This window comes from Thermobia domestica, chromosome 8, assembly GCF_964235325.1.
Source record: "Thermobia domestica chromosome 8, izTheDome1.hap1.1, whole genome shotgun sequence".
Lineage (NCBI taxonomy): Eukaryota > Metazoa > Arthropoda > Insecta > Zygentoma > Lepismatidae > Thermobia > Thermobia domestica.
The window spans coordinates 204412261-204484349 of record NC_137461.1 but is presented as its reverse complement, the minus strand read 5'-3'; the positions used below and the strand labels follow the sequence as shown (position 1 = coordinate 204484349).

General features: G+C 36.5%; 1 protein-coding gene across 1 annotated transcript; it reads left to right on the top strand.

The window, feature by feature from the left end:
* Positions 1-35568: 35568 nt before the first annotated feature.
* On the top strand, positions 35569-64839 carry LOC145692429 (uncharacterized). The gene is made up of 2 exons (XM_081767738.1): positions 35569-35962; positions 64820-64839. Exons 1-2 carry the CDS (start codon positions 35569-35571, stop codon positions 64837-64839), a joined length of 414 nt encoding a protein of 137 aa, XP_081623864.1.
* The last annotated feature ends 7250 nt before the right edge of the window (positions 64840-72089 follow it).

The window sequence follows — 72089 nt, the reverse complement described above, 5'->3', positions numbered from 1 at the left end:
ATACCAGTGCGAGAGTAGCTGAACGAAACATTCTTGAACAGCTGCATCGGTCGACGTGGCAAGCTCGATCTCCCGTTTTGGCATTACCTGACCTTTTCTTATGAGGTTTTAAAGGACAAAGTGTATCAACAACACATAATGGGGCGTTTACACTTAGTCGATTTGCGTTCGATTCAGTTGAATTGACGTCACTTTCAACTTAATCGACCGTGTAAACAGGACTTCAACTTAATCGCTTGTTGATCGAAAGCGACTAATCGACTAGCAACTCAATTGAAAGACGTTCTATTTTCTGCGGTCGATTCTATTTTCTTCTGCTATAACATCGCAAATTGTACCAATTACTTTTTGCTTGGACATCTTTAAAATTGCCAGTCGATTTCGAATCGACCAGAGGAGAGCGAGTCGACAAGGAGCATTCAATTTCGGTTGAAACAATTGAACACATCCATCGATCTCATTCGGTCTAGTTGCTTCGATTTAGTCGCAAATGCAGCGAGTCGATTTAGCCGTGCGACTAAATCGACCAAGTGTAAACGCCCCATAAGCAATTTGGCCGATCTGCGGGACGGTATCACAGAAGTTTTCCACAGGATACTAGTATGGATCTGTCAAGCTGCTTGTGACCATGTTGCTATTTGTCTCTAAGCATGTATCTATTTCAATGATGCATTGGTGGACCATGCCATGGAGAATACAGGTTAAAATTCTTGTAAGGAAAGGTATGAGAGTAATGTGTGTATGTGCAAATTTATGTTCATGTTATGTTGCTAGTTTCTTTATCTCAGTTTTTGAAATATCATATACATAATTATGGGCTACTTTGTACATTTATGTCTTTAACTTTAAACTTAACTTTTGGCACGAAGTCCCGAAGAGTTTCAGCTGGCTAAGCGTCGTCGGTTTAGGGAATGTGTTATGAGCATATGCGAATTCCATAGTTGTTGTTGCCTCTTTCCTTGACCTGAGTTCGCTTCTTCCACTCTAGTAGAGAAGCTGATCCTGTTTCTATTCGAACAACTTGAAGACAGTAATACCTGTCAAACTGGGTTTTACAGACCAACGAAACTGTACGGACACGTGTAACAGTCTCTCACTTGTGCAGCAAAATGAAGGTATTGCAATGGGCAAAATGCTGATGAGAAAAATCGCTTTTGAGGAGAGTATGTCATGACTCCTTCCCATGGAAACTTTAGCTTTTCCCTCATAATAGTACAGTACAATAATAGAACAATGGCTTTCTAATGAGACAAGCCACTGTCAGTGATTTAATTAAACGTTATGTACAGTACACTTTCTAGCAACTCATATAATCAACGAAATTGCATCCAAAGAGGACATCAGTGGAACTCACAAAATCTGTGCTAAAGAAGGCCAAGAATATGACTGCCTGTAAGAATTCATTTCCTTAGCATGTTACGGTCAAACGATGATTACATGTGGCTCAATCATACTGAGTCGTATGATCCATCATAAATTGAAACTGCAAACTATCTGCAAGGCCAGTGTGAATGCAATTTACATTACTGAGCGAAAAAAAATAAGGGCAGAATGCTGTACGAGTGCCACCTATCTGGTACTGCTGGAAGTTTGTGGTGACATGCAGGAAGCATAGATTTACCTAAAGGACGGTAAAAGTGGTTGGCCATCATCTACCGAGGCGCTCGTTAGAAAGACCAATGTAACTTAGTGCGTCAATGCGAATAAAGTTTCTCGAACGGTTTTCTTTGATTGTTACTTTCATTGCTATAGGGTGAAGGTCAAAACAAAAGTCAAAATCAATGCCCTCATTTACACTGAGAAGTACTAGCATTGTGTGGCGACGACGTCTATCGTGAGAAACTGTACCAAGACTATGGCCCCCCTCAGTGGAGGGTAACTGCTAAGTAAAAGCAACATTGCGAACACTATTTGCTTACCCATCCATCTCATTTAAATACTGGTTAAGTCTAGGGATGACCACACAGAAATCAGTGAAGGAGAGAAGTTCATCTGTGCTATTGTGTACACATTTTACGGAAACTTTTACTGGTGAATACAAGATATGTATAGAGTAATAACTTTTAATTCGTTTCTTCTAAATTCTTTCTTTTGGTTGCCTGACAGTTTCCACCAAATAGGATGAATTCATAAAGACAAACAGATTTAACAAAATCTTAACTTCTGGAAAAGTCACTTTGAATGAATTTGGTAAGAGTTGGGAACTGCGGTAAATTTGAACTTGTTCAGCAAGTTTCTTGAGCCACAAGTCAAATGGTTATATAAAGGTAACCAAGAAAGTTCTGAAGCTTTTTCACCCACCTCCTTTGAATATTGATATGTCACCTAAGACGTACCTGGAAGATCAAAAATAGTTCCCATCAGCTTCGACGACCTTCTGCCAACGTTCTGGAAGGCCATGGATTCCATCGCGGTAGAACTTGGTGGGCCGTGAAACGAAGAAAATATCAAGTGCATTTTGCACCTCTACTAGAGATTTGAACTGTCATGCTCTAAGGTGATTGTGCAAGGAATGAACCAATTGATAATCGTACGATGCAATGTCCGGGGAGTATGGAGTATGCAATAGTTTCCCATCCAAGGCGTAGAATGGTATCCCGGGTCATCCTAGCCACGTGGGGCTAAGCGTTGTCCTGTAACAGGAGGACCCCTTTGAAATTCAGAAGTGCTGACTCCAGAGTTTTGAGTTTATGTTGAACACGACTTAACTGCTAACAGTACATGGTTGCATTGACCAGCTGGAAGCAGTTCCCGATGCACGATGTCACGAGCAGTCCACCAAACACATAGAAGGACCTTCTTCCGGTGTAGTGCTGGTTTCGGCTGTTTTGGAACTGGTTCATTGGATGCTAACCAATGATGATGGAGACGTGGAATTTCGTACAGGAATCACTTCTCATCATATGTCAACACCCTGTACAGAAATGGCTCCTTCCTCAGACGAGACAGCAAATAAACACAGGTGTATTCTCGTGTTGTCTTCTGGCCTGGAGTCAAATCATATGGGATCCATCGACCCAACTTGTAGTGCTTCCCAATTTGATGGAGGTGCTGCCGAATGGTTTCTCCTGGCCTGGTATATACTCCGCCCCGCTGCAGTAGCGTTTGACCCCAGTTTTAACTCGTACAGCATATAGGCCTTTATGACGTTCTGTTGAGGTCCCATGTCAACTCTGCCCTTACGCGAGTTCACGTTGTAACTGAACTGCCACAGCCAGGTAGTATGTTGGACAACTGACCTTAGCTCTATCTCCATTCGCATTCAACTCACTGTGTGAGGGCCAATTGAACACAGACCTCCACAAAAAAGACAGAACTTTCTTGGTTGCCTGTATATATAATGTTCAATTCTTGAAAGCGCTTGTTTGTTGCTCTGAAAGAAAGCAAAATATACTACAGCATATTAATGTTTAGATCTAACATTAAACATACTAACCTCCATTGGATTTTAAACAGACATGAGCAACATTTCCAACGTAGAAGGTGGATACAAAATCGACAATTAGTAACTCCAAGACTGCAGTCATAGACAGAGGTTCCGAAGTAGAAACTAGGTGCAAAGTCGACAACCAATACGTAACATCAACAATTGGATGTTTCAGCTCGCTGAAGATTTAGTATATGTTTCTTAATTCACAGTAATATTGAATGTAATAATCTCAGGTGCACTATAAAGAGCAACGAAGTCTTGAAGAAATTAAACAGCTTTGAACAATCGATCGTAAACCCTGAAACCTTACAGCTTCTTACTTCAAATAGTTGGAGTTGTTCGATCCCTCTAGGCATTGAGTAAGAAACGTACTGTAAACTCTTCTTTGGAAGAACACTGATTGTTAGGTAAAAGTTGAATCTTGTTGTTTCTTCTCAATTTAAAACTCAATAACTTTTGAGTCTTCGTGTACAGATCACATTTGAATAGTCATAAAATATTTTGCACAAAATGTTGTGACTAGGCGTGAGTGCGTTCTGAACTTTTCCAAGTATTGTGATCATATCTCGAAATTTGTTCCACGCTGTCCATGGGATTTATAATTTGTCACCATCAACAACGTATGACCCTAGAAAAACCAAGAAAAATATTTGGTTGACGAAGAATGTATCAATCGTGAATATTTTTCAATTTCATATTTTGTGTATTCTTCTGGTCGTTTACACAAATTATTTTTTTTTCACTTTAAACAGACATTTATTGACAAACTTGTTTTCGCCAAAATTTGTCTTAGGTATGATAGAATCAATTTACAAAGTTTTAATGTCTTTGATGGTTAAAACCTGATAAATGTCTTTAAAAATAGGAGTACAACTGTTTTTTGCTAATAATACTTTTATAATAAATGTTTCTTCTGCAAAATTAAGTTCCATTGTAATCTTCTGATGAAAAAAACAAACAAGTTATAAACTTCGTCTTAAAGTGAACCAAGATTTAAAAGAAATATTAGAAGTGCATAAGATATATTCTAGAAGCAAAAAAATATTGCATCTATTTCACAGATATGTCTATTGTATTATTCATGATCATGTCGAAGTTATTTGCTTTATCAAACTATATTTTTCAATGTATCTTAATAAATACTTCCAATAACTTGAAGTTAGGCTGTATATTAATCCCTTAATCATCCAACCGAAGCATTTCTTGAAGACATGATTAAGGCCTATACGTACACAGTTTCCCTCTGCATCACAAGTCACTTCCGATGGTTTTGCACTCATGGCACAAAGAATATTTTTCTTTCATTAGATAATATCAAGAATGTATCAAAGGTAAGTTTAGATCCATTACTTAATAAAAACACATGCAACTTCTTCTTCTATCCGTCTTGATTCCTTAAGGATTTTAAATTTGTTTCTGGATCCAAACCACAGACCTTTGATTAGTAGATCTGACGAATGAGAATCTGCCTGGAAAGACAGAACGCTTTAAAGAACCTACACGTCTTATAATAGATATTTCAGTTTTATTGTCTATCAATTAATGGTACCATCGGTACTATGGTATCATTAATGGTATTATTTAATGGTAATGGAACTGACTTACTAGCTGGGGATTGTTTTTTCCATGATTATAATTAAGAGTCTTCATCCCGGCGAAATTAAAATACCGCTAATTTTACAGTAATTATGTGATATCTTCAAATAGATAAAAGATAATTGAAATATGGAACAAGAGCGCCCTAGACAATATTAATTTGCGTGAGGTGCCGTTATCACAAGTCACCTGTTTAGAAACGCGAAAATAAATGCCGATTTTCAAAATGATTCGAAATCGAAAACAGATAAGCGAGTCGTGATAACGGTTTCTCATGTAAAATAATATTGTCTAGGGCGCTCTTGTTCCATATTTCGATTATCTTTTATCTATTTGAAGATATCACAAAATAATTTGTGTAAAATTAGCGGTATATTAATTTCGCCGGGATGAAGACTCTTAAGACTACATGGCTCATCAATAAATAAAATATATCAACGCGGTTTTATCGATAACTGTGCAACTTTGCTAGTCAAGAATATCTCTTGACAAGACAACATACTTGCTGCTAATATTTAAGCAAGTCTTCATAAATTAAAGTTCTTAAAATTTATTAACATTTGGATGAATTATTTTGTATATTCATAATTTCAACCTAAGAATCTAATGAAAAACGAACAACAGCAATAATTTACATTTAACAGTTAATATTGTGCGAAATCTCTGATAGCAAGAGAGAACACACGAATCACCCATAATGAACGCACTAATCACCCAAAATCTCAAATCAAATAATATTAAAGTCTTACCAATTCTTAAATACTGTGTTTTGCATTCAAATATGGTAGTTGGTTGGAAGTATGTTCAGTATGTAATAACCCAAGTACATTAACTAATTGTAAACAAATATTAGTGTCATAATTTTAGAGACTAAAACCTTTGTTTGTCGGAAAAATATTCTTTTAGTTACGACATCCAATGTTGTAGATGGGCTAGTACACAGTACGGAAAAATAGAAAATTAAGCGTATTCCTTCTGTCGGCTTATTCGCCCTCAGTGGGAAGGAGGACAATTGTCCCCTCTGGATTTTAGAAAAGGGTTCGGTTCTTCGTAATACATGTCAAAATATATTTACTGCAGTTCAGTATTTGATATATTTACTCCAGTTAATAAAGCTATGTAATGCGTCAATAATAATTGTTTTACATAAAGTAACATATGCATCAAAGTGTTTATATTGGAGACTTCGCTTGTGTCAGTCTCCTGCCTCCTCCTTGGAAAGAATCCTGCAGATACTCTTGTCTTCTATATACATCTCCGTTCCCTGGCAATTTTGTACTACATACTAAAGATAAATATGTTGATTCCCAAGTCGGAACGAAATCTAAGCAAAGAATTTGATTATGGAAGGTTGTCATTAGTGAATAAATCTTGAACGTCAAGTTGCAACAGATCTCTTTGCTTATGATTTGCCATTTTGTTTTAGTTTTCAAAAAGGAGTTTGACGATGTAATTGGAACGTAAGGCAGCGAGAGAAGGAAATAATAAAATAATACAATGAAAACGTTATTAATATTCCCAGAATAGACACTTCGTCAGATGAAACAATGTTTCGGCGAAGTTGCTCATTCCAGGGACAATATGTATCAAGGAGATGCTGCATCTCCAGTTCTACTGAAATACCTAGATAATTCTTTCTTCTTCCAGTGAAGTCATTTTCCCAAAAGTGTTTTGTGTACTATGAAATAATTGTGTACAGCGACAAAATAAGTTAACGGGAAGGTCATTTAGATTTTTGGTACCTAAGAGTAATTTCTGTATTCGACATTTGGAACTTTTTTCTTGCCGCACAAAAATGAAGGTAACAAGCAAATATCTAGATATCTAGAGCCAGTCCGATTTCTTCGAGGTGGCAGAAGTGAACACTGAAGGGCCAATGACAAAGCTATCAAGGAACCACTGTTGCCAACCTCGGAAACAAAATTATCGATTTGTAGAAACAAGTATAATACTGCTAATAATAGCAATAAAATATAATAAACTTACCTAGAAATCTCCAGTTTCGAACTTCAAATCGGTGTTTGCAAGCCTTGCTTGCACACAGATGCATTGTATGACATATACAATTTTGTACAAAGTGCTTGCGTAGCCTACTTGTAACAGAATTATCTTTTCCTATCATTATATTGCACCCATCGGATGCGAAGCCTATTACATTTTCGAATGGGATATTACTATTTGTAAAAGCATTATATAGGAACTCATAGAGACGATTTGCAGTGGCACCTTCATCTGCAGCTTCCACATTTTTATCACAATAATTTTGCAATAGCTGCCGAAATTTTGTTTGTATTTATTTCCCCTACTATTTTGATCAAAACATCACATATAAATACACATTTTTTTATAGTCGAAATATCTGTAAATTCATCGATTATTAAAGTGAATACTGTTTCTGTAACATATCATTCAATTCCTTCAAATGCATTTACTAATGACACCTTTTATCACACCTGTTGTCTTAGTTCTACCTAATCGAATCTTTTTAGAAATTTTAGAATCAGGGAACGCACTTTTAATTACATCCGTTAAGTGAACTGCCACGTTCATAGAAAAAAGTATATTCGGTTAAAAGAAAAGAAAGAAAAAAAAAACAGTATTATTTCAGCTCGCGTACCTTGCGTCTTCCAGGTGTAAGAAGTAGACGTGGATGATGAAAAATCGAGTTTTCTTTAGGCAAACCTTACTCGTTTCACTAAACTTACATACTTTTGATCCTTTAGTATGAGTTTTACTACAGTCAACTCAGCAGTAAATTCGGTTCTGCAAACGTTACCGCGGGTTTTATACACGTTATCACTAACAGGTTATAACCACTCCATGAACACAACATCTGTTAGCCACTGTTTCCTGAATTTTTGTTTTAAGTGTTTAAGTTGAAACTCCTCTCGTACCTTTATAAATTACACTGTACGTAATTTCACTTTCCACAACTAGATCCACGATTACGTGTTGTTTGCCACGGTATTTTTCTCTCTGATTTATCTTATATCATAATCGTGAAGATTTATACAAAATCAACTCATAAGTTGAGGGTTGCCAGATGACTATATTATAACAATTAAATCAAACAATGAAATTTATAAACAGGATATATACAATACAAACGGTCTCAAATCCCCTAACCCAAGTTCTGAGTATTCATTAAGCATTTCTCTCCAAACGGACTTTAGGAGTGTTTTAGTTTATTCTCAAAATTTAAATTATATCTGAATTTTCCATTTCAGATTTTGACCGTAAGCTATTTTAATGGATTTATATTTTCGGTCGTTTGACATTAGACAGCACTCGATTACTTATTAATTTATGTTTTAATGAGTTTGTATAGGCTGATTCTATTGAGATATATTTATATTTAAGCATAGTTGAAAACAATTTAGAAGGATACTGTTACGCATTTATAGTCATGCCAGGAAATATTAATATCTCTATTTCATGAGTTTGAAGTGTGATCTTCCGCTTACATTTGTTTTATTGAAGTTTTCTATTATATTTACTTGTTGTTGTTTCATAATATCAGGAAATATTTTAAGATATAATATCAATAAATCTGAGTTAAATAATTGGTCTTCATAAAATAAGAACTTTTTTTAATCTTTAGAAGTATAGTTTTGTTTTAATAACATTTTTAATATTTTATATACGTTTATGCATTGAAAACAACATTATTAAACAAAGCAAAAGAAACAGTATTTAGTAAAAAAAATCAATATCGGGGCACCCAAACACCTGAAAAATGCGAAACAATTAATAAACACAACATGTTACAAAATTATATGTCTTCATCTTCCTCGGTGGTTTTCCAAGTAGATATTCCATTGTAGAATGGTAACGTTTCGTTAGGCACATACTTCATCAACTTCTCTGGATAACTCACTGCTGCTGTCACTCACTGTTTATAACTTTTAAACCGTCAATGTAATAACATATCTCATTCACAAGAGAAACGATAACGGTTTGCGCAAGTGACGGAGTAAGTGTCAACACGTACAAAGGTTTAGTTTTCAACCAGAAGCTCTGCGCTCCTAGCGCCATCTGAAAGCCGGATTATATGTGACAATGACATGACATGACATCTTTGAGTTTTACGTTCTACGCTTATGCCAGTTAGGCTAAAGGAGAGTGATGATGAGAAACGTATGAAATGGTGGGATGAAGAAAGTGGGAGGAAACGGGAGAATCCCGAGGAAACCCACACACTCGGTGTTTGTTCACCACAAAGTTCGCTTGGCGGGTGCTGTTTTTCCACTCACCGATTTAATTGTACTCTATAATATGCTATTTCTATAGAAAGCCTGCTTCAGGATATCAGAAATGAGTAAGAAATAGCAGAAGGGCTACATGACATCAACTTTGAGCTTCGTAAGTTTACACATTTGTTTTACAGTTGACATTTTGTAACTTTTCCTATTCTTAACACCGCCTGAATATCAGGAGCAAAAGTGGCTCAGTGGTAAAGCATTCATCTCTGGTTAGATTCCAGCTCGCAGCTGTAGGCTTTGTGGTTGGCAAACACCGTGTGCGTGAGTTTTCTCGGGGTTCTTCTGTTTCCTACCACTTTCTTCAATACAGTATTTTTATTCTTTCTCATCATCATCATTCTTTGTGTTAATTTGTTTGGAGCTTAATGTTCTCTTTCAGCAGCGTGTTTAGGGAATCAGAAACAAAATTGCCTGGCAACCCTTCCTTTCACTCCAAGCGTGTGTTTATCTTCACGATAATCAAATCTGATAAGATCGGAATGCAAAGACTGTGGCAAAATCGTGGCAAACAACACAAAAATCTAGTCGTGGGAAACAACACGCCACCAGATCCACTCACCAATTCTAACTTTATTTAGTATTTATAAAATCTGTAACAGAACTGTAATTCCTTTTATGTAGGATATACTGTGATGGCAAATATTATGGTATAAAACTCCAAGACTACGATGGTTGCTATGAGACATTTGTTAATCTAGCAAAAAGCATACCATTTTTACCAGAAGTAAGTAAAATGCCCAAAATAGAATTTAAGTTGGTAAATAAAATTGCAAGAATTAAATATGTTGTTTCAAGTAATTTTAAAATGTTATCTAGAAGTTCTATTTCAAAGGGAGTAAAAAATAATTTAGAGTGAACAGTGCCTGCTACAGTCGTCCCTAGCTACAAGTCTAATTTAAGACGTCCATCCGCTGTTTCTATATTTATATAATTTTAATTTATTATGCATTTCTCTTGTAGAATTGTATTTTGTATGTGAATAGGGCGACGGTTGTACCAAGGGACATTGGTTTTGATGTACGAAGGGACAATACTTTGAGCCTAATGATCACTATTTGCTGTAATGATCTTACAAATATATCTAGTTTTGAAACCAAGATGCCTAATTGCATATTCATCACAAGTTCTTTCAGCCAATGATTTGATAAAACCGTGGAATGTGCTGGAATTCCCTTATATTATCCTGGATGTAGTGAATGATGCCAAATGGTTTCGTTTTAAATGCGAATTTCAGTGCAGGGAGAAGGAAAACGTCACATGGAGCTAGATTCGGTGAGTAGCTGCAATGGGGTTCGACGGGTATGGTGTATCTGGGCAAGAAGTAGAACATAATTGCTTAAGTGTGACACAGAACACATGATGTTAATACCACTATTCAGATGCCCATTTGTCCAGCCGGAATCGCGTAACCATTGTAACACAGTTGCGTAGACCTCCTTATTGACAGTTTGCCACATAGAAGACATTTGTAATGTATGATCCCGAACATTAAAAAAAATAACACACAATACAGTAGCACTTTCACCGAGATCGGGCTTGTTTGGCCTGATCCATATCACTTCCAATGGGATGACATTAGGGGTCATGGTGGCTCAGTGGTAGAGTGTTCACCTCTAGTGCTTGGGGTCACGGGGTCGATCCCAGCCCCCGCCAAGTGGACTTTGTGGTGGACAAACACCGTGTGCGTGAGTTTCCTCGGGGTTCTCCTGTTTCCTCCCACTTTCTTAATTCCACCATTTCATTTATCACTCATCATCACCGTCTCCTTTAACCTAACCGGCATAACCGTGGGAAGTAAAACTCAAAGATTTCATTTCATTTTTTGGGATGACATTAGGGATGACATTCATCCTTATGTTGATATTGGCCAGACTTGTTGAATTATTGGCGATTGTTTTCTTGGGTACCGATTGCTAATGTTGACATGAATGTCCTTGTTCTATGTGACAATTTGGCACGAATTTTGCCAATACACGTCTAGGTCTTGTAAGATTTGGTAAAACTTGGAGTGGATGGAAATATTTAACTCCCTTGCAGTTTCACGGATAGTCAGTCTATGATCAAATCTTCTATACCGAAAGCGCGTACACTAACCGTATAACCACGGACCTCTGCACTGATTCGAGCCCCATCGAACTCTTTACATGATTTATAGACTCAATGCTGAAAAGAGACATTAAACTAAAATGTAAATTCTTCTCTGGATAATCAATTGGAATTTTGTATTCATGTTTTCGATATGCTAATGCGGACAAGATGTTTTCAACATATTTTCTCTAATGACATTGTCACTGTCATATGAACCTGCAAATAAAGGCCCTTTAATCAAGAGGTCAATAAGAAACACACTTGTTTTATTCTACTTGATAAGGAGCTTACCAAAGCTGCCTAAGTAGAGCGCGTAACCCACTTGTGTCAAGACAGAGTCTTTCGCCAGTTGAAGGAATTACATTCCTTAAATGTTTCAGCGAAGCATAACCTGAAAATAAAATAAATTAATAATAACTGGCATGCAATTCAAAGCAATTTAATTACTATTATAAAAGTTCAGAATAACACATGTTCGAATTTTGACATTTTTTAAATAGTCATTACACATTTCAAAACACGAATCTTTTGGTTAGCTAAGTATTCCAAAAGCCCAGTGAATTTGGTGCTGGCGGTACTAGCTTTAAAAAATGCTTAGCTGATTTTCACCATGTATTTCACAAGGAATTTTCGTCATGTAGAACTATCAAGACACGAACGGGAATATTTTTATCGACAGGAAGTGAGGTAAAGCACTACCACATGGTAAAACCCGAGTGTGAGATGAACCTCTATAGTCCATAATGGTCTGTTTCACACGTAAACAATGGAAATCAATATCCACATTACCACTTTGGACTTCTTCCTTTTGGAGTACATCAAAGACACACTGTTTTTACCGAAGTGCTAGATCTACAAGAACTGAAGGATCGTATTGAGAATACTATTATTTCTGTAACCCCTCAGATACCCAGAAGACGTGGGATGAGCCTGAATACACGATGAACACTCTTCATATAACACAGGGAGCTCAGTGGAGCTATACTGAGCTATGGTATAACTGTTTCCAATAACATTTTTTGACTTTGTATCACAAATGTATGTTTTTCTTTCTAGCTACTTTTCACTATATTAAAATAAGTTTCCAATCTCAAACTGTGTGCAGGAGTCTCGGGTTCGCTTTCAGGTATAAGCTCACGGAGTTCGAATCCCCATTAAACTAAATTCCTCAGTTATATAGTTTCGGTGCTCTAACTGGACGTTAATTTACCGATTAGCACATATGACACAAATTCATGCGCACGCTGGTGAAAGGAAACCAATTTGAATCAATTTCTGATAAATTGCAAGAATGATGATTTTTATATGTAAATACAATTGTACTACATTCTGTCGGATGTTGATAAAAGAATAGTTAAGGATAATTTGCTAGCAACAGTATTTCCACAATAAATTAATGTCCCTTCACTAGTCAAAGAATTTTTTAAAAAAATTAAAAAATCAGTATATTGTCCACTGGCAGGTAGGTCCAGTTTTTTAATATCTACAAAAGTTAAATCTTATCATGATTCTGTAATATACGTAGAGTTTGGTGCAAGAAACAGACATTTCTTTTTTAAAAGAAACGTTTTAAGAGCAACATAAACTTCTTTGAATCCTTCCTTACCAAAATGCTCTAACACGGAGGTTCTCAGCCTAGGGGTCGGAATTCTAGGGTCGCGAGAAGAATACATGGAGTTCAGAGTGACGACGACAGGTTTAATTTCTTGAGAGGCACAAGTGCACGGACAGACTTTTTCTGCGGAGGGATAGCTACCCCATTAGCAAATGCCGTCATGTGCTTTCGGTCCTCCATCTACAATGACTGTAGAACCGGTCGAATGTGTAAGAACATTCGGATCAGTTTTGGTACTTGGGCTGCTGTGAGTGGCTCGATTTCGTAAAAATGAAATGAAATTGGTTTTGATGGGTAGGCTCAAGGAGATGATGATGATGAGAAATGAATGAAATGGTGGAGTGAAGAAAGTGGGAGGAAAGGGGAGAAACCGGAAAAACCCACGCACACGAGGTTTGTGCACCACAAAGGCTCGATTTTGTATTCGAATCGAAACCAGATGCTGTGCGATTAGCCATTTTCGACCAGAGAGCAGTACTATGACAGCGAACCCCTATCTATAGTTTGCCGAATTTTTCCGAAAATTTAAATCGGCCTGTTCGCTTTGTGTTTGTCAAGTGTTTACATACGTCTTCGTATCGTTAGCAGTATAAGTGTAATTTGGTTGAATATCAACCAGATTTCGTCGCTTGAGCTCTCCCAACTATCCCCCGGTGTCTTGCTAAAGGAGTATTTTTTTTTGTGTGTGTGTGTGTGTATGTACCAAATTTCACAAAATTAAATCCCCACGTTAAGCGGGTTTGCATATCCAGGCTCCTAACTATGAAAACATTTACGCTCAGTCCAACCTCAATCATTTCACGAATTCAACCTGTTTTACGTATGTTATTAGGACATAATATCGATTGTGATTTATTCTAAAAAATACTTTTATACATTGCAAGAGCTGTAACGTCCAAATATTTACTGAGAACTCATAGTCGTATCGGAATAAACAAAAGCGAGTATGGAACAGTAAACTGCTTTCACAAAAGGTAAAAGAAGCGGTGCAAAGGCATATAAAACGGTCGAGTGGTTTGGGTCGATACACTACCAATCACATGTTTGTGAGTTCAAACCCGGTAGTAAGTTGTTTCTCTTTTTAAGTGTCTTCCTATTTTCATCCGGAGGCTGAAAATATTTCTTTGAGTAACTCATTGAAAACTTCTTTTGTTTCAAATTCGATTAGAACGGAACATTATATGAATTGCCAATCTTAAATCCATAGCTAAAAAAAAAAAAAAAATGAAGTATATTCACTACTCCATTATCCTCTGATTTGTAACGAAAAACTATTTATAAACAGTGGTGACTTCAGAAAGTTATCCTCGGGGTGAATTTCAATATGCGGGTGGAGGGCAAACATTGGTAGTCCACATTGAGCACGATCGAATATATGGTCCTGAAGGCGGAAATTTCTTAGCTCGAGAGGGGTCTCAAATTCTCCCTCAGATCACGTCCTGAAAGCATCATTGCTTAAAAGCTTACCGTAACAAATATAATATTACACTTGTTTCTCGTTCTACATTTAGAATTGGTAAAATCATAACTTATAGAGGATTATAATAAAAGCATAAAAATTACAATACCAATCATGTATAAATTATCCTGTAAGTTACCAACTTTGGGTCAGATTAAAACTCAATATTTGTTTTCGGACTGAACTTAGAAGTAAGTCCTCTCTATATAATCCTGATTGGAAAGCCATGTTTAACACTAATTAATTAATCAATATTTATACGAATATTTTTTTATTTTACTATTTTTACTATTCAATATTATATACACTTCATTTCCAAAATCAAAATCTTGAAAATGTATATTGTACGAGTGCAGACTCGTAAATAAATGATTATTTATCATATATATTGGTCTCTATTCGAAATTCTATTTAATCGAATCCGACAGCAACACAGACAGAAATATCGAGAACAGGTGAAAAAAAGAGAGAAAAAACGTTGTACCCGGCGAGGACTCGAAGTAAGTTCGAATGGTGCTTTACAAGCTGAACGCCGTAGACCACTCGGCTATGGTAACAACTAGGAATTGTAGCAAAGGCTTCGAGTAGTAGTTCTTATTACAGAATAACATTTTCTATTGCCTAAAATTTAAACCTAATTTATTTTGATATAATATATCTATTAATTTGTTACATGAACACGTTTTCGTTAATTTGATGAATGATGTATGTTGTTGATATAGATTCTATTACACTTTCTTTCGTAAATATTATAGAAAGTATCAGGGTTATTTATGATCTTTAATGGAAATTGACTGGCGCATGCGCAGTACACAGACAGTTCAATTGGAAGGCGAGGAAGGAAACGCTAACACACTGTTAGAATGTTTCATCGCTGTGAAGTATAAAGAACAGCTAAAATGTATTTTACGCTTGTCATTGCGTAAAGAATCACCAGGTTAATGTTTGTCCAAGTTCTCACTAACCAACTGGACTCATGAAAAATAATTAATATTGTCATTACTGCACAATATGAAGAATAAAGAACGTATATTACACCCTATTATTCTCGAATTCGAACTTAGCTAAGGAAGGGACAATAAACAAAATGTGATTTATTCATTCGAATTGAGATCATTCAATGAAACTAGAAATTACACAATCAAAAGGAAAAATATCGTTAAAAAGACAATAATATTTTTATCCGAGATGTGAAATAAAGTTATTAATTAACTGAAATGAAAGTAATATTGGGCATGATATAGAGTAAGAAAAAAAGTAAATGTATTCTTAGAAGCGTTCAAAGTAAATTCACAAGTACTTTTTGAAGATATACTACTCTTCCTTTACGTTTTAACGAACTAATAAGTAAACAAGCAAAGGAAAAGAATGAAGAACGAAATTATTGCTCTTGAAAAAATATAATAAATAAATGAAACTTAAATAAATGTTTACACAAAAAATAACACACTAGTACTTCGTGTAGTCACCTCCAGAGTCAGTAACTTCTTGAAGTCTGGAGGGGATACTACATACAAGTCTCGAGCAATACGACGGTGTGTCACGAAAATGTTGCCACAGTTCCATAACATGATTTTGAAGAAACGTTTGGTCTCTGTCTTCACGTCTCTCTTCCCATTCTTGCACCATGTACGCCCACAGATGTTCAATTGGGTTCAAATCTGGGGATAGAGGAGGCCACTCAATACATTTAACTCTGGATGTTCACTTAGCCACTCTCGTGTTTGCCGGGAAGTGTGAACAGCACTGTTGTCATGCATAAATATATATTCTTTCTGTTCGGGGAAGTTTTTTTTCTAAGGACGGTAACAACATATTTTCGAGGATATTAATGTAAACACTGCTGTTCATTCTCTCAGGCACCCCAACCAAATCTCCAGGACCAGCAGCCGTCATGTATCCCCAAAAGTGTGCTGATATTCGTCCTGAACAAGAAGTTCTGATAATATTTTGTTCAGCATACCTGGCTCCACGCGGTCTATACAATATAACTCTGCCTTGTTGGTTAGACTTGAAAACCTTCTCGTCGGTCCAGATGACTAAGTCCCAATATGACTGAGGTTGGGTTATGTTATTCTGTGCCCATTCCATTCGTCTGGCCTTGAGAGTTTCAGTCAGGAGAGTCTTCCTAGCGGGTCTTGAACAGTGTAGACCAGCCCCCAATAATCTTCTTCTTATTGTTTCGTGAGAACAATTATATTCTCTGGCTTTGTCCAAGAGGGATTGACGTGTGGCGTAGAGGTCTGTTGAATACTTCTGTAACTAAAGCTTGATCTTGAGCTGCAGTTGTCACTTTTGGCCTTCCACTTCTTGACCGAGACCTGAACCATTCACCACGTTCTTTGAACCCATTTCTTGACCGTTTTCTTGTCACATCCCAGATCTCTAGCAATCTGAGGCACAGTTTGTCCCAGTTTTGCTCGGCCTATGATTTCTCCTCTCAGAGCAACAGACAGTTCTCCACAACCTTTAGAGCGAGGCATTTTGAGAACCTGTTAGAAATTTGCGTTCTGGCGTGTATGACAAATGTCGGTAAAGTGCATCTTTCTGTTTCTACTGCGCATGCACCAGTCAATTTTCATGAAAGATCATAAATAATCCTGACAATTGCTGTAATATTTACGAACGAATACGTAATAGATCCTATATTAACATCATTCGTCAAAGTAAAAAAATACCGTAAACATAAAACAATTTCAACAGACTATTACATCAGGCCAAAATAGGCTTAAACTTCAGAGAATACAAAATAAATTTCATACTGTAACAAAAGATTGAACAGGAAACACGCTTACTATATTTTCAACTTGTCACATTAGCCGAGTGGACTACGAGCGGTCTGAGGCGTTAGGCTGATGATTGTTAGGTGAAGCCCATTGGGGGTTCGAGTCCCTCTGTAGTAGCAAGGGTGGAATTTTAACTGTCCTCGATGTTTCTGTGTTCGTGTCCCTGTCAAGTGGACTAAGGCATTCGGTTACAGATTCTGAGGCACCATTCAAGAGTAGTTGAATCCCACCACAGTACAATTTGGTTTTACCTCTTCTTGACGTTTCTGTTTGTGATCTTGCCGGATTCTATTAAATATAATTTCGTAATACGCTAAAATATACGCAATATTTGAAGTTCTTAACCTCCCATTTTTACATTTTTCAAGCTCAGTTGAGAAGAAAGAGGGAAAATGAAAGTACAAAGATTTACAATAATTACTTAGCATTTACTGTCATTGTAATTGTGGGTATTTTATTTATGAAAATGTATAATGAACTAAAAATGTATTTAGTAGGTTACAATTACATTTTTCGATTCTAACTTGAAAGTTACAGTTTAGGCGGTGGCATACCGAAGACCCAGGAGGTTGAGGGGGTTGTAACCCCTCCCATTGCAACTTTTATATTCTATGGAAATAAAAAGTGTTTCAGTTTATAATCTTGGAAAAGCAACAATCACTGTGTGTGGAGGACGGTTTATATATACTACGATTTATTACTTCCAAATGTGTAAGAGATGTGACTGGATATTGTGTATAATCACTCAAGAAATATAAGACAACGAAGGGACTTCGTAAACCCTTCACGCCACCCCAGGAGGAGGAAGTGCGTCCCGCCGTCCCTCGGTTGGGAACTACTGCTTGCGAGGGAAACATTCTAACAGTGTGTTAGCGTTTCCTTCCTCGCCTTCCAATTGAACTGTCTGTGTACTGCGCATGCGCCAGTCAATTTCCATTAAAGATCATAAATAACCCTGATACTTTCTATAATATTTACGAAAGAACGTGTAATAGAATCTATATCTACAACATACATCATTCATCAAAGTAACGAAAACGTTCATGAAACAAATTAATAGATATATTATATCAAAGTAAATTAGCTTTAAATTTTAGGCAATAGAAAATGTTATTCTGTGATAAGAACTACTACTCGAAGCCTTTGCTACAATTCCTAGTTGTTACCATAGCCGAGTGGTCTAAGGCGTTCAGCTTATAAAGCACCATTCGAACTTACTTCAAGTCCCCGCCGGGTACAACTTTTTTTCTCTCTTTTTTTCACCTGTTCTCGATATTTCTGTCTCTATTCCTGTCGGATTCGATTAAATAGAATTTCGAATAGAGACCAATATATATGATAAATAATCATTTATTTACGAGTCTGCACTCGTACAATATACATTTTCGAGATTTTGATTTTGGAAATGAAGTGTATATAATATTGAATAGTAAAAATAGTAAAATAAAAAAAATATTCGTATAAATATTGATTAATTAATTAGTGTTAAATATGGCTTTTCAATTAGGATTATATAGAGAGGACTTGCTTCTAAGTGCAATCCAAAAACAAATATTGAGTTTTAATCTGACCCAAAGTTGGTAACTTACAGGATAATTTATAATATGATTGGTATTGTAATTTTTATGCTTTTATTATAATCCTCTATAAGTTATGATTTTACCAATTCTAAATGTAGAATGAGAAACAAGTGTAATATTATATTTGTTACGATAAGCTTTTAAGCAATGATGCTTTCAGGACGTGATCTGAGGGAGAATTTGAGACCCCTCTCGAGCTAAGAAATTTCCGCCTTCAGGATCATATATTCGATCGTGCTCAATGTGGACTACCAATGTTTGCCCTCCACCCGCATATTGAAATTCACCCCGAGGATAACTTTCTGAAGTCACCACTGTTTATAAATAGTTTTTCGTTACAAATCAGAGGTTAATGGAGTAGTGAATATACTTCATTTTTTTTAGCTATGGATTTAAGATTCGCAATTCATATAATGTTCCGTTCTAATCGAATTTGAAACAAAAGAAGTTTTCAATGAGTTACTCAAAGAAATATTTTCAGCCTCCGGATGAAAATAGGAAGACACTTAAAAAAGAAACAACTTACTACCGGGTTTGAACTCACAAACATGTGATTGGTTGTGTATCGACCCAAACCACTCGACCGTTTTGTATGCCTTTGCACCGCTTCTTTTACCTTTTGTGAAAGCAGTTTACTGTTCCATACTCGCTTTTGTTTATTCCGATACGACTATGAGTTCTCAGTAAATATTTGGACGTTACAGCTCTTGCAATGTATAAAAGTGTTTTTAGAATAAATCACAATCGATATTATGTCCTAATAACATACGTAAAACAGGTTGAATTCGTGAAATGATTGAGGTTGGACTGAGCGTAAATGTTTTCATAGTTAGGAGCCTGGATATGCAAACCCGCTTAACGTGGGGATTTAATTTTGTGAAATTTGGTACCGAAAATACTGTAAGCTTTATATCACTTGAGCTAGCTTACAATAGAACGTGTCGGGGGACGTCCGTCCTCTTGCATCCCTCTCGTGTAGTTATTACTAAGTGAAACAGATAAATGTACTTAGCTGTGCTGTATATGTTGATATTATCAACAATGGAGAAATGCTTTTGTCGACAACTGGAAAGATACGGTATTGGTTTCGTTTTAGATCGTTTGTTATTCTTTACGAAGTTCGATATAACTGCAAGCGATAAATAACCATAGTCAAAACGTTTATTACAACCCGAAAATCACCTATGACCATGGGATCGTGATATAAAATAGATTTAAAAAGCCTATTGTAGCACATTTTAATTCAATATACAAATTGTAGCATTAGAACTTAAGAAAATTTCTAATATTAATGAAACAATTCGGTTTCATTTTACATTCTGAAACTACACTAAAGTCCCGTTTAACCGAATTTGATGGGGCTGATAGTGCTACGGTTAAACGAGAATTTACTTAAGGGGGCAGACTACTAAATATTTTTCAAAAGCTAACAATTTTCCTTTGCCCCTTTTTCGCAAGTGAAAAGAGATAATGAAATGTAGCTTACCACAATAATAGATAATGTTATTCTACACCCGAAAATACGAATCGGAAGAATTTTCAGTGGTGCTATCCGTAGAAATTACAGTGTGACCAGTGTGACATAAGTTATTATAAAATAAATAAGTTATTACAAAATAAATACAAATATTATTTAAAAAGTAGTTAACAAGGAACAAAGACAGCATAATAAGTCATCCATTACCGCTGAGTTCATTTTTCTAGTCGCTGCCTTAATCTAGATTTTTGGGTAATTCAAATTCTGGTCACATTGTAATTTCTACGGATGGCAACACTGAAAATTCTTCCGATTCATATTTTCGGGTGTAGAATAACATTATCTATTATTGTGGTAAGCTATAGTTCATTATCTCTTTTCACTTACCAAAAACGGGCAAAAGAAAAATTGTTAGCTTTTGAAAAATATTTAGTACTCTGTCCCCTTGAACCAGCAAAAAATTATATATATATATATATATATATATATATATACCGTCAAATGGGGTGAATAGAAACACATTTTTGGCTATATGAGAATATAAGTCTGGTAATGTTAAAGATTTCGCGTATCAGATTATTCCAAAAGAAAGGTCTTAATATGCTAATGAATTTCAGTAAACGTCATATTAATTTATCAACTCCACTTTTCTTCATCTTGATTTTTCTTAATGTTTCTATTCACCCCTACCCATGGGGTGAATAGAAACAATTACTTTATTTTCATTGTTGTTTCTTTTATACTATTGGAAAGGTAAAAAAGAAACAGCGTATTTGTTGAAACGAACTATTTATTTGATACCTGCAAGATATTAGTTCAATAAGACCAGTATTACATAAGTTACAAACTTATAAAACAATACAATGCACAATATAGGTATAAACGACCATATAGTTTTGATGATATTTGAATAAGATTTAAACCACTGAAATCATCAGGGAAACTTATCATGAGTTGAGTTGATTTTGAGGTTTACGTCCCGTTCAGCAGCGAGGCTATATGAGACGTGGACCTACTGTTTAACGTAGAATCAGAACTACATGAGCTCCCGCCGGGAATCGAACCCGGGTCTCCCACGCCAAAGGCGCGTACGCTAACCACTTAGCCACGAAGGGGCCCGAAAGTTATCATATACTTAAAGCGTGCTGACGAACTCCTAATAAAACCCAAGAGTTTCGTTCTGAAAATTTCATTGTTTATGTGCTCTCTTATAAAACACTCCCACATATGCATCATGTTCCCATTTTCGCACTTGGTTGCTGAATAGTCTCATCGAGTTTTAGCTTCTCATTTTACCACAGCGAAATCACCAGCTTTAGAAAACCATCATCTAGTTCGTGATCGTCTGGAATGTTGTCTTCTGGAGTGTTGTCTTTCTCCTCTTCCGACAATACAAAGGTAGGTTGAGTTTCGTTGTGATTTGATGAAAATGTATCATTTTCAGAAAACAAACCAAAACTCTTACCAGAAACATCTATTCGTACTCTCTTCTTCCCTTATTTAAATTTTTCATCTTCTCTCATGCTCCTGAGAAGATCCATAAGGGAACGGTTTACAGTCTGAGATGACTTTTGCTGTTCTGTTTCTTCTCGTTCATTGTCTTTTCTTGGCAACATCCTCAGTATTTGGTCTCGACAAAGGGGAAAAATTCCACACTTTTCAAATCCAGCCCTGATATTTTCCTCCTTCAGTTTCACACTTTTTTTTTTCAGAAGACTTGGAAATTTGTTCTTAGAGATGGTTGATACATTCCTATCAGGTCCTTTTTTCTGCTCCTCAAGAATTTTCCACTCCTTGAGGAATTTCAAGAATTTCCCAAGAAGTGTTTCTATTCACCCCACTAATTAAAAATCATAACAATAACCCAGTAAAGTTAAATTTTGATTAAAAATAATTTACAAAAGGAAAACTTTTACTATGAACGTCAGTAAATGAAACAACAAACTACAAAATAGGCATATGTTCAAATGCAACAAATATGAAAATGTCATACTTACCAAGAAAGTTTAAGGAGCGCTAAAATACCGTGTAAGATTTCAGTAACATATTAATGCTACTGCCGTCTACCTCAGTGTTCCCAACTCAGTAAAACATTTTGTCTCTGCCCTGGACACTTTAGCCGTATAAGACTATGTTAAGAAATTTCAGTTTTCTTGATTAATTTATCGTCCAGATAAATCCAAAACTAATCTGGGAGTTTTGTTTCTATTCACCCCCATGTTTCTATTCACCCCATTTGACGGTATATATATATATATATATATATATATATATATATATATACAGTACTTTATACTGTAGGCTTCTCCTTTACAGCACAGCACAGTGCATGTGCTAAGAATAGATGGTGACTTTGGTAAATAACTGTTGGACCAAAACAAATACTGTACTCATTGTTGGTGTTTCTAGATAAAAGTCGGGCACAGATAAAGGTTTTTCTTAAGAGATTCGCTTCAACGGAACTGTAATATATTATTAGCTTCCAAACTATGCTGGATCCAATATTGAAATCGGAAGAACTACCATTTCTGCTTCCAGCATAGGATAAGAGCGTTGTTTGTATCAATAGAGGGATAAGGCTAGAGACGAAGCCTATTCTTGTGAAATTCATATCAAAATCACTTTTCGCTGGTTGCTATTGTTTCTGTTCCAACGCTTCTAACAGAGAGAACACAGTGTCCTTATATATGACTAATGTAACCACCGCTAGTATTTTCGTACTAGATCTAGTACCTTTTATAATATTTTAATATTCTAGTACGTTAACCAACAAATCTAGTACTTTTGCCTCCTCTTCTTTCCTCATAAATACATTTTGAGAGCCAAAAAAAAATCATTAAAATTTTGCAATGTATACGAAAATTTCACTATTTCTCGTAACGGATGGTATCTAGTATCTCTCCGAACTCGTTTCATGGCTCCAGAACCGAGTAACTTATTTTAGTCTAAATTGTGATAAAGGTAGAAAAAAAACGGGCCCTGCAGGGCTTCTAACCTCGTTCGCTCGCTGTAACTCGCTCAGCTATATTTTGTGAACTAACAAGGGACATCACCCAATTGTCCGGCTCCGATTTCAATGAAATTTTTATTGCTGATACAGGACATGCATTCATTACTTGTGATGACAGAAATTTTTGCCATGGTGCATGCTTTCTATTTTTTAATAATTTTTAAAGGTTGTGATGTGGTTAATTGAGATTACTGCAGAAGTCCCTTACTACCCTTTGTAAACGAAGTGTTAATGAAAGAACAACCATGTAGATACATATAGGGCATAAGGGGAAGTCGTATGGTACGTATGACCTTGACGGCAGCCATCTTGAAATCCGCCATTTTGAATTAAGGTCAAGTTTTTTAAATGGGAATAGGTTAATATGATACACAATTTCGGGCTAGAATTTAATCAGGAAGATAATGGTGAAGTTAATTTTCAGATGCGCCCATTTGAGGAAAAATTACAGACATATTAATTGATTATACTTACTATGTGCGTAAGTCCCTTACCTCCGCTTCTAACCCGCGTATTAATGATAATAAGTGGATAAAGGTTTCGGTAATACATATTATGGCTAGAGGGAAGTGATACTATAAAGGTATCATTGACGACAGCCATCTTGAAATCCGCCATTTTGAATTAAAGTGAAGTTTTGAAAAATGAAAACCATAGCATGTGGCACCTAATTTTAATAGTAAATTTTCCCCAAAAGCCAATGGTATGAATATTTTGTTCTATAGTTAACTAGTATGAATTTATGACTCTTCTAATGTGCACGAAACGTCCATTATTCGATCCTTCAAATTGGAAACACTCCTAATTTTCACCGCATGTTTTAAGGTTCCAACTGGCACTTTGCAATTGTTGCCATGGCTCATGTTTTCTCAATTTATTACACTTTTTTAAGAGTTGCGATTTGTCAGTTCATAAATAGTGTTGGGATAAGCATCCAGCAATCTTTCTGATTTTAAAGACTTACCATGTAATTATTAATTTCCTAGGCAGTGTAATCATTTATTTTAACTCAGAGTACATGAGGAACCTATGGACCTATGTGACGTAAAGAAATACAAATAAAATTATAACAAATTGGTGTTACACGAACTCAAAATTATCATGAAATGTAGCCTACATGTTGCGCAAACGATAAACAGTATTTTTTAAAAAAAATAAATACAACTTTACAACTTTAAAGGAACAGTAACAATGATAGAAAATATCAAAGGGACATAATATGACTGCTTCTAACACACTGTTTGTACCATGAACAAAATATGAAAACAGGTAACTTGTTTATAAAGAGGTGTAACTTAATCGAGTTCCCGATCAATACTGATTATAAATCTTACAAACATAAACCATCGACAACAATCGCTAGAAAACGAATGACTTTTTTGTATGACTAGCTAAAATATTGCCATAGAAAATAAATAAATATCACAATAAACAAATACATATAAAACGAAACAAAAGACCATTGATTTACACAACAATCATATTTCGTTTTCTTTTTTGAAGTGAATTTTCATTTGATTTCTCGTCTTATCTACTATCCATTACAAGCTACGTCTTCGGTATTACCTGAATGCAAAGTTGGAGTTCTTCCGTTGTGTGATGATTCATGTTAGTAAACGAGTTTTTGAAGGGCAGGTATAGGAAATAAATAATTACATTGTCTACGAAATTAATAATTACATGGCAAATCTTCAAAATTCAGAAAGATTGCTGGATGCTTATCTCAACACTATTCATGAACTGACAAATCGCAACTCTTAAAAAAATGTAATAAACTGAGAAAACATGAGCCATGGCAACAATTGCAAAGTGCCAGTTGGCATCTTAAACATGCGGTGAAAATTAGGAGTGTTTCCAATTTGAAGGATCGAATAATGGACGTTTCGTGCACATTAGAAGAGTCATAAATTCATACTAGTTAACTATAGAACAAAAATAATCATACCATTGGCTTTTGGGGAAAATTTACTATTAAAATTAGGTGCCACATGCTATGGTTTTCATTTTTCAAAACTTCACTTTAATTCAAAATGGCGGATTTCAAGATGGCTGCCGTCAATGGTACCCTTATCGTATCACTTCCCTCTAGCCATAATATGTATTACCGAAACCTTTATCCACTTATTATCATTAATACGCGGGTTAGAAGCGGAGGTAAGGGACTTACGCACATAGTAAGTATAAACAATTAATATGCCTGTATTTTTTCCCCAAATGAGCGCATCTGAAAACTAACTTCACCATTATCTTCCTGATTAAATTCTAGCCCGAAATTGTGTATCATATTAACCTATTCCCATTTAAAAAACTTGACCTTAATTCAAAATGGCGGATTTCAAGATGGCTGCCGTCAAGGTCATACGTACCATACGACTTCCCCTTATGCCCTATACGTATCTACATGGTTGTTCTTTCATTAACACTTCGTTTACGAAAGGTAGTCAGGGACTTCTGCAGTAATCTCAATTAACCACATCAGAACCTTTAAAAATTATTAAAAAATAGAAAGCATGCACCATGGCAAAAATTTCTGTCACCACAAGTAACGAATACATGTTATGTATCAGCAATAAAAATTTCATTGAAATCGGAGCCGGACAATTGGGTGATGTCCCTTGTAAGTAGCACTAGAGATCTATGTGCAAGATTGGGGGATATACTAAATATCAGCCCTGATAACTTTCTTCTGTCTGTTTTTTTTTAATTATTATTATTTTAATAGTGTTATTTACAAGAGCAGTAGTGGGACATACTTGCAGTCCGGTTGCCTACTCCAACGAGAAGGAATTCTGGCAGTGGTTAGTTGTCCCTCGCTTGACAATTCATAGAGCTCGGGAAACTGGATGATAGATCTAGTGCTTCGCTTTGAATTGCGGTAAATGCTTTTGGGACAAGTATTAGGATATACATAATGTGTGTATTTGTTTGTATGTATGTCGATAGGTAAAAATATCATACAACGATACATATGCACCAAAAAAATCCTGGCGATACAAGTAGTTGATGTAGAAATTATCCCAACAAATTCCTTCAAATGGGAAGTATTTCATATGTCAATGCAGTTCTAAAATATCCTGGTAGTGACCAGTCTTTGAAAAAGACGAAATTCGTTATGTTAACTTCTTAGTGTGACCCCTTTAAGCCGATATTCTACAACTGCTTCAAGTTTGAAAATGTTATTATTCTTCTTGTTTACCTTCATTTTTAACATTCCCGCGCAAACAGCAGCTTGTAAGTGTATCTTCACTCCTCTCATTTTCATACTTTCATTTTCACCGTTGTGATTTCTCCGATTGGGAAGAAAAGCGTGATTAACTGAGCAAACTCATCACCATCAAAACGCCGAACACGTATTTCAGATTTTCACCGTTTCTGATTTTCACTCAGCGCCTTGTATACCACATCGTAATTAAAAATCACATATAATAACTTTCTTTAAATAATAAGTAAAAAGTTGTTATGACTCTTATTGAGACGTTTGGGTTGCGAGCGAAACGAGAACAAAAATTTTAACAAATCCATTTCTTTGCAAACCGAAATATTATTGATTCAATAGGACGCCAATACTTTTTCTGAGCGATGCGTCGTTTACTCATTTCCAACACTTTTCCTTTCTTATTCGGGGTCCTCTTGCTATTAGCGCCTGGGACAACCGCCCTCGAGCAACTGCTCTGATAGGGATTATGGAAATATCTCAAAATAAAATGCCTTATTTGTTTTTCTCCCTCGCAGAATTTCTCTGTCATCAGATATGTGCCAACAACTTGAAGTCAAAAACAATTAGTCGTACAAAGACTTGTTCGTGAACTCTGAATGCCATGTTGTATAATTTGTGAAATGATAAGATATTTGTAGATTATTGGTTATTATACAATAACAATTTCAAACAAAATTAATCAATACATTTGTCGTTTGTTTCAGATTAACTTCGCCCCCGTTCTCACTTAATGCAACGATTTCGGAGAAAGAGGAAATTTATTTTCCTGACGTGAAAGAATTACCACAATTTAAAAGTTTGAAAATATTGTGATCTTTTTAAACTTAATTATCTATCAACATTTTATAATTCAGATAGCAAGAAATCTAATAATATATTAATACCGTAAAATGCCATAAATAGGGTGAAAAAGGAGCAGATAAAATTTTAGTACCGGTACATTTCCCCAGATCTAATACTTGTTTTCTGCATAGGTTAGTACGAAATATTTTTCTTGGGTGGTCACACTGTACCTATACTCGCCGCAACCTTATCCTGATAGCCGAGATACGCAACTTCAATTCGGGCGACTCCGCGCATGTTACATAGTTCTTCACGTTACACACGTAAAACATTACTTAGGAGATCAATTCAAAGAGCTAATTGAGTTCAAGTATATAAAAATGTTAATACAAAAACAATATTTAAAATAAAAGGCACTAAATTTATTAGTAACGGGTTATGAAAATGACGTCACGACTCAGAATCGGAGAGAGAGAAGGAAAGAAAAGAGTGAAAAGCCGGTAGCTAAGATGCGAGTCTCTTGCAAGTGTTGCAAGATTATAAACTTGAAAAATCTTACATAAAAACAGAAGACTAGTAAAATTAGTTAATTGATCAATGTTAGAAATCGTCCACAATGGATAGGAAATGTCTTAATATTTTTATATGATATATAAATTAAATAGAGTTGCTACCCCGTAAGAAACTTCTATGCCTGCTGATAAATGAAACAAAAGAAAGAACGGGAGTCACATGTAACTTCTGCAATTTTTTTGCAGAGGGTAACACTGCTCTACCAAATATCGTCTTCGCGCGTGTGTTAGTGTGGGTACGTGTGTGTAGTGAAACTGAAACCATGGAGAGTGTTAAGCGCGAAATTGAAATCATGAATGAATCCGAATTATCATCTTCTCAGTATTATCGCAAAAACCTCTTTAAAGTCAAGCAAAGTAAATTTGTCAACAATGTGTACTCTCGACTAAGAGAAAAATATGCAGAAAAACTGTTGAAGAAATTGTTGATATGATTGTTGCCTGTTTGTAGCTGGTTTACTCATTGCTAACGTAGAGTTGCTGTGCTTTGAGAAAAAAAATCGTATTTTTTAATTTATTATGTGGGAGGGTGGCTGCTTGTGTGTTTCTGTTTATGATTGACCTTTTCCAGGTAAATATATGAGAGTAACTTCATTTCTTATCCTTTCTTACCTTAATCAATTGGAATGAATAATCAAAATAGTTTTCATGCTCTCGAGTTTTAATTGTGAGGATTGCAAATACATCACGTGCGAATTTCCAATACATTTATTGCTATTGTCGTGGTGTCTTCATGAATTATTAAAAACAAATAAACCAAGAAACATTTTTCGTAGCGGCAGGAAAAGAACGAGAAATCACATCTCCGCGCATATCAGCTGAGACCCAGAGCAGCGCCAGTTGAAACCCTGGCGAATGAGAATCCAACCAAAACACACACACACACACACATACAAAGGCTTCCCTGCGAAAAGGTTCGCGCGCCAACATGTACTAATGCGCTTGTGATTCGGCTCTCAAGTTAACATTGCGTTTAGTATAGGTATATGACTCTTCGTAGTTTACATAGCATAGTTCGGAACTTGAAAGACATTCATCTGCAAAAGAGAATTAACCGGATGTTTCTACCGGATGCAGGCTTTTAACTTGACGTAAGCTCTGAGTCATTCTGTATTACTACTAGACAAAAATTAAATGAAACGCCGATATTTACTTTAACATTCGGTGAACCTTGTAGGAAATTAATAAATGATGCATGGGCTTCCGCAGAAAATTTTTCAGGGAGGACAACGGTTTGTGTTATGTTTCACAGTACTCTCATATTTGCAAGTGTTATATTTATTGGATGCCTTGCACGGAACTAAACCCCAACCATTCCTGTAATCTTTACTGCAAACATAGTGTTTCTCTGTATTAGTTTGGTGTATTGTACGTGCGTGGTCTCCAAAGAACAATAGTCAGGAAATCGGGAACGAAATATATTTTACATAAAGAGATAAGAATACAAACAAATTCATTTGAAAATGTCTCCATCTTACAATATCTTTATATATTCTTCCATATACCTTTACAGCAACAAATGAAACAAAGTTTGAAGAAAATAACCTTAGGTATTGCCGGTTGACACACCTTTGTATCCTCATCCGCAAAAAAAAGTTCGCATATACTGTAACTTCCACATTTTCATTAATAACTCGCTTTTCTGACTATATTATCGCTTCTTTGTGCTTTCCTTAACAAAGCAGTGTAATAATGCATAATTATTTATTATTTTAGAAAAAAAATAAAGCAAAATAAGAAAATTATAAGCAAAAAACCTTTAATCTTATGAAACCTTAGTGTGTCAAATAATTACACGAAGAATATCCCGTGGGAAAAAAGAGGGAAAATGACACAGGTATTAGGAAACACTCACTAACATGTGAAGCTATTGAACAGAAACATGAACTGAAGAGTCAACTACGTATTTCTGCGTTTAATATGCAATTCACACTTCATGCACAGTTCCAATATGCAAAATCAGTCAATATCTTCAGTTGAAATTACTGATATAGGGAGAAAATGACTATTTAAAACTTCAGGTGTGAACGTGCGCTTGGAGCGATATATGAGCATTATTACAGCATATTCTTTCATGAATTGTCTCGGTGGTCAAGCGTGTTTAGTAGTGTTCTTGAAAGTCTAGCGTCGGAGGGCGGCAGTTCGAATCTGCCTCCTGGCAGTTTTGATTTTTTCAACATATGGAAACATTTCTTTAAATATAAAGTTCTGCTTTGAAGTGCTTGAAAAAAATCAGATGAAATATCACGTTTCAAAGCCTGTTACATTTGTTCACTCTGTCATCATTTATATACGAAGACGCTAAAATGAGGAACGTTAACATTGTTATAATGGGAACAACTTTCTGATTTGAATACCAACCTTAAATCACACGTCCAAAATGAAAATTATTCATGTTCTGATACCTATTGTAATATACAGGTGTGTATATATAGAGAAAGAAAGAGAGAGAGAGAAAGTATGTGAGAGAGATAGAAAACAATATATGCTGTAATTTTAATTACAACGTAAAAAGTTATTGCAATTCATAATCTGGATTTTTACAAAGCGATTTGAACGCTTGAAGCGACTTAATATTCATAAAGCATCTTTTTCTTGAAGTGTCGCAAATAGTCCGCTGCTTTGTAATATGAGCTCACACCGGGAATCGAACCGGGTCTCTTACGTCAAAGGTGCGTATGCTAACCGCTTAGCTACGAAGGAACTCGGTATGAAACTAGAATAGCACACATTACCCCATATTATTTCACCGAAAGATTTCTGTTTTATGATCAGTTAAAATAGTATTTCTGGACACCGTAGCGAAAACTGTATTTGCTTTTTCAAGTAGTGTACGAAAAATACAAAGAATAAACACAGTAGAAACGAAACCAAGAAATGAATTCAAAGTAAAGTGCTTTGCCTCTCTCGAATAAATCACTCAATGTATTACAAGTGCATATCTCGTGCATTTCCAGTAGAATTATTAAAACGCGCTGGCTTTATAACTTGGCTGTGTGGTCTAGTGGCTAGCATGTGTGTCTGTGGTGTACAGGGTACCGGGTTTGATTCTCGGTGGGAGAACTTTTGGAATTTTAAATATTCTCGACGTGTCTGTGTTTGTGTCCCTATCATTCAAGGTTACTGTAAAACGTGTATAACCGAGTAGGAAATATACAGAAAGTACTGATAAGGGGAAAGTTGACTTTGGTAAGTGAACTTCGGGGCCGCCTTTCGCGACGTAAATTAAGAAGAAAATAAGTGGGTTTAGCGAGGCGCTTGAAATTACAGTAATGATTGACGGTTCGGTTCCCACTCCGGTTTTCTTTCAATAGAAGGATATTTTATTTTTTCTAAATACAACGTTACATTTTTAACATTTGAATTGGTTATAAAAACAAAATCAGATAAACTGTCAGCTTTCAAACCTCTGTCACTTTTATTCATCATCTGTTTGTATACGAAGATGACGCTATGGAAATGCTAGCACTACCAAAGTTCAAATAGATTTCTAAGTTAATATCAAATTGAAAACACACGCCCAAAATGAGAATATATGTTTCTGCTTTATATGGATAGTTCAATTATACCAAACAAAATCCGCTATCCCCATTCCCTTTGGCGGTAGGGGTAACTTTAAAATTTTAAAGTGGGACCCCCATTTCTTATTGGACATTTCGATTCTCCAGAAAAAAGTGACTGATTTCACCCAGAATTGAAAACAATTCCTTCACGGATGGCACTTTAATCGATACGGGAAAAGGAGGGGTAGCAAAACGTTATGAAAATGTTTTTGTCAGATTCGTGCTCTGTGGTCATACAGTTAGCATACTGGACTGGACAGTCAGAGATACTGATTTCAATTCCTAGTAACCCTAGGGGAACACCAAATGAGTACATAACAAGTAGTGACTATTTTTATGAATATATGCATCATATAAAAATCGCTTAAAGTTTGATACTAAGATATTATTATTATTATTATTGTTATTATTATGTTACATATTACTTGAGCTTATAATTAGGAAGACCTAGGCGCAGATGGGAGGACAATATTAAGATGGATCTCGCAGAAATAGGAATACAAAGTAGAAACTGGATCCAGTTAGCTAAGGATAGAAGTCAGTGGAGAGCTTTTGTGAATGCGGCATTGAACCTCCGGGTTCCATAGGCCATAGAATTAGTTAGTTAGTTAGGAGGGTAAGTGTGCCTAAAGTCAGCCGTCTCCAGTAATCAGCCATTTTTCAGTAAAAAGCATATTAAATAAACATACAGTAGCTTGTTATCAAACAAATAATCAACTACAACTTAAATCAGAGCTCCAGTATTCAACCTCATTTGTTCTGGCCTGGTGTGACTCCTCGTGGCAGAAAAGAAAAATTATCATTTGAGGTCTGCTGATGCAAGTGAGCAAAGTGCGCATTTTGTTAATAAAAAAATAAGGAAGAAACTTTGCTTCAAAGTTAAAATTATATTATTGTAAAATAGTACGAGTTATTGCTTTCTTCTATGCATGAATGTATCGTAGCTTATCAAAAATTCGTGGTTTATGATACAAAACAAGATATTGCGTAGAAATAAGGGGGGCTGACTACAAGTTGCATTTTTGATAACGTTTTCCGGTAGTCAGCCATTAGGGGCTGACTACTGGAAATGACTCTTCACTTCAATTTCCAATGGTCAGCCCCCCATTACTTTCAACGGATGACTACTGGATACATATACTCCAGTAGTCATCCACTTATCATTCATTCAATTTAAATGACACATGACATACAACTAAGACACTTAACTAATACGTAGAAGACTTTTCTAACAATTTAATGAAAAAGTAACTGTTATGATGTCACTAATTGCATCAAACAAGTATAATACAGTTATAAAGTACGGGACAAAATTAAACGATCGAAAATGCCATTAAAACTTATGACGATGTTGGTCGTTTATTTTTGTCCCGTACTTTAATATCAGTATGGTATTGTAACCATTTCAATTCTTGTATTTTTCTAGAACTGAGGGAAAAAAGGTTAAGGATTTATGGCTGGTCTGAATTATTTGTCTAAAATTTAAAAAGGACAGGTAATGAGTATTTATTTTACCCTAAGCATACGCCCTACATAAGCTTTGGGGGCCCGGGCCCCCAGGCCCTAGCAGGATCGACGCCCTTGACCCTGATCATAGCTTAGTCTTTTAATCTAAGGTAGCTATGAGGAAGTAAGGGTTATCCATATCTAATTGATTTATTTTTTTAAATTACTCCGCACAATGTCGCGTTTCTGCACGTTTTTAATTCCAAGGCTGCAATTGCTCTTCAACTATTATTATTATTATTATTATTATTATTATTATTATTATTATTATTATTATTATTATTATTATCTGTTCTTATCTGCTCTGTTCCTAGAGTTGCCTGATTGCCGAAACAATACAGAATAATCATAAATATTTACATTCTAACTCACTATGAGCGTGAGGAAAATATGTCTAACAGTTTAAGAACGCGTGATTTAGCGTTTCTTTCAACCAGTCCAAAGACATCTACTGGAATAGACTCAGTGTCAGATGTTTTTGCAATCAGGTGCGTTGAGGATACTCTATCCAAAGAGTCTTCTTATTCTACACTAATGAACACATATAAGGCTATTGTTCTGTCCGAAGAGGATCGATCTGCTATCAGTAGATACTTGCTAGTGAAATGCTCGATATCTTAGTCCTGGAACATACCAAATTTTAGCAATTGGCCGTCTAGAGCCTACAAATATATCTTCGATATCAGAAATAGACGTTACGTCTGACTCAAACCAGGAAAACAACATATCCGTTATGGCATCTTGTACTGAAGCGACGCAAGGTGAAAGGTCTGCTTCTGTTTCTACAGTCAGTAGAGCCAGAAATAACTCCATATGATCTCAGAAGAAATTCAAAGAAAACCTTCGTAAAATACTTCCATATCATCTGGCTTTGATTAGCATCTTTTCTGGCTAGCTCCAATCAAAAACAAAACTACCAAACATGTGCCCAGAGAAAAAGTTCAAATTGCAGTATCCTCCCAAGCATGGAGAAATTATCAGATGGTAAAGAATGAAAAGAAAAGAAAACTAGAAGAGGAATGTCTAAAATGAAAAAGGGAGAGAATACAAAAGAAAGGAAAAATTTTAAGTCAAACAAAAAGAAAAGGACTGTCAAGCCAAGTAGCACTAGTAGTTAAAAAGACGAGACGCAAGAAGTTGTTGAAATGCCGTCTAAGGCCTGAAGAAGAATTCATAAGTGATATTGAGAACGATACACTTAAATATATTGGGTGTCACTTTTGTGATCACTGCTACCACTTAAAATGCACGTGCCTCAGTGTATTATCGTACGAGGAACCTGCTAAACAAGTGCTTATGTGTCCTGAATGTGCTTAATGAACTTCATATTAAAGGGTTAATGTCATAGCTAAATATAAATATCAATGTAAATATAAATGTAAATATAAATAGGCCTATATATTAGTTTTAAATAGGCTAGTCTAGGCCGAGGCACATTTTTCTTAGTTTATGGTAAATATCATACAAGAAGTCTTTTTTCCTGTATCGCAATATATTTTCCACCAGGCCTGCTTCTAGCCACAGAGGTTTGGGGGGGCATAGATATGTTAGGGGGGCAAGTCATTAAAAATCTCTTACACATATCTAAATTGTGTTTTTTGTGTTGAGGTCTGGAGGGGCCACGAAAAGTTTAGGAGGGCCAGGCCCCCTGGCTCCCTCTAGTTGCGGGCCTGTTTTCCACGTAGTTTGTCTTTGTAGGAACTCTGAGTGCAATATATTTGTCCCTTAATTTGCTACTGAGGAATTGATCTCTAAAATTCCATTAAAAAAGTCAATTCTATAGTGTGGCTGAGTACTGGTTAAAGTAATGGCTGACCTTTGGTTTTCATAGGCCGACTACTGTTTTTTTCAGGGTTTCTGGTATTTTCTTTTTCCTGTGTAATTATGTATAAAAGATTTCCTATGCGAGCTACACAAACGTAAAATTTAAACAGTGTTCTTTCTAATGACATATGCAGTAAAAGTTATTAGTAAAAAATGATTTTTTTATACTTTAACAAAGTTGAAAATCTCCTTAAATGGTCGACTACTGGCACATTTACCCTATTACTTGAGATGCAAACTATAGTTGCAATTTTTTGAAGGAATGTTGCCTAACTGGAAAGTAGAACTTTACATATTGTTTTGTCCGTGAAACATATGCTTGTTTAGCTTTATTTGAAAGTGTTAATTTTGCCAAAAATATTGAACGTTGGAAAACCGCAATAGCATTTTCTTATAGGGGCCAAAAAAAAGAGAGCTGATATTTCTAAAGGAGGCAATCGTAACAAAAACGGATAGGAGATAAACATAAATCGAAAATGTTATGTTGAAAACATTTTCATTGATTTTGTCTTCTGCCTCAGGCACTGACAAGGTCAGAGAAATATTGTCTATTACGTTTAAAATTGCCTAAAGGAAAGTTGAACAGAATACCACAGATCTTATCACTCAGTAATCAGTTGTGAAGATCTCCCTTGTAGTCAAACAACATATATCGAAATAACGTGTTCTCTGCCTCTTAGCAAATAAAAACTACGATCTTACTAGCTCTTGGAGTAACCAACTGCGCATGTCGTTTAATAGCTTCAACTAAAAGGGGTGCTCATTCAATGTGCAACTCGTGAAAAGGGTAGAAGTCAGAAATGGCTGAGAATAGAAAAGAGCGTGTTCTTGCTTTAGTGCAAGAAGGCTATTGCGCTGCACAAGCCGCTGAAAGGTGTGGAGTTTTACCAAGAACAGCACAGAAGTGGATAAAGCGTTTTCGAGAGACTGGAGAAACTATGCAGCGCCGAGGTAGTGGTAGGCGTCGTGTGACAACACCTGAGCAGGATGCCCAGCTTGTTGCTGCTGCGCGACTTAATCCCAACATGACCGCCAGACAACTTCGGCACGCATTAGATTTTCCAGGCTCTCGAGATACTGCTGTACGGCGTCTTAGGGAAGCTAATCTTCACGCCCGTCGTGCTGCGGTGAAAGAATTCCTCTCGGAAGAGCATATAAGACGACGGCTTCAGTTTGCGGAAGAAAATGTGAACCGTGATTGGAGACATGTTGTCTTCACAGACGAATGCACATTTTCTTCCTCAAATAATGGCCCAGTAGTCGTGTATCGTCCGAGAGGCTCCAGGCATGATCCCAGATACGTTTTCCACAAACGTCACTGTGGACGCGTATCTGTATCTGCTTGGGGTTTCATGACATCACAGTGTCTTGGAGTACTCCATAGGGTAGAGGGGCGTCTTACGGGGGGGCAATATTTACATATCCTTCGGGATGTTATGTTGCCATCTGTGCGTTTTATCTACCCCGATGGAGTAATCCAGTTTCAGCACGACAGGTCTCCGGTTCATATGTGTCAATTAGTTCAGAATTGGCTCTCGCAGCAGGCTGATTTAGAGGTCCTAGATTGGCCACCGCGTGGAGCCGATATGAATATAATTGAGACAGTATGGGCAGAGGTCAAAAGGGTGATGAAGGAGAACTGGCCTAACCCGCCTCCATCCACAAAAAATCAACTATGGGAAATCGTTGAAAACAGCTGGGAGGAAGTCTCCCGTAGTGAACGCTTTCTCCGCAGACTTACCGAAAGCATGCCCAGAAGGCTCCAGGCAGTCATCGATGTAGAAGGTCATTGGACCTCCTATTAGACACTTATATATAAACAGCCCTTTTCAGGGCTACGTATTCCCTTCCATTCTTCTTTTTTTTTTTTTTTTTTTTGAATGCTAATGAAAATGTATCTACGTCACTTTCACCGTTAAACAATGAAAATAAAAAAAAAACAAACATAATAGCAGTGGACAAGACTCGATCGTGCGAACTTGTGTATTGTAATCTCTCACTTATCCCCTGAGCTACGAAGTAACACGTAGATTTTTTGAAAAAGATATTAGTAGTTCATAACAACACACTCCCTTTTTATGTAATTCATGTGCCCCTTGCTGCTATCGATGGCGTGAAAACAAAATGCTACACATTACCCCATATCATTTCACCAGTAGATTGCTGTTTTCTGATCAGTTAAAACAGGATTCCTGGATATCTAAGCGAAAAATGTATTTCTTTTTCATGTATTCTACGAAAAACCTAAAGAGTAAACAAAATCGAGACAAGCAACTTTCTCGAACAAACCACTCAATGTATCAGTGTCATTGCAAACAACGTCTCGCTGATGTAATGAATAACAACATGTAGTAAAGATCATGGGGTCTTCAGATCAAATACAGCTTGTCATATGGTTTTGTTTTCTTCAGCACAATAGAATTTTTTAAAAAATTATCCAGTCATGTGAGAAAAACAAATTTTGCAGAAATATAACATTTCGTTTTGAGAGGCGTATTAGCACGAAGAAATGGTTTTATTTCTTGCAATCCAAACCGTGAAGAATGAGCTAATGAATAGCGTTTATGGGTCTTTCAATAAGCACCATCCAGTGTGTTGTCGTCGGCAACGTTACGTTTTTCCTTTTCTTTTTTTCTCGTTTTCGCGCATCACATTCTGTTTTTCAATGACTTCTAATGCTAAATTTTAATCCGCTGTTACTTCGTTCGTCGTTTTCACTTCCACCTACAATATTAGATTTAGGCATAGCTGACTATCCTCTAATTTGTATCGAAGTTTTGTCAAGTTTCTAGTGAACGTCAGCTAACCATTTTCTTCCAAGTACTAAATGTATTCAAATATTTATTTCAAACGGCTGATTTGATTTCCCGTGATGATCGGACAGACAAACACGACGTCACTTTGCAACATCAATTATAAAAGCTTGAAGAGAAAGAATCTTTATGGACAATAAGTTTCTTACATACAATATTCAATTATAAAATGCCTACTACTTATCTTTCTTATTTAATTTATGGGCGCGATGGTTCACTGGTAGAGCGCTTACCTTTGGTGCATGCGGTCTCTGGTTTTATTCCGTTCAAGTAAGCTTGTGGTGGACAACATTATGTCCGTGACTTTTCTCAAAGCATTTCCTTTTCCTTCCACTTTCTCATTCCACCAATTCTTATATCATTTTTCTTACTTTAATTATCTTCTCCCTTAGCCTAAAATAGCAGGATTCTAGAACACTGGTCCGTATACCAATTGAGTGGTGATGAAGAAAGCAATCAACCTGGTTAACCTGCCTTCACTCGCTATCGCTTGCTCGACATTACTATATGAATTGTGTATTGAGATTTGATAAAGAAAAGAACCAAACTGGTTACTAATCCAAATTCTCCTCTATGTGAGGACCAACAATCTAGAACCTTCCCGCCTAAAGGGCGTAATAGTGGGATGTTAAATATTTCATTTCATTTTCTAATTTAATTTAGCTCTTCCACATACTATTTTATCTGAAATAATAATAAGATATTATCAAGTGCTCGCAAAGCTGGGAGCGATCTCGGAATCTAGCGTAATGTGCGGTAATCTTATTAAATATGTTTCACTACTAGATCAGTTGTTGAATGTTTCATAATGCTATACTAAATTCCATAAACATTCAAGCGAAATAAGTAAAATTGATGAGATTGACAATTTAAATCGCACAGTATTGCAAAGCTGGCGGTGTAAATATTTACTCCATTACGCAAACTCTGTTTCAAATACAACCATTATTATACAGTTCATTTTCATAAACTTGTTCTTATAGCAACTATATCATTTCCTATTTAAATTCAATTTATAGATAATTTTGTGTTAGATATCAGCTGATACTCATGCTATAAACTATACAATAAGTTAACATTCGATGTAAATAAATAAGAAATGTATAATGTTACAGATTCTGGAATTGCAATTTAATTCAATTTTAAACTGTATACATTTTCTATTTGATTGTTTCATTTACTTTATAAAAATCCAGATTATGATTTACACTAACTGTTTTAATTAAAAATACAAGCTTATACAGGGTGCGGGGAAAGTCCCGGAACGGTCCAATATCTCGCGAAATATACAGATCAGCAAAACAAAAATAACACGTGTTAAACAGTTTTGAAAAATCTATCAAATGATACCAAACGCAACCCTCCATTCCCACACGGGGGGTAACTTTAAAATTTTAAATGGAAATCCCCATATTTTGTTGCACATTTGGATTCTTCAGAATAAGTAACAGTGATTTGACCCAAAATTGAAAACAGTGCCTTCACGGATAGCACTTGAATCGACACATAAAGAATGGAGGCGGCAAATCTTTATGAAAATGTGGCCTCTCAGTGTCGAGCTCTGGGCCATGCGGTTAGCGTACGGGACTGCGGCATGAAAGGTCATGAGTTCGATTTCCACGCAGAGTAAAATTTTCATGTGATTTTTTTACCCACATAACGAATTCATACATTTTAACTTCCATAAAATAATGCATTTGTCCATATTTATTCATTTGCAAGAAAATACAAATGGTGACAAAAATGGCTTATTTTTGTTGTAAATAACCCTACTACTAAGAACTACTTCATAAAGCTACTTTGCAAAACAATTATCGATATTGTATTCCATGTAACTTCATCTTCGCACACACTGTTTTCAATTTTTGATCAAATCACTATCACTTTTTCTGGAGAATCCACATATGAAAAAAAAAATGGGGGTTCCCATTTAAAATTTTAAAGTTATCCCCCGTAGTCCCCAAGGAGGTAGGGATAGGTGATTGTGTTTTCTATCATTGGATAGCTTCTTTAAAACTATTTAACATGTGTTATTTTTGTTTTGGTGATATTTATACTTCGCGAGATATTGGACCGTTCCGGGAATTTTTCCGCACCCTGTATACAGTATTTTATCTCTCTCTTTCGCACTCTCACTCTCTATATTACAACTGAGTGTTGCAATAGGTATCAAGAACATGAATAATTTTCATTTTGGACGTATGGTTTAAGGTTGATATTCAGATCACAAATCTGTTCTCATTATAACGGATGTGGTATTAACGTTAATAAGGATCGTTAACGTTCCACATTTTAGTGTCTTCGTATATAGCCTAATTGATGAACATAGTGAATAAATGTGACTGAGCTTTGAAAAGTGATTGTTCATCTGGTCTTGTGTTTTTAAGCACTTCAAACTAGACATTTATATTTTAAAAAAATATTTCACTATATTGAAAAAAAAAAAGCGTTCCGCACTCAAGCTCGAACTGCCACCCTTCGGTTCTAGAATTTCAACAGCATTGCTAAACCCGCTTGGCCACGCAGGCATGTTACGAAATAACGCGTTCTGATATTAGAAATAGACTCGCTCCAAGCGCAGGTTTACACTTGGAGTTTTAAATAGCCATTTTCTGTTTCTTTCAGTAATTTCAACTGAAGATATTGATTGATTTCCCATATTGGAACTTTACGTGAAGTGTGAATTGTATGTTCATCTCAAAAATACATTATTTTCTGTTCCTTCAATTTTACGTATTTGTGAGTGTTCCTAATACCTGTGCACTGTATGGAGTGAATTTCCCTCGGGATATTCTTCGCGTAATTATCTGACAGACTAAAGTTTCATAACAATCACAGTTTTTTGCTTATAATTTTCTTATTTTGCTTTATTTTTTCACAAAAATCATAAATAATTATTCATTACTACACTGCTTTGTTACGGAAAGCACAAAGAAGCGATAATATATTAAGAAAACTGAGTTATTAATGAAAATGTGGAAGTTACAGTATATGCGAACTTTTTTTTTGCGGATGACGATACAAGTTTATATGCGAAACGCAAAGAAGTCGATTAATAATTTCGATATATTTAAAAAGGCCTTAAATGTGTTGAAGAAAGTTGACTCGACTAATATATTAATGCTGTTCCTCATTGACAGATATTGTTTGTCAGATATGTCAAAAATCACATTTTGGTTCCAAAAGTCAGAGGGAGCCAAATACCCTCCCTTGCCCTCCTCTGAGGGCGCCAAGGGAATGGTGAAATAAAATAGTAGAAGACGGGAAAAACCCTGAGAAAACTCATACAAACCATGTTTTTAACCACAGATCAGTTAGTCTTCTTTTGTAAATCATACGGTGTTTTATAACTCAATTGGCCTGTGATCAACCAAGGAATACTTCACAACAGAACTGAACAAAACCACTGATCAACCATTCACTCTCAATGAAAAAATGGGTGCATGTCAAGAAGGCAGGGGCGTCGTTAAGGGGAGGTAAGGGAAGAGTTTCCACCAAAGTTACCGATTTCTTAACAAGTTGCCAAATTAAAATACCCAGTTGGCAATTTGCAGAACACCGTTTTGTTCAATTGACTTAAACCTTTATTTGGCAATGTTGCTCTCAAGCAACATCACATTCTATTGCGTTATCCGCATGAATTATAACTTCATTGATCATTTAATTGGCATTATTGCTTTCATACAATATTCATATACATGATTTGCGGGTCGCTTGTTTAGATATTTCTATTCTTCAACAAGAAACTTTATCTCCTACGTTCCGCGAAAGTTCTTTTTTTTTATTTTTTTTTCTAATTTGTGGTTACTTGCTCTGTAGGAAGATATTTAAATGAAACTGCTGCTAATTACTGAAAATATTCTTGATATTTGATAATAGGGCAATGCTGCTCAGTAGCAACACATAAGACTATTTTATGGCAATATTGGTTTGAAATAAACATCCTGTATTTTGTAACCAAAGTACAAAAATACTTTTAAATTTACGAAATTATGATCAGGAAGACACGGTTCAACCATAAAAGCAAACTAAATATTTTAATGGTAATTCTATCAATGCTTGCCAATTAAAGGGTTAATTGGTGTAATATTTTCTTAAGTACCCAGTTGCTGTAAATTATTATCAGTTCTTTTATAGACTTGGCATAAATTGTATGTAGTTTCCTATCTTGAAATAAATTGATATACCGTAAATACGCGCGTAATTTTCGCCCTCGCATAATTTTCGCATCCCAATTTTGAAGGGTATTTTCTGTATATTTTATTTTCCTCGCGTAATTTGCGCACGCGGAAACTTTTTGTGAAACAGAATTTTTCCAGGAATCAATTACGGTAGCTAATGAACAATTGGCAACGCAGCAAAGCGATTGTTGTAAGATAAGAAACCACACGACTTCTTAATCAATTTTTTAGTTATTTTTCTACAAATTTAGAATTAGTTGTTTGTTGCCAATTCTTGCTACAAAGAAAATGTGTACCGGTATTTTCGTGTTATTTTGACTGAGGAAAAAAATTAGATGATCTTCACTGATGTGGCTATTTTTTTTTTCGCATAATTTACGCACCCATGTTTCAAAATAACTTTTTTCGTCTAAAAAGTGCGAAAATTACGCGAGTAAATACGGTATTCCTTTAAAGCTTATTTACTTGTTGGAAGTGATCACACTTCACTTGTGATCTCTCACAGATTGTGGAGATTAATGACAGTACAATAAGAATGAATACGAGTGACTGGTCAGAATAAACTTTTTACTGTACTGTACATACTGTATAGTATGTAAATTTAACAGAGTTAAGAGTTTTTTTCTGATAGTAAAATGTCTTAGGAAAGTAGATTTTGATACCAGAGTGAGTATATTGTGTAATCATGTCCGCTTTGTGTGTGAATAGACCTTTCGTTTTAAAACAAAAGGTGATCATATTAATACAGAAGATAACAATAGCTGATTTCAGTTCTGTTTTGCAGTAAGATTTCCTATTTACAGGGCATTTCGAGTACCTAGGAAGAACTGAACAAAATGTGTTTTGGGAATGGTATCACAGTAGGTTTCTGAGAATGTTCGTTGGGGGGAAAGTTACAATGGATGAGTCAAGCAGTGCCCTGCCGTGGGGGAGAGCGGGGCAACGGTCCCGGGCACCGATATAAGGGGGCGCAAAATGCGGGAGGAAAATGCATGTGCATATGTATAAAATTGAAGGAAAAAAGTAATTAAAAGTGCTCAACATCAAGGAAAACCAGGGTTTAATTTTGAAAATTTTCTTACGTTTCGCGCAAACTATGGTGGCACTTCGCGGCTGGTTTGTCGACCTCACTCATATGTACACCTTGTCTCAAAAAGGTTGAGCGCATTCTTTATTGGTGTTTTGAGGCAAAAATTTTCTAAGTCCAGCTTCGGGTATCTTCGGGAAAAAGTAAGCCAGGTTCGAACCTCCAAGCCAGCCTTTGCAATCGGGAAAAAGTTTGCAGATGTGTTTTTCTTCTTTTAAATATAATAAGACTTGTTACCAAGTGTTTAAAAAAGCAACATTGATTGAAATACTTAATGATACAATATTTCGAAACCTTTTATTAATGTGAGCACATGCTTGTTTGCCATTTAGCTCTCTATACGTAATGGAACATTTAAATACGTTAAAGAATCTTTCCATATGTAAAAGAATGCTCAAAATTAAGAAATAGAACATAATTATCGCCTGAGTACTAAAATAAAAGTCAAAGTAAAACAGAAACAGCGTTTGTAATGGATATGAATGTCATAATTATCTTGAGATTCGTTATACATCGCTAGAAGCTTATTTCCCGAAGTCCTTGTGTTAGCTCATTGGTAAGCTGTCGGATTTCAAAACATAAGGTTGTGAGTTCGAATCCCATCTGGATCAATACATTTTTTTAAATTATATTTTCCGCAATGCATGAAAAATTATATAAAATAATTACATTAAAATACATAAGTTGTTTATATATAACATAATCATTGCAGAACATAGTAATTATTATGTTTAAAATATAACATCTAAGATAATTTTCACAGTAGGTCGGTATTATATATGAGAATGTTAAATACAAGTTAGGAAAATCGTTTAATAGCAATAAATAAGTTATGTAGTGTATTTATTTGCAGCTATTTGTCATACAGATTTAACTTCTCAATATTCTCATTACAGTATGTTATTTATATTCGTGAAGTACAGTATATTCCTACGGATATAGAAAGTATATAAACAGAGTATCCAAAGTCGTATCCTGCTTCAAGACACATAACTTTTCCCGATCCCCTTAACGTCACTGGAAGAAACACAAATTCTCTTTAGAAAGGAATGTCGTTACTTAGAGTCTCATTCGAATACGTTGAATAGGGTTTTGTGTATTCATCTCTCTCTCTCTCTCTTTCGCTTTGTTTATGTGTGTGTGTGTGTGTTGCGGAATATCCCAAGTTTAATACAACATTTGCAAAGTATATGAGCATCATTGTCATCTAATACCAGAAATTGAAAGTCGTGTTTCTTCAGGTTGGGTTTGTGTGTTCATGTTAGCTCACTGGTAGAGTACGGACTTGCCACTGAAGAGATCTTGAGTTCAAAGCCTACAGCTAATTATCATTCTTTTGTTAGTAGGATTGCACAGAAATCGGATACAAGGAGTGGTTTACTTCTAGAAATATTTTCAGAAGCGTTTAGGTAGTCCTGAAAAAGGCTGTTTTCGGGAGTTAAGGCGGGGACATTAATATTGTGTCCAAGACCCTTCTGAATTTATTACACGCTCCATTCTTCTGGGCATGGAATCTATTACATGGGTGACAAATCTATCTCCTTCCCCTACCTCCAGCCATGCTTCGGAAACAAGATACCACAGGTCATCCTGAGTTCTTGGTGGATCTGCCTCAGGCCAACTTTCCCTTAGAGTACGCTTCACTTCTGCCCACATATTTTCCATGAGATTGAGGTCTGCTCCACGAGGCGGCCAGTCGATTAAATCAATCTCAGGGTGCCCTGGGAACCATTCCTGAACCACACCGGAAGTATGTATCGGCGACTGGTATTACTGGAACTGAATTACACCATCAGGCTGAAATACTCGTACAGATGGCACCATGATATTACTGATAATGTCTAAGTACTGAGCATTGTCCAGATGTCCTTCAATTCTATGAAGCTGTCCTGCTCCGCGACTGGAAATCCAACCCCAACATAAAATAGATACATGGCCACTGCGATTGCAAGCAGCCACATATCCATGGTCATATCGGGTGCCTCTCGGACGATACACAAAACGGCGTCCCTCCTTTGATGTTGTGAATATGGATTCATCTGAGAAAACTACGTTTTCCCAATTGAGACCCACATTCGCCTGTGCAAACGCGAGACGGTAAATGTTGTGGTCGTCTGAGAGTTTTTACTTCACGGCAGCAACATGGCCACGTAACTCAGCATGACGAAATCAAAGAGGTATGATATAAAACTAATGAGAACTGTATATAGAAATACTAGAAAAATACACATGAAACAAAACCTCCACATTGAAATACAATTAAAATTAAAACCTAATGAGATACCTAAGCATGGTGTAATTTCACTAGTGCAGCAATGCCTGGTTCAATCTTCATGACGAACATTATCAAGCCATCTTCAACTGATAAGCGATTTCTTATCTTTGTTTTAATGTTTACCATAAAAAAAACACTTTCGCACAAGTACGATATAGCAAATGGAATTATTACTTTTAAAGCAGCAATCACCAGACCAGGATATTCTTCTCTCCTCATCAGGCAGAACTTGTCCAAGTCTTCGTTACAGAAAACCAGTTGCAAAGACTTGTCGCATGATCATTCTATTATTTGGTCAAGAAGTTGTGGGCTTAGATCGGATACATTAATGGCCTTTTCAATGAAGGAGTTTAATATCCATCTTGAACCAGCACCTTCGTCGTTGGGAATATAGATATTACAGTTACTGTATCCACTGTCACTGCCGGGCGCCGAAAAGAGGGGCCACACATTTCAGAGGAAGTGTGTTACTCAAGTTAGGAAAGTGCATATGCACATGTGTAAAATAGAAGGAAAAACGTAATAAAATGTGCTCAAAATTAAGGAAAGGTAGGGTTTATTTTGAAAATGTTATTGAGCTTCGTGCCAACCATGGTGGCGCTTCGTAGCTAGTCTGTCGACGTCACTCATATATACGGTGACATCGTACTATACTCTCGCCCCGGGCAATGATTTTCCATGGCACTGTTCACTATAAACAAAAAAATGGATTCTACTATTATAGAAATAGGTATGTTAAAAATCCCACACAAGCTTATTATAAAACAAATTATAAAAGGGTCGCTGGCAAGAGCGTGTGATAAAAGGGGATCGTGATAGGAATTAGATTGAGAACCACTGGCCTAGAGTAATTTTAACCACATTTCTTATAGTTTCAAAAAGAGTGCTGTCGGGTTACCTATGGTGAATGGGAGGGGGATACATATAAAAGATTGCTAGAAAATGATCGATATTAGATTCATAGTTTTCGGGGTCGCTTAGATAAATAGTGAGACTTTCAATTTCGCTTAACTCCGATTAAGCTCTCATTAGTAGGGATGGGCACGAACGACTTTTCTTTGAAACTCGACTCGACTCGAAACAGACATCTTTGAGATCTACTCTTGGACTCGGCGCGAAAAATATCTTCCAACTCGACTCGGATTAGAGTCAAGTCGAACCAAAACGAGCCAAATCCTGTGTGTAGTCCTACCTAGACAATACATAGACAATAATTATTCTATCATCAATTATACTACTGTTACTACAAATAATAATAATAATAATAATAATAATAATAATAATAATAATAATAATAATAATAATTATTATTATTATTATTATTATTATTATTATTATTATTATTATTATTATTATTATTATTATTATTATTATTATTATTATTATTATTATTATTATGACAACACCGTGTACAAACATGAACAGTTAGTAAAGGAATACTAAAAGCTAGTTGACTGCCGACGTCGGTAGTCATGAAGTCTACAAGGCAAGGACATCGTTCATTACCCTAAGCTGTAAGCGTCGGTGGACTACAGATGGTCAACTATTTCACCCCGGCTATTTGAAGCGATCGCAAAGCGCATTTATTGCTCCTGCGTATGCTTGAAATACGCTGACCATGTATTTAAATCTGAGCGGCTAAACGTGAACGCGAAAGCAATAAAATCACTGAAAAAACGTCGGCTCGAGCGTATTTGGTGTAGGTCGGAACAATAGACCGCCTGCTGTTTAAAAGATTTCAAAAGGAAGGACAGAAAGGAAAGACGTGTTGCCAGGCAAGGGGATTGTAGCAAGAAACAGCTGCTTGGAAGACGCTTTGTGCAGAGGATGGAACTGTGCTATTATAAAGTATGTGTGTGTATAACAAAAGAAAATTCACAAAAATAGAAGGAAATTCCGAAAAATAGCTAATCACAGAAAAATCTATGTAACACGGTGATTTCTCGTGATACACTTGATTGACAGTTAGCTGGTGCCATGGTAATCTATAAGCAAAATATTTGGCTTTAGGCAAAAGATGAAACAACGAAATAACTTGAATTTGAGCCCCTATCTCCGAAGCTCGAACTCCACCCCCAAACAGATAACCACAAGTGTAATCACAAAGAGAAATTTTCAGTTGTGTTTGAAAACGTGTCCTGTGTACATCTCCAATCATGGTTAGTGTGTTTAACGCAGAGGCGTTTATAATCGGAATACAAAATAGGCCATGCCTATATAATTTAAGAGATACGAACTACATGAATCGTGACTTAACAATAAAAATGTAGAGAGAAGTAGCTGCAATATTTGTTCCAGACTAGGAGGGAATGGAACAGAATTCTCAGAATGAAGAAGGAAGAATATTCTTATTTTATGGTTTCATTTAATACGTTAAGTAGAGCTACATCGAGCTAAATTGTATGTTCACTATGAATAATAATAATAATAATAATAATAATAATAATAATAATAATAATAATAATAATAATAATAATAATAATAATAATAATAATAATAATAATAATAATAATATACTTTGTTACAGTTGTGCCAACTTCCAATATACCTAATATATACCAAACCTTAAGGCGCAACAGTCCGAAAGGGCCAGGGCCGGCTATCCGGCATTTTATGGGGTGGATATGTTAGATGATGGAACAATTGCCCTTAGATGGTCTAAGCCATAGATGTGTGCACAAGAGAAAGGCGGAAAATGCCACCTCTAATAGTTTGGTACTTAGGTATATCGAAAATGTTTTAAACAGCAAAGACCATAATTTTAAATTGGGATTCAATACATCTTATTCTCTTTCCAGTCTTTGAAATGACCGAAAAACTACGTTGCCAAATTATTTCGAAATTTAGTTTTGTAAAACAAACACATAATGTTTCAGTTTCCAGACATTTCTTTCCATGCAGCTTAGAAATATTCCTGAGAAAGATATGTAATTTTATTTTATTTATTTATTTTAACTGCAACTGCTCGTGTTTTATCAACTTTGTTCTGAAACTGAAAATAAGGTGCTAAAATTGGTAGAGAGTAGGAGTTTCAGAATTAGCCTAAATCATGAGAAGAAAAAAATTAAAAGATTAAACCAGAGAATTGGTTAAAAATATCATGATGTAAATTTTATACTTGGTGGCTTGGAATTTAGCGGTCCTTTCAGCACCGAAGCTATACAAGATGTGAACCTACAGTTTAAGGTGGAATCTAAACAACCTTTATGCGCTGAAACTTTTCAATGATCTCCCACAGGATTCGAATCCGGAACCCCATTCTCCAAAGGCACGTGCATAGCTAGTAAAGTATAAAGTAGTGTAAATGTTGGAATTTATTGATTGGGGTCTAATATTTGTTTTCGATACAGAGGATATCTTAGAAAAAAAAATGCCTCTTGCTCCGTCTCTTTCGACTATATCAGCGAGGCTACATCAGACGTGAACTACAGCTCAACGTGGGACCCTAACCTAGGGTGGCCATCCGTTCACTACCATTCCCGGTGTCCCGAAAAATTTTCCCGGGACGCCAAAATGTCCCGTATTTACGTACACTGGGTACAAAAAACTTTCCAATCTAAAATTTCCTAATTTATATTATTATTTTCTAAGCTATGTAATTATATTGGAATATGTCTAATTACTGAGCAACGTCATTACGACTTTTGCGATATTGGATGTGGTGGTTGCACTGTTTTCCCTCCTAGGCCTCCCCTCAAGACTCCCACTGCGCAGACGACAGTGCAATGGGCTGAAAGTCTTATGAAAAACAAACTGTTTTTACTCTCTGTTTTGGGGGGTGGAAGACTGAGGCGCTGTCATCAGAACAGTACAGTTTTTCCGTGATTTAACTAAGATGTAATATACTGTCATTTACGAAAGGGGAACAAAGTATAGAACAATAAAACTGAAAGTAAAAAGAAAACTAGTTCTAAGTGAAATAATGTTTAAAAGTAAGAAAAAGAAAATAAAGGGAGTTGGAAGTTGAGAGTAGTTTGTTATAAATTCTGCCAGTGACAGATTTTGTTGTTGACATATTGATGAGTGTTTCATATATTTTCAGTCTTCTTGTTCACCTCAACCATAGGTTGGTGGGCAACATGGATATTTTGAAACTTTTCTGTCGCTTGGAAGAGATAATGTTTTCAAAACTTGTTTTTTGGTAGTTGCTGATAGTTACTTGTTATTTAATTAATTCCACAACCTTTTCAATAGGTTTTAAAACGAAAAAGTGTAAATTTGCCTTTTTTGTGAGAGATACAGAGAGAGAGAGAGAGAGAAATAGAGAAGGGAGAGCCAAAATATATATTTAGGGGAGCAATCTATCCAAAAGTAAAAAGTTGTCCCGTTTTTTCTAGTTGATGATTTGATGACCCTACCCTAAGCACATAACCTCCTGCCTAGAATCGAATCCAGGTCTACCACGCCAAAGACACGTACGCTTACCACTAGTCACGAAGGAGCTCCATATATTGATGGAAACGAGACCGAGACTAATACGATGTTTTTCGACTCGAGACGAGACCGAGAGTGTATTGAGTTTCATCTCGTCTCTATACCATTCCTAACATACATACACATCCTTTTTATACAGATACACAGATTAATATGGATTTTATACAAATTAATACACAGATTATTCTCACAAGAAACCAACTGAAGTAGTTCATTCTCATTCTACACTTCTGGCGCGGGAAGTGAAAAGAAAAGACCTGGAAACCCTGACTGGCTTATAGTATGATTTACAACTCTGGTGAAACTAAAATTACCGTATAGCCACCTAGGCCGCGTTCGCTCTGGGGGTAACGCTCTCTCGACTAGCCTAAGTCTTAACCTCTCGCCAGAAATTGGTGGCCCCGCAGCGACGATCCGTGATGGCCCAAGTTCCATTTTGAAAACTTTACTACCAGCGGCAGAGACGCGATGAAACGCCAACGAACCACAAAATTACTCTCCCAAAATATGTTAAAATGCCTATATGTGTGATTTGTTTATATTTAGCTGAATCTAAAAAACACAAAACAAATACCCCGGGGTGGACGCGAACTATAAAAATTACGATTACTAGGCACGTGTTCTGACTTCCCCACGGAAACGATCATAAAAAGCTTGGTTGTTGAAGGATAAATCATTGACGTCTTAATTTAGCCAATCAGACAAACCCCTACAAATCGAGTTCTAGGAGGTCATACCGTGAACCGTTTCAGATTTATTGCTTTCTGGTGGAGTACTATCCATGCGCAAAATTTGAGCATAATAGCCGACATGCATCTTCGGTGCCTCTTATCTTTAGTACAATTTTAACCAGAGATGGTGTGGGTCAATGAAAATTTGATCCACGACCCACCATGACCCACTATCACCCACCACCCAAATGACCCATTGGCCCACTCTGACCCATCAACCATCGTGATCCACTCTGATCCACCACCAACTATGAACCACTCTGAACCATTGCGACCACTCCGACCCACCAAAACCCATCGACATCAACTCTGACCGATGACCCACGTCCTCCTCTCCATTGACTAAAGAGATTACACTTGTAATAAAACAAGACTGTGAAATTATCACTTATCGGAGTTTGAATTTCTACCGTCATTGGCTCAAGCACCTCTTTGTTACAATACTGGTGGGTCTGACCTTTACGATATATAATGGCAAAGTGTTTCTCATCTTCCGAATTAAAATGAATTTAAATTTATCATATTTATTTCTTTGTTGCCTTACAGACACATTTCAGTAGAAAATAGGGTGAAATTTAAAAGTTTCGAATCAAGGAAAAGTAGACCAACGTAAAAAAAAAAAAAAAAAAAAAAAAAAAAAAAAAAAAGAGAGAGAGAAACTAATTTTCTATATAATTAAGCATGCCGTACTAATTGAAAATGCCCATGTAATTAAGTTTACAATACAAATTTTATGGCCATTTTTCTCTAACTTTATGGCTTGATTGCCTTATGCTCGGAACGCTCCATATATTAAACACCAGCTTCAGCAATTATAAATAGAAAGCAGTGGGTATAAAATTCAAAAATAACTTTAGTTTGCATTACTCAATTTTTTTCTCAAATAATATCAATCGTTTTCGATTATTTTTAGAAATCAACCCACTACCAATTTCCAATATATAGAAAATGCACCCCCGTCCCCCGCTCATAAAAGACAATTTTAAAAAATGCCAGGGCATATTCTCTTTATTTTTAATAAAGAGTTATATGCTGAATTTCAGCTCTCAGTTGAACGGCTTGTGAGATACTAAATTTTTCGCAAAAATTCGGACTTCTACTCCCCCTAAGGATATGTATTATAATGAAAGTGACACGCGTATGATAACTTTCCAGTTGGGATTGGAGCCTGATTATATACCAAACGTCAATTCAATTGACTTTGCAATTTGACCGTGATGATTACGCAGACATAGTTACTTTCAATTTTTTATGATACATATCCTTATTTCATATGTTACAGATGATTCAAAAATATTTTTTCAAGCAGTTAGCTCCTCTAGAATCTCACAGGCTGCATCCCAAAATCCAACTCCTACTATCCTATGACAATCCAAAAGTGACTGAACTTTTTTTATTAGGAACAAATGACAAAAGAAAAATGGAGATCTTGAAAGTAAAATGTAGAAAAGCTCGGTGCCCCAATAACTACATATTTCTCCGCCTCTTCATTCCGAACTTAAAAATAAAACTTAATTCGAATATGGTTAATTAGTGAATTTATTACAGTTAAATTCCACTCACTACATGCTACAGCTACAACTATGTAACAAAAAATAACAACTGTGAAACATGTTCTGAATTACTATTAGATTTCTTACGCTATTATTAAACATATTAGAATAGTAAAAGAGGATTGTTCGTGAAATAGTATATTTGCTCATGATTTTTAACTTTTTCATACGGAAAAAATTATAATATTATTCAAGTTTTAAAATTTGCACTCTGCAAATATGTTGCCGTATAGGCAATGGGACTAATGTGGACTAATGGGAAATGCTGCACTGTTAGCGGCGCTGAAAACTTACGATTCAATTCTAATATCGGTTGATTTCGATATCTTTATGTCGCTACGTAACCATCCTGGGTGCTAATGGGAGCTTAATTGGACTTGAATTGAAAGTAGAGCTATTCACCTAAGCGACCACGAAACTATGGATTCGATACTAATATCGACCCGTTTCTAGCATTTTTGATATGTATCCCGACAATACCCTTTTTCCAGACTGTAAGAAATATAGTTAAAATTGCTCTAGATATATCAGAATTATGTTGAAACACACATATAAATCCACTTTTATATTCTGTATAAATAGAGAGTGAGCGAGCGAGAGAGGGCGACTCAAGGCATCACCACTTCCACATTGCAAAAGCCAGGAATTGAATTGAAAATCTATGTAAAGACTTTCTGCTGTGGCATGCTTCATAAGGACAATTCCAGTCTGCTCACGTGACCTTTGGGATTCATGAATTTTTTTGCGAGTGTTCCGACTTTGGATTCTCTGTTTATACCCTCTGTTTATGCATCGAATAACTTTTCAAGAACATAAATGACATTCTGTATTATGAATGTTGAGAATTACTCTCTATATGACAAATAGCTGCAAATAAATACACTACATGATTTATTTATTGCTATTGAACGAGTTTCTTAACTTGTATTTACATCCTCATATATAATACCGACCTACTGTGAAAATTATCTCAGATGTTATATTTTAAACATAATAATTACTATGTTCTGCAATGATTATGTTATATATAAACAACTTATGTATTTTAATGTAATTATTTTATATAATTTTTCATGCATTGCGGAAAATATAATTTTAAAAAATGTATTGATCCAGATGGAATTCGAACCCACAACCTTATGATTTGAAATCCGACAGCTTACCAATGAGCTAACACAAGGACTTCGGGAAATAAGCTTCTAGCGATGTATAACGAATCTCAAGATAATTATGACATTCATATCCATTACAAACGCTGTTTCTGTTTTACTTTGACTTTTATTTTAGTACTCAGGCGATAATTATGTTCTATTTCTTAATTTTGAGCATTCTTTTACATATGGAAAGATTCTTTAACGTATTTAAATGTTCCATTACGTATAGAGAGCTAAATGACAAACAAGCATGTGCTCATATTAATATAAGGTTTCGAAATATTGTATCGTTAAGTATTTCAATCAATGTTGCTTTTTTAAACACTTGGTAACAAGTCTTATTATATTTAAAAGAAGAAAAACACATCTGCAAACTTTTTCCCGATTGCAAAGGCTGGCTTGGAGGTTCGAACCTGGCTTACTATTTCCCGAAGATACCCGAAGCTGGACTTAGAAAATTTTTGCCTCAAAACACCAATAAAGAATGCGCTCAACCTTTTTGAGACAAGGTGTACAATGTCGCCGTCCAATACTCTCGCCCTGGGTGCTCAGTTACCACGGCACGGCATTGGAGTCAAGTCATTTCGTCGTTTCTGCTATGAGCGTAAGTACAAGATTCCAAAAGTCACATTTTTGGGGGGCAAACAATACGTCTGCTAGGTGAAAGCATAGACCGGTGTGTGTTTCGCTTCATTTTCATACAAATGTGTTGCCTTTCCTACTTTATTTTTAATCCCTAGTTGCTTCTTTCGGAAAGTTAAAAAGAAAAAAAAAAAATACAATTCTTCCTTTTTTTATAGTATTTGTAAGTCAAAGCATTGCGTAACCATTGTATTTTATTTATGTAGCTCACAGGACCGCAACTAGGGGGAAGAAAATGAAGCAGTGCCCCGGGCGCATGGTTGGAGGGGCGCATAAAAGGGAGGTTAGATATTAGTATTTTTCCTGCCGGTATTTAATACATTTAATCAGAGTGCGAAATCATGAAATCGAAGTAGGAGGAATTATTTTGCAATCTTCTGACATTATTTCACTGTATTATCCACCAGCAAGGATTTAGTGGGGGAATTTTGTCAAAAAATATTTAATGGGGGATTTCCCCGTTCCCCAAGGATTTCGCACCCTGCTTTTCATCATAAATTTCACTATTTCATTCGATAATAAATAATGAATTTAATGTAGAATAAACTCTCATACATTAAAATATGTATTATAGTGCATTTTTCTCTTCTTTAACCACGTACATTATTAATTTTGGTAGAAAATCATTCTACAAAAACATTCTCTCAGGTTTTCTCCCCCCTTCTCTGTCAGAGCCTTGTTCCGCACCCTACTCAACAAGCTCCGGCGTTTTACCAAACGCCCTTAAAATATGAAGTAAATGAGCTAATTAGGTATTTGTGTGCAGGTTAGCCTGATCTCTCACTGAACCCCTCAATTGAATGTTTATGTAAATTAGATCCCTACATCACAAGCAGTAAATACAGCCAATCTTATTCTACGTTTTTTAATGCATTTCTACAACAGATTGTAGCTTTAGAGGTTCTCGTGAGAATTGGCTAAGTTGTCATAGTATCAGTTGTGCATCGTGGGTGATGATAATGATCCTGAGTTGAGGTGTAAAATTGGACTCCATAGTGGAACAATGGCTGTTCGTATTCGTATCTCAGACGGGGCATAGAATGAGACGAATATGAAAATATGGTTGCTGTAATTTTCCACAGGGTTGGTAAAAGTGAGATTAAGATTTTCGAAACACTTGGCAATTTCTTTTTATCAAGACTTGGCAGTTTCAAGTTTCATCCACCCCCCAATCTTGTAATGCTCGCTACGCCGCTATCAAATAAATGAACTGCCCTCATGATATTCTCAATAACTAAAAACTTTTTCCATATCATCCGTATCCGTATCAACCGTAATCCGAAATATATATGACAGATAATATTGTCAGGATTCGCCCTTTATCATTGGTCAACATTGCACAAGACATTACATATTAATACTTTGAGACAAAAGCGATCAATACATTCAATGTGCACCTTTTATAACAAAATATATATATTCCTACAAGAATCTGAACACTATGGTAAATTTTACAAATTAATTAACCAAAACATTAGAGTAAGAAATTATGAACTCACCTTACGTCCATCTTCTATTTCTTCTAGAATTAATTTAATCATATATGTAGGCATGGTAACAATTTTTAAATTATTACAACAAATAAGTTCAAAATTTTATAATTTAAACGAACTTCTATTTTGCTTTATTGTTCACACAATACTCTGACACCAACCAATACAAATTATTTAAATTTTCTTTTCTTTTTCTTTCTTTCTTTCTTTTATCTAGATTAACGTCTAACGTTATGCACCGAGACTCAGAGAGAACGCTATAATGAGATAGATAATGATGATGATGGTGGAATGAAGGAAGTGGGAAGAAAATGGGAAAACCCTAAGAAAACCCACGTAATACCACCGATCCAACCATATTATAGTTCATCACCATATCATAGTTCATTTGCAAGCCTATCGTGAAAATTTTAGGGGGGACAGTAAAAATTTAGGAGGGCCGGCTCTCTTGGCCCCTTTGGATACGAGCCTGGGATAGGCCATGAGTATAAAATAACTAAAAGGAACTTAAGGTAGAGCAAAACTCGTGCAACGATTTGACGGACAACTATGTCTAATAAGTGCAAGGGAAGAGTTCCCTAAAGAACTTTCTTACCACACGACCGGGATCAAGAAATACTTATTTTTTGTAGGTGTTTTTTAGAAAATGTTTGCATTTATCTGTTTCGATTGTGTCATAATGCTTTTATGGATAATAGATTTAGCTGAGGACATTATTAATTATTATTCTTATGTATAAATTCATATGTAGAAAAGTGAGATAACTTGAGATTATTGGGCACGTCATAACATCAAAATGCCACTAGACTAGAGTTCACATTGTTCCCTTCGTTGGCATCTTGCAAGTATACTTTTATCTCAAGTCAAAATACCAGCTTACATTTTATGACATAAAATGAGGAAGAAAGTGGATCGAGCTTTTGTAAGTGCCAGTCTCAGCATTTGTCTGATATGAAAAAGGAATACAGGAAGAGTTTGGGTATTTGCAGACCCGTATTTAGGTAAGTGCTATTCCGTGCTTGAGCACAGGACGGCAGAATTTAGGTGGCGGCAAAATTTTGGATTTTTAAAAAAAGATTCACAATAAAGTAATATTTAAGACTAGCAACCCGCAGAGTCCCGGTATGTGTTTAATTACGGTAGTTACTAATTAGCTAAGTTATCTGATCATTTTTGAAAAAAAGTCATCCTCTTCTCCCTCCCCCCAACCCCAAGGATGAACTTGAACATCATGAAAACTGATATCGTTAAACTCAGCGATCTCGAAAACTATGAATTCAGCACTAATATCTGTCGTTTTGGATTACTTTTAAAATCTCGCCTTCTCCCTGGGGAGTGGAGTATGACCTTGAAGTTGAATTGGATCAAAACTGTCACTTGTTAATCTCAGCGACTCCAAAAACTGTGAATTCAATTCTAATACTGGTCGTTTTCGGGGCGGGTGGGGGGACGGGAAATTAATACTTTATCTTGATGCACGAATGGATACAGACTTCAGTTCAGCGGAAAAAAAAGTTCAGTGGAAGAACTTAAAACAAGTTCTAAATTATCGTGAAATGAGAGTATTCTTCACAAATGTGAACCAGCCATGTGATAAATGTGAAACAGATTGTGTCAAGTGCCATGCTGAGAATGGACAATGCACACACCTAACAACACATCCATTGCTTCGTTTTCTCCAAGACCCTTTCATTTCAAGAAATAGAGTTAGTCGTGTGTTCGTCTTACAGTTAGTGAATAGGATTTGATCAGTTCAGTGCAGTTTTCGAAGTGTTCACTGATATCCGCCAAGTACGTTTCCTTTGCTGCATTTTGTTTATTTATTTTTAAAGAATAAATCATCGTGTTACATTCCGTTTAGCAATATTGGTGTCTAAGCATGATTAGGAACTATTAAGAATTAGCGTTACTCACAGGCTGAGAAGTTTCCCTTTTATATGTAATAAGGATTAATTACATCAACAAACTTTGCTTAAGAAAGTGAATTCAGCTAACGACAAAGATAATTTCGAAAAGGGTTATCTCCAGCTTTAGACAAAAATGACTTTACACATAGCTTTCCTCTATGTTAACGAAATCAGCTTATCGAGGTTAAACATGTAAATAGAAACTGAAGAGGGAAAACCATAGGCTATTAAGGATTGGCTAGTTCATTGGGTTCAGTTTCTGGTGTAATTGAAAGTACTTTTTACCTTTATTAAATTATGTAATGACGTCATTACATTCTAACCATTTAATATTTATTCCATCACTTGCATCTTTTTTGTTTCCTTGTATTGTGATTTCTAGAAGGAAATTTAGGTATAAGACTGGCCACCCTGTAAAAATTCTTTACAGCTGGCAGTGGGTGGAGAAACTCAGCTGGAAGGGTCGCTAAGACCAAATTCCGTAGCCTTGCAACCTCCTGAGATGCGGATTATATACAGTGTTTCTCAACCACAAATTTCACTTGGCGAGAGCTGGGATCGAATCAGGGACAACACCCACCAGAAGTGAGCCACCGCAGTCCAGTTTTTTCTATACTAAGAATATTATCCCAAAATGCTAAACAGAGTGGGGAAGGACTTTCGCAAATATTTATTAAATGTATATTAGTACTCCATAGGTCTCTGTGGCCTGTTAAAATTGACAGTGGCGCACCCTGGGGAACGTAGGCAGAACTTTATCACGGAGGTTCAAGCTCTCAGCCTTAAATCCTTTCAGGATAAGCGTATATATAGGGGGTAGTTGATAACAAAACCCGGGAGGTGATTCCCAACACTGAGATAAGAGGAAAAGTATATAGACCACCCAGGGTGTAGAAATGTTTCCTTTTGGTGCTATGCCACCTGAAATTGTTTTCGTAAAATGCAAAAACAGCCACAACTTGAGATGTCGGATCGAAGTCTGTAAAAGGGAATGTCCATTATTTTTAGTCGTAGATTCCAGTAATATACAATTGGATGTAAGTGCAGGAGCAACGCAAAGGTGATCCCCAAGAAAACTGGAATATTCATTCAAGTATTTTATCATAAGTTGAATGAGGAAAGTGAACAATAATCAAGTACAAGATTACAACAATCAAAAGTAATAGTACATCATTCAAATTATTCAACACACCAAAATAAGACGACTTAAAAAAAAGCAAGTTGAAATCTTTTCTAAAATGATTATGATACTCTATTCAGCAACTCAGAGAAAATTCAAAAAATCCCGTGTCGGGTTTGGTCACTATGACCACAATATTGATAGCCTATTTCCAACGCCAAAACGTTTTATGGAAACCATGGCATTTACTTTAACCGACTATAATAAAGGGGACAGCTTAACAAGATCAGTGACTGTCCGTTAGGGTGGAGCATTTTACACTTTTGTTGGAAATTCGATGACGGCTAGTGCGGAAAAGGTGCCATTAGTAGCACCGACCTTACTGATTTTTAATTTTTTTTTTTTTGACAATCCCTTACCCTGCCCCCCGGACCAAGTTTTTAAGTGTTTGGTTAGGCAACACGCACAACACCAATGACAGAGAAGCTACTTGTGGTCGTTTTAAAGTTACCTGATGGCTATAATACAATTATTTTATTAAAAGAAACTTGTAACAATGCCAGTAAATAATTTTAGAATGTTTATGAGTCAAAGTACAGCCATATTAGCTCAGTTGTTGGAATTAATGTCCAGATTTTGTTTGGAATGCCACGTTAACGATGATTATAGGCATAGCTCTTGATATAGCACGATTTGTTTTTGGCAACTCGTCGCTTGTTATGTACACCGACAGCAAATGCCATCTAGCGGCATGCTACACAACTTCGTGGTTGCTTACTTTGGCGACGCTCTTCGAGCGTTGTCGCAACGTCCGGCTCCGTCTAGAAGATTCGTGCACCTCCCGCTCGCTTCGTTGGCTCCAGAACTTACGCCGACGTTTCTAGAATATTCTCACTCGAAGTTCGGCGGTGGTATAAATATTGCATACTTCGGCCAACCAATCCAACAGGCGAGTTTATTGCAGCTTAAGCTTTAACGGTTTTAGTTCGCTACTGTTTCTGTTAAGACAGAGAGTTTGTGCATTGTAACTAAGTCTCTTTTTGATATTGCGTCTTGCAAATGTAAAACCGCTAAAGATTGCAACTGTGAGAGGACACGCAAGATTCCAAAACGAGAATTCAAGTTTCTTTTGGAACAGAGAACATCACGGAAAATGAGCATTGGTAACATTGACGTCCGAACAAGCAAATCTCTGTCAAAGATGTTTCCCCGTAAAGTAAGTAGATTTAAGGGGCAGACAACCAAGAAAGACGCTGGAAATGTTGGAGTAAGTCCATCAAGTAGTGGGATTAGGCATAGGCACAGGTCAAAGATACTGGCGTCGTCAGGGGAATCCAGCTAAGCTGTTGAATCGGGAAGCACGTCGGGATCTGACTTCGAGGCGCGACCAAGAAGGAAATATAGCCTAAAGCGCATCTGTCTTCAAAATACAGTGGAGGCAGCGTTTAGAACTGGAGCTTCAAACAGACAGGTTGCTTTGATCGCTTCTGCATACTTCAGGACGCGAGACTCATAACGCCAGAGGACAAAAATCTTGTTGTTGACAGATCTAAGGTACGAAGAGGAAAACATAAACTGGGCGAGAAGATCCAGAAAGAAAAGGCTCGATGCAACTCTTGTGGAAGAAAAAATTAAGGGCAAACTACGAAGACGAGAGGTTACAGAAAGGCATATCACAGTTCTGCATATCACAGTTCAGCATATCGGAGCCCGGTTCAGAATACTTGGGTCATGCCACACCTAAGTCAGGCACTGGCAAGGATATCGCCGACTCTATATTGGAGCTTTTAGAGAAGAACCAGTACGATGTGTCAAGTCTTGAGGCAGCCGGCAGCGATGGTGAAGCCAAAAACACAGGATGGGATAACGGCGTGATAAGTCAGATACAACGATCCCTAGGCAAGGAACTGCAGCATCTCATTTGCCTTCTTCATACCAACGAGTTGCCATTTCGACACCTGGTTACCGAATTGGATGGTGGGACAACCTGACCCAACGCTTTTTCCGGCCAGAAAGAAATTAAAGAATTGTGAAGGTTCACTTATCGTCTCCTTTACACCCATTCCTGTTGAATGGGTGTTTGAAATGAAAACAACAGATGGTTTAAGCAGCGATCAGAATTATCTCTTTGAAATTTGTAAGGCTGTTACTACAAGAATGTGTACTACCGATCTAGCAAACAGAAAACCAGGATCATTATCACATTCACGATGGCTTACATTGGCCTGTAGGATGCTTCGCCACTACATCAGTACTGATAATCCTAGTTCAAGTTTGTATCTACTTTGCCAGTACATTGTTAAAGTATACGCTCTCGTCCGGTTTTCAATACGGCGAAATCCTTCGTGCGAAATGGGCGCCATGCATCTGTTTAGCATAGTTAAGCTATTACGTTTTCTACCAGAAAATCTACAATACATAGTTCATTCTATTCTAGAAACAAACAGATACTACGCTCATCATGAAAACCTGCTGATAGCGATGACAACAGATGAAAATCCGCATATTCGAACGTTAGGCTGGAGAAGGATAAAAAAGTGCAGCAGGCAGAAGACTACGAGATCAAGCCGTCCACGTGACTTCATTGTTCCGAAATTAAACTTTACAGCTGAAAGTTACTACGACACGATTAATTGGCCTAAATGTCTAACAGAGCCGCCAATCGCACGAAACGTAACGGATCAGCAGCTTGAAGAAAACATCCGAACTTCAGCTACTCTAACAACAACATTCCCTTGCCATAATCAAGCTGTGGAACGCACAGTGAAGCTGGTGTCCGAGGTAGCATCGAAAAAGTGCGGCCAGACGCAAGAGATATCTACGTTAGAGCCAAACTGATGTCTAGAACAAGAATGTCCCACTTCGAGACCAAGAAGAACTACGTGACCTAAGGTCAAAGGTCAACGTATGCCTACTGGGTACATGGGTGGATGAAACTCGATGTGCAACCACCTCCCCGTGGTATGTTCTGGGTTATTTTGCGTACAGAGCAAAATAAGCGAAGAGTTGCACAAAGAACATCGTGTTATATTAAGGGCTATGCCTATAATCATCGTTAATGTGGCATTCTAAACAAAATCTGGACATTAATTCCAACAACTGAGCTAATATATCTGTACTTTGACTCGTAAACATTTTAAAATTATTTACTGGCATTGCTACAAGTTTCTTTTAATAAAATAATTGTATTATAGCCATCAAGTAACTCTAAAAACTGCCACAAATAGCTTCTGTGACATTGGTGTTGTGCATGTTGCCTAACCAAACACTTAAAAACTTCAAATCCGTTGGGGCAGGGTAAAGAGTTGTCCAAAAAAAATCAGTAAGGTAGGTGCCACTAATGGCGCCTTTTCCGCACTAGCCGTCATCGAATTTCCAACAAAAATGCGAAACTCTCCACCCTACTGTCCGTAATGGATCAGCCTATGTAAACCCAAACCATACACCGCATGACATGCACAGTTAAGTCAGAATAGAAGTTGTCTTAGATCTTCAAATATAAACTATCTGCGTATCCTTCCTTCTTGCTTGTTGAAGGAGGTTTAATTAGGAAAGGTACCAAATCATCAATAATATCTGTTTTGTCCTCAAATTGGTCCCAGAAAACAAGTAGTGCCTCAAAACATTGTGTATCCTGTATAGTTGATTGTGAGATATAATGCATCTTGTATGGCAGCATACAGCTACTTTCAAAGAAATATGTCAGTAATCTACTACATACGTTGTCACACATTACGAAAAAGCTCTTGCCGTTTTGGTGGGTATGGTGAAGGTCCTAGCACAAAAGATGTGGAACATCCGGGACGTGCAGGAAAGACTTGTCACCTAGACATACAAGATTCCATGTTTCCGGTGAACCACTCAGACTGAACCAGAATAATGGAGCAGTACTTACACGGGAAGGTTACGAACTGGCTCCGCTGAGATCCGAACGAGGCAATTGATTTAGCATTTGATATATCGTGAGTTAGAACATATTTTGTAATGTAAAAGCTACTAGCTGGCAGAATAGTTTGAATCGAGTCATTTGTTCGGAAACGGTTGGGTAGATGGAAATTTCGACAAACACGTATCCAATCTTTTTCAAGGGCACACATTTTGGGGTAAAAAAAAAGTTTGTTTCAGGGTCCCCCGCAGGGTTCCAGACGGGTTTCAACTCTGAAGTTTCAAATGGCAAGCGGGTTAAGTAGCACATCGTTTGAAAGTTATTGTGAAATGAAAGAAGATGGAGCAAGTCTTCAATCTCTACGCTAACCCTATGCAAAATGGCGGCTGGTCAAAATGTAAACAAAAGCTTAATTGAAAAGTTCATGGCCAAACCTATGAATCGGAAATGGTGAGACAAATATGAAAACAGAAAAGCACGTGTGGCATTATTTTCAATGTGCAACGATTTAAAGTAAAAACGTCTTGTTCCAGGCTCCCCGCAGGTCCCAGGTGAGGTCCAACTCAAAACTTCCTAAGCCAAGAGGTTAAGTAGCGTATCGTTTGAAAGATGTGAAATGAAAGAAGATGGGTTCACAATGACGGCTAATTTATGTATGATACAAACAGGATAGAAAATGAAAGTGAGAATAACATAAAATAAGAAATAATCGAAATGAAAATAAATAAAAACAGAAAAAAAAGGTAATCTCCGTTCTATGATGCTTCCAATCGTCTGCTGCGGCGGTTATAGGTGTCGCCTGGTTGCAACAACTTCTATACTTCGGTCGCGTCACTCGTAGATCTCTTTATTTCAACAAGTCGAATGAATGAAGATGCAACATAATTGTCAGTTGTGATTGTCATATGCAACATAATTGTCAGCATTTATATACAAACTCATTTTTCACTAGGGCAGCCATATTGGATTACAGATTATACGTTTTTTACTTTTTGTGGGTATTTGCTTTTGATAATAAACGTAAATACCACATTTCTCTTCTCCAGCTCCAGTGGTTACAGCTGGACATGCGTGGAACACATAGAGCGTCATTTTGAATTCAAGATGTCGCATTTTTGAACGTTTCATGTATTTTCGTCACATACGCTTACTAACCAACATTGATGCCAAACTTTGGTTTTCCTAGCTTCAAGAGTTTAGAGTGCCTATGCTTTCGACACAGGTTTCAAGCGGCTATCTTGGATTCAAGTTTTTGTTTACATTTTGACCTTCTGTCATTTTGCACAGGGTTATCGTAAAGAGTCGAGACTCTTTCTACGTTCTTTCATTTAACAACAATTCTCAAGTGATGTGCCACTTAACTCCCCTTGCCATTTAAAAACTTTCAGTTGCGAACCTGCGGGGACCAGAAACAATACTCTTTTACTTTAAATCTTTGTACTTTGAAAATAATACCACAAGTGCTTTCCTGTTTTCACATTTGTCTCACCATTTCCGATTTCTAGAGTTGGCCTTGAACTTTTCAATTAAGATTTTGTTTACACTTTGATCCGCCGCCATTTTGCATAGGATTGGCGTAGAGAGTCGAGACTTGCTCCACCTTCTTTCATTTCGCAAGAGCTTTCAAACGATGTGCTACTTAATTCCCTTTGCCGTTTGAAACTTTTCAGTTGGACTCTGCCTTTAATTCTGGTGCACACTTTTATATCACAAATTGTGTGCCCTTGAAAATGATGGGATACGTGTTCGTCGAGTTTTCTATCTACCCAACCGTTTCCGAACAAATGACCCGGTTCAAACTATTCTGTCAGCTAGTATCTTTCACATTACAAAATATGTTCTAACTCACGATATCTCGACCGATGGCAAGTATGACTTTCGGATTCGTCTAGTTATAATATATCAAATGCAAACACAATTGTTTCATTCGGATCTCAGCGGAGCCAGTTCATGACCTTCCCTTGTTAGTTTTTAGTAACTTTCTCAAACTCATTTTTAATATTTCTTCCGAGATGACTCCTGAATTCAACATTTTATGAAGCTAGAAACTGAACAAGAGGTTATAAATACCCTCTCTAAAATATATACTATTTCCAGCGCTGTTGTTTCGCTCGAATATTTATATGTGGTATACAATCGATAGTAATTCCACGTTTCAGTCTTTTTTTTTTTTTTTTTTTTAGATCAAACCAACACACTGTATGGCGCTTGTTGACTAGCGTGTGTACCATTGGTCCTGGATTCGATTCCCCGTGAGAGAGCATTAAATTTTAACGTACCACGATTGTCCGGATTCTACCTTACACTGTAGGTCCATTCTCGCATAACGTTTGTGCTGAAAAGAGACGTTAAACTAAAACAAACAAACAAGAAACAACAATCTAACAAAATCATTACCGTTTGTAGCCCTACGAAGTATGGATATATTTATATTGGGAACCACTAGCAAATATAGGAAAATAATCACATGGATCAAAAAGATGAGGACAGTGGCGGATATTGTAATGAAAATGAGGAGACATTGCAGTGACAGTTGGACGACCATATCGCAAGAAGAAATAATAATAGGTGGACAAAAGCAATCCTTGATTAGATATCAAGGGACAATGGGAGAACGTGAGAAACATCCTTATACAAGGTGTTGTGTTGAAATAAAGAAGCACTGGAGTAGCCAAAGATTTGCCAAAGTTAGATGATAGTGGAGAAGAGTTCAATATACATCCATCTAGTAATGCATTGATAGTGATTCACATAGTAAATATAATTTGTTTTCAGAATATAATGATATGGTTTAATTCGCTGTATAAATTGCAATATTTGTCAAAATCAGTCTATTCGGGATTATTACCATTTTGATTAGTTAACTCTTTGCTGTACTTAATGTATCATGTTTAGAGGATAAATATATTGTTCAGTTGGTTTGAAATTTTACATACCTTCGAGCAGTGAGCTATATGAGATGTGGACCTACAGCTTAATGTGAGATCCGAACCACGTGAGTTCCCAGGAAGTCGAACCGTGTCCCGTGCTAACCATATAGCCATCTGTAAAATTATTATACAAATATCTCTTCCCTAGTAAGTTGAGCTTTTCATGCGTGCCTTTGGCGAGGGAGAACCGGGTTAGATTTCCGGTGGGGTTTGGATTCCCTTTAATCTGTAGGTCCACATCTCATATAATCTCGCTGCTGAAAAGGACACTAAACTTAAATCAATCAACCAAACAAACAACAAAAATAAAACCTAGCACTCAGAACTCTCCCTCGAGATTTTGTCTTGCGTTCGCTGTCCATCGTTTGAGACACTTAAGTAAGTAGGTTGCAGGTTGTGAAAGTAGAGAAAATAATGCACCAAAATTTGCCAATAATATGACTCAAGAAAATAGAAATGGAATGAAATCTTTGAGTTCAACGTCCTACAAATATGCGCTTAAAGCTAAGGAAGGCAGATGATTAAGGCAAGTGAATAATGACGAAAGAGCCGATGGAATGATAATGAGGGAGGAAACGGGAGTATCCCGAGAAAAGCCACGGACACGATGTTGTCTACCACAATCTTACTTAGTCAGAAATCAAATCAGAACCCCATGCAAAGGACATAAGCGCGCTACCACTGCACCACAGTATTCCCGTATGTGACTTAAGAAACACCAGAAAGTATTCATTGAGCAGTCTTTGCTTAATACATAAAGTTTGAGATTATTTTGACGCAATTCCCCCATTTGTTGGTAACACTTTTTGTTTAATCTCATACCAGATTCTCCTGACAGCTGAATGTTCTGACTAAACTACAAAGCTTCCTCGGAGTTAAAAGTGTGTATTGATTATGTCACAAGTCACTTCCCTAATAGGTTCTCACCTACAGGAATACTATAGGATGAATTAAAGGCCGACAGAAATAACTAACACTGGACATTTAGATGCAGGTAATAATTGGAATACTTTTATTAATGGTGCATATGTTGGTGTTCACCAGATGGGCTACTTACAGAACTGTAATCGGTTTGACTACGAGATTCGTATTCAGGATTTTTTACGCTTCAAAATTTTGTTAAATGACGTGAACTGTTGTCCATAAATGTTATGATAAATCGGACTTATTACTCAGAAGTGTGGTGCCCTTCCATATGCAGACCCTGGGCGTTTCGCCCATATAAAGGCAGCCACTGCTTCTCGAGTAAAGCTTCCAAGCATGTAGGTACCAAATTTCACAATAGTAAATCCCCACGTTAAGCGGGTTTGCATATCCAGGCTCCTAACTATGAAATCATTTACGATCACTCCAACCCCAATCATTTCACAGATTCAACCTGTTGCATATAAGTTATTAGGACGTAAAATTGAATGTAGTTCATACGAAAAGACCTTTATGCATTGCAAGACCCAAATATTCACCACAAGCTTATAGTGGTATCGACATAAACAAAAAAGTGAGGAGCAGGAAACTACACAAAAGTCTAAAGAAGCTCAGTGAAGACGTACGAACAACGAGGCGAGTAACATCGTCTCTGCCGTCTCTCTAGTTTCGAGTGTTTGTTTACATCGCTATCTTTTTGTGAGAACTTGAAGTTTCAGTGTGACTTATTTTCAGTTTAAACGTTCTAACTTTATAAGCATTTTCAGTGCATATTTATTTTGTTCATAGTTTGGTGACGTTTATCGTCGAATTACTACCATGAGTTGCATACGAGCTAATACATTGCGCATCAACTTTGTTACGGTGAGTCAAAAGCCCATGTCTATTGCTGTTCATGAATGGATACGTAGGGTATTTAAGTTAACCCTTGATCAGGTGTTGTCCATTGAAATGGACTTTCTACGTAAGAACTTATATCTTAAATTAATTAACAAAGTGTTATGTGAACAAATCCTAGCTAGTCCTAATGGAGTAGTGACCTACTCAGATAATAATGGGAAACATGTGTTGCCTATTGATTTGGCGGATAATTCTGTGGTGATAGTCAAGGTGTCCTTATGCCCCATGGAACTTAATGACATGCAATTAACGCGTGTGCTCTCCCAATATGGCGATGTTACTAGTATTGTCGACGAACAATATTCAAAGGAACATGTTTATGCTACCCGAAGGGGTCGTAAGCTTGTTAAAATGACTATTAAACGAAACATTCCTTCGTTTATCACGGTCTGTGGTTTACGTTTGTTTACCAGCTTTCCTGGTCAAATTCAAACTTGCGCCATCTGCAACTCCCCCGACCATTTTGTTCAGGGATGTCCCAAGAAGAGGAATTCACGTCTTACTGTGCCATTTTCATCAACCAGTTCCATTTCTCCCATTGTGCGAGTACCTCATAATTTACCAGTGGATCCATCAGCTTCTGATTCAGGTAGTTACAGTGTTTTCCCCGTGCTTCGTAAGAATGTTCTGAATCAACTTCTTCAAATCCACCGAACGAATCAGACAACCAGCCAGCACATCCCCACATTCACTCCGAATTGGCTCCTGCAGAACCTGTACCATCTAATACCATGGAAGTGGAAGAAACTCAGGATACTAAAATTATTCCAGCACCCATAACACTCAGCACCGCACCAGCTGTTTCAACAGTCGTCACATCAGTTTCTACGGCAAGTGATGCTGGTTTAGTCGAAGAGACTTGTTCCGTCTCTCAGACCGTACCTTTAGCTGTTCCACCAGAATTCACTCTCAACTTAACATCACGCTGTCGCGGTACTGACTCCACAAGTGACTCAGATACAGAAATTATTCATAGTGATAAACGCAAACTCAGTAAAGAAAAAGTACTCAGTAGTGTATGTAGTAAGGACTTGCGTCCTATACACGATCTTTTTGTCAATCATGCACGCCAAACGCGAGCTTTCACAAAAAAGTTGAAATCAGTGGTTAATTCCGAAAAAGGGGGTACCTAAAATTGTAGTGGCATCATAATACTGTATTGTGGTACTTTTCTTTCTTCTTTCTGCAGTGATATTACCTACTATTTATCATGTGCTGTAACGCTCGCTTATATTTCTTGTCTCTCCTCGTTTTTATGTTTACGTTCCGTTAGCGACTGTTAATCTCAATAAGTTCACTTCTTTAGTTAAGCACCATGCCCTAAGTGACTTTGTACATCAAGAAGAAATCGATGTTTTGTTCGCTCAGGAAGTCGCAGTCACGGAATTCCATTACCTACCCAATCATTCTCATGTTACCAGTGTTAGTGAAACAGCTTCAGGAACCGCCATTATTTACCGCAGCGATCTCAATGTTTTGGCACCTTTACAACATCCCAGTGAGCGTATTACCACCGGAGATTTACAAAATATTCGTTTGTGCAGTGTCTATGCTAAATCTGGTTCTTCGTATAAAAGAGAACGAAATAATTTCTTTGCTACTGAACTCCCCCCGGCTTTGTATAATGGTCACTCCCCATGCATTCTTGCCGGGGATTATAACTGCACACTTTCTCCCCTCGATGCTTATCCTCATTTCAGTGATTCGTCTGCTCTCCGTCAACTAATAACAACTTATGACTTAGTGGATGTGTGGCGCCATTTTCATCCTAATGAACCAGGACATACATTCTTCATGTCTGGATCGTCTTCCTCTCGATTGGACAGATTCTATATCAGTAAATCTCTTCTTCATGGGGTCCGAGATGTACAAATTACACCCATCTGCTTTAGTGACCACCTGGCAGTTACAATGACCATTGATCTACCCGTCTCAAAATTTTTAAAACGAAGTGGCTTGTGGTATTTTAATACCTCCATCCTACAGGAGCCTGACTACATCCATCTTATTCACGAAGAATTGGCAGATCTTTTACACCGTCATCAATATTACAAAGGATCCCTTATGCATTTCTGGGAAAAGAGAGTCAAACCGAAGTTTCGAGTGATTACTCAACAATATTGTCGGAATCGGAATGCTTCATATTGTACTCAGTATCAATATTACACCACTCTCTTAAGGGACTACATGAAAGAACAACTTCAAGGTAGCAATTTTCGACCTCAAATTCAAGAAATTAAAGCCCACCTATTAGCCATGCACAAACGCCGCATCCAAGGTTTCACGACTCGCAGTAAAATACATCAATATGACGACTTAGAAACTCCCGGAATTGTACAAATCAACAAAGAACTCATGCGTGGAAAGCAGAAATTTGTATCTCAGCTTAAAGATGCCACCGGTCACGTGTATGTAGGTGAGCAAGTAATACATTGTGTCACAAATCATTATAAACAGCTGTATGCTAAGCCTACTTCCTTCTGTGACAGTCCTGAACTTCTCAACTATCTTCCTACAGTCTTACAGAAACAGGATCAAGAATATCTATCTAGTCCATTTACAGTAGAAGAGGATAAATGAGCCATTGCTTCCGGCCGTCGAGGAAAATCTACGGGGATTGATTCCCTACTTCTAGAATTCTATATAACCTTTATCGGTATTTTAGCACCCTTTCTTACGAACCTTTTCAATGAATATAGGCAGACTCTAGTTCTAGGTGAAAATCTCCGCACAGGTGTTACAATTTTAGTACCTAAACATTCTCGCACTTCCAGTGTTAATGATTTAAGACCTATTTTCCTTCTGTGTACGGATTTAAAAATTTTAACACGCTGTCTTACTGCACGAATAAAAGTGTTTAGTGACAAACTGCTAAGTTCACATCAATATGGAATAGGCCAAAAGAACCCGATTTATAAGGCTTTATCAAATCTTAGAGATTTCATTTCCTACCACGAATCCACTGCTCCTTCACCCGTTGCTGTTTTAGCCACGGATTATTCTCAAGCTTTTGATAGGATTAACCATGACTATTTATTCAAAGTCCTTGAGAAATATGGTTTTGGGTCCTACTTTATTTCTCTTGTACGAGGAATTTATACGCATAGATTGTCAAAAATTAAAGTTAATGGTGGCTTAAATAACCCAATAAACATTAATAATGGTATTTTGCAAGGTGACCCAATGCCAAGTTTATTATTCAGTTTGTCCCTTGCACCACTTATGTACGCGACTGAACGTTTACTCCCTGGTGTATCTGTCTACAATACCAAACTAACTGTACAAAGTTATATAGATGATTCCCACTATTGTTTACAAAATCCGGCCGACATGAATTCCCTACAACGTTTATTAACCTTATATCAACAGGCTTTTGGAGCGCAACTCAATCACAGAAAAACTAAAATATTATGCATTCATCCAGAATACAATGCTTCATATAGCAACTACTATGATACGGTTCAAAGTGTCAAAATACTTGGTGTATGGTGGTACAATAATATCAACCAAACCGTAGAACAGTCATATATATCTTACAGCAAATAAAATCCGAAGTCTTCTTATTACTCATAGACAGCGAAACATGAACATTTTTAGTAGAAACTTATTTCTCAAAACGTCTGTTTTTAGTATTTTCAGCCACATTGCACAGATTTTACCAATGCCAGTTAAAATATCTAACCAGTTAACCAGTCAAGCTTTGTTTTTCTTATGGCATTCCAAAATCTTACGCGTGGCTAAGAATCAACTCTACCTCCCCTCACGTGAAGGAGGCATAGGCTTTTTGCACATAGAAGCACAGGCACTTGCCCTTCTTATGCACAGAAGTTGTAAGCTGGTCTGTGAACACGAGACTTCGATTACGGCTGCTGTTATCAATGTCTGCTTCCACTGTTTAGACCTTCAGGCGCCAGTACACGTGTTTCCTTGGAGCTACAAATTTCCTCATTTACGTGATGTCATACTTGATATGATATACGCCTTGCTAGCAAAAGATCCAATTGAAACTGGTTCGGTCAACAACCTTTACTGGCGCTATGTTCGCTTGTGGGTTACTAGTATACCGAATGTTGTCCTAAAGCACCCACACAAAAATTGGAATGCTATATGGAAAAACATCAATGCTTCCTTTCTCACTCACAACCAACGTACAACCTGGTATTTCATAGTTAATAATGTATACGAAACATTGGAAAAACTTCACAATATAGGTATTGTAAATAGTAATATATGCCCATACTGCAACAATCTTGATACACTAGCACATAAGTTTCATGCCTGTTCCAACGTACCAATCATCTGGACGTATTTTTGTATTTTAATTAGTAAAATTTGTCGTCTTTCACCTCATAGCTTTACTGTAACAGAACTTATTTTGTGGCCTGCTTTTAATTATTTTCTGACATTTAAAAACAATGCTGTTATCTGGATTACTATACAGACAATTATGTTTCTTGTGCATACTAATCGGCCTTATCATATAGAATTGTACAAGCAATATTTGCAATATCAGGCCAGCCTTCTCTCACCTGCACGAAAAAGGAAATTTTTTGCTAACTATTTAACTGTTCTTACAAAGTCTTTGTCCATGTATGTAATGTTATAAAAAAAACAGAAAGATAACAAATCTGTAATACACTTTTGTCACATCAGCTCATGATAATGTAGGAATAACTCGTGGTAAATCTACTAATAATAATGTAACCAGCCTGCCCCGTGGAGACACCTATGTATATATGCATTGTCTTTGTTCATTATGTAAGTTTTTTCTTCTTTTTGTTTTTATTTTACCATCTTATTTTTACAAATGTATTAATTCAGTTTTTTTAATTCTTAATATGTTCATGTACTTTGTTTGTTCTTCTCAATAAAGAAGGTTAAAAAAAACTGGTCGAGCGGTTTGGGTCAATAGTCTATCAATCATAAGTTTATGTGTTCAAACCCTGTAGGAAGTATTGGTTTCGTCTTTTTTTCCTTAAAAGTGTGTTCCTATTTTCATCAGAGGACTGAAAACATTTCTTTGAATAAATCTTTGGCAAGTACTTTTCTCTCAAATTCGATTAGAAGGGAACATTATATGAATTGCAAATCTAAAATCCAAAACTGAAAACAAAATATTAAGTATGTTCAATATTTCATTATTATCCTTTGATTTGTAATGAAAAACTAATTATAAGCATTGATGATTTCAGAAGATTCTCCCCGGGTAATGGTCAATATATGAATGAGAGGAAATTGATAGAACATTATTAGTCCACTTTGAGTATGATCGAAGATATGGCCAAAAAATT

Excerpts from the sequence above, each read along its gene's own strand:
- LOC145692429 (XM_081767738.1), top strand. The coding sequence starts at position 35,569 with ATGGCTGAGAATAGAAAAGAGCGTGTTCTTGCTTTAGTGCAAGAAGGC. Across the intron at positions 35,963-64,819 it reads TGCGGAAGAAAATGTGAACC|AATATAATGATATGGTTTAA; the intron begins GTGATTGGAGAC and ends ATTTGTTTTCAG.